At 33.7% G+C, this 61,584-nt stretch overlaps 6 protein-coding genes across 11 annotated transcripts in view; 3 read left to right on the top strand and 3 right to left on the bottom strand.

Moving 5' to 3' along the window:
- Positions 1 to 2,760: 2,760 nt before the first annotated feature.
- LOC125858764 (uncharacterized) lies at positions 2,761 to 3,207 on the top strand. The gene has a single exon (XM_049538571.1). The coding sequence runs from the start codon at positions 2,761 to 2,763 to the stop codon at positions 3,205 to 3,207; it is 447 nt and encodes a 148-aa protein (XP_049394528.1).
- A 12,369-nt stretch (positions 3,208 to 15,576) lies between these two features.
- On the bottom strand, positions 15,577 to 15,912 carry LOC125858763 (uncharacterized). Its single transcript, XM_049538570.1, has one exon. The coding sequence runs from the start codon at positions 15,910 to 15,912 to the stop codon at positions 15,577 to 15,579; it is 336 nt and encodes a 111-aa protein (XP_049394527.1).
- Positions 15,913 to 25,415: 9,503 nt separating this feature from the next.
- LOC125861010 (zinc finger CCCH domain-containing protein 48) lies at positions 25,416 to 33,118 on the bottom strand. Its single transcript, XM_049541096.1, has 9 exons — positions 32,306 to 33,118; positions 32,040 to 32,135; positions 31,369 to 31,458; positions 31,090 to 31,191; positions 30,823 to 30,966; positions 30,546 to 30,665; positions 30,402 to 30,461; positions 26,067 to 26,164; positions 25,416 to 25,968 (listed from the first exon to the last, which is right to left on the bottom strand). Exons 1-9 carry the CDS (start codon positions 32,747 to 32,749, stop codon positions 25,827 to 25,829), a joined length of 1,296 nt encoding a protein of 431 aa, XP_049397053.1. The 5' UTR covers positions 32,750 to 33,118; the 3' UTR covers positions 25,416 to 25,826.
- Positions 33,119 to 43,759: 10,641 nt separating this feature from the next.
- On the top strand, positions 43,760 to 47,684 carry LOC125861009 (calcium-dependent protein kinase 26). 3 transcript variants are annotated; one of them, XM_049541092.1, is made up of 5 exons: positions 43,760 to 43,917; positions 44,451 to 45,355; positions 45,447 to 45,743; positions 46,669 to 47,058; positions 47,176 to 47,684. In XM_049541092.1, exons 2-5 carry the CDS (start codon positions 44,767 to 44,769, stop codon positions 47,433 to 47,435), a joined length of 1,536 nt encoding a protein of 511 aa, XP_049397049.1. In that variant the 5' UTR covers positions 43,760 to 43,917; positions 44,451 to 44,766; the 3' UTR covers positions 47,436 to 47,684. The 3 variants fall into 3 exon arrangements, with proteins under 3 accessions (XP_049397049.1, XP_049397052.1, XP_049397050.1); XM_049541095.1 differs by having other exon boundaries at positions 43,793 to 43,917; positions 44,659 to 45,355; XM_049541093.1 differs by lacking the exon at positions 43,760 to 43,917 and adding an exon at positions 43,953 to 44,038.
- Positions 47,685 to 51,547: 3,863 nt separating this feature from the next.
- LOC125861022 (uncharacterized) lies at positions 51,548 to 52,611 on the top strand. Its single transcript, XM_049541108.1, has 2 exons — positions 51,548 to 52,044; positions 52,153 to 52,611. Exons 1-2 carry the CDS (start codon positions 51,586 to 51,588, stop codon positions 52,423 to 52,425), a joined length of 732 nt encoding a protein of 243 aa, XP_049397065.1. The 5' UTR covers positions 51,548 to 51,585; the 3' UTR covers positions 52,426 to 52,611.
- Positions 52,517 to 61,584, bottom strand: part of LOC125861004 (ABC transporter B family member 28) — a 28,405-nt gene continuing 19,337 nt past the window's right edge. For all 4 annotated transcript variants that reach the window (XM_049541085.1, XM_049541084.1, XM_049541087.1 and 1 more), the window contains 2 exons: positions 52,947 to 53,184; positions 52,517 to 52,798 (listed from right to left, as the gene is read on the bottom strand). In XM_049541085.1, coding sequence (XP_049397042.1) covers positions 52,948 to 53,184 — 237 coding nt within the window. In that variant the 3' untranslated portion in view covers positions 52,517 to 52,798; position 52,947. The remainder of the gene's footprint in view (positions 52,799 to 52,946; positions 53,185 to 61,584) is intronic.

Genomic DNA, 61,584 nt, shown 5'->3' with positions numbered 1-61,584 from the left:
CATTTGTGATATAAAGTCAACACCATCTCGTGGTGGGAAAAAATGTTTCATAAATTTTATTGACAATTGTACTAGATATTGTTATGTTTATTCGTTGAATGGTAAGGATAAAGCAATAGAAACATATAGGCAATACAAAACTGAAGTTGAAAATCAGCTAGATAAAAAGATTGTCATGATTAGAAGTGGTAGGTGTGGAGAATATGAATCTTCTTTTGCAGAAATATATTTCAAAAATGGAATCATCCATCAAATTACTGCACATTCTCACCTCAATCTAATGAAATTGTTGATAGGGAAAAAAATCGAACTTTGAAGGGAATGTTAAATATCCTATTTATAAGTACAGGTTTACTACAAAATTTGTAGGGGTGCTATCATTATAGCAAAAGAGAACAACAAAAAGTTTGTATGTTCGGAAAGAGAGAAACAAAAAGTTTTGTTTGTTAGTAAAGGGAGTAACAAATAAAAATAAAAATAAAACTTTTGTTTGTTAAGAAAGGGAGCAACAGAAAGTTGTGTTTGTTCAAGCTTTGTTGTATCCTGATAGAGAATTGTTTGTCGTCCCTTAAAGCTTATACAAGCAATAACTCTTGAAAGATAGTGATCAAATAATTTTCAATACAGTTTATTTCATATGAGAAACGAAAATGAGGGAACTATTTCCAAACGGGTCAAAATAGGACCTAAGACTTTGGATTGTATGTTTATTGGATATGCTACAAATATTAAAGCATGTCGATTTATGGTTCATAAGTTTGAACCGTCGGATAGTCAAGTGAAAGGTCTAAACGACCTTGGAAAGAACCACATGAGAATGTACTTAATAAAGAGATTCAGAGGCGTAGTAAATGTCAATGGACAAATTACTTCTTTCGGGTTTGATTTTGTAACATTTCTTATTGAAAATGAGTCCATATAGTCGAAGAAGATAGGTCTTATGTGGACTCATCCTATTTGGAAAGAGGTTGTCAATAGTAGGATAGATTCAATCTTGAGCAACCACAATTAGGGGTTGGTGATCTTTCTCCAAGAAATAAACCTTTTGGTTTGATATACTGTGAGTTTACGGTATTTTTAATACATTTCACTTAAGATTTGTGTGTGTCTAGGGCCTTTTTGTATTAGTTTTTATGTGTTTTTGTTGTATTTTTGCAGGAAATATATTTGGACGCAGAAATAAAGAGACAGTTGAAAGATGTGCAGAAAAGGGCATCTACGGAGGTGATCTACGGACCGTAGGTCCATTGACGCTCCGTAGATGGTTATCGTACATCAGCAGGCAAGGCATGGAAGGCAAAGCAGAGAAATCTTACCAAGTGTGGAACCACGGTATTGATCTACGAACCGTACTGTTGATCCGTAGAATGATACTGCGAGAGTTCCAGTACCTGATTTTTGAAGATTCTAAGTGTGGAGTCACGGAGAGGGATCGACGGACCGTAGATCTATCTACGGTGCGTACTGGTGGTCCGTCATTTGCTTCAGAGAAGTTGAGTTTTGTGGCATTACCTAGAGAGTCTATGAGTAGCTCTTGGGACAGATTCACTGCATTTGTAAGAAGTGTTTCGAATCACCGTATTGATGATGAGTCGCTGAAGGAATATTTCTAACGAGGTCATGATGACAACAATAAAGCAGTACTTGATACTATTGCTAGAGGTTCATATGGGTAGTGCACATACGCACAGATTGCAGAAAAATGGAAAAGATCTCTCACAACAATAAAGCATGGAGCACTAGGAGGTCGGATACCGGGGGAAACACATTTGTCATTCATGCTACAAACAACCAGTCTGCGGATGAGATTCGTGAGGAGATGGCTCAGATGAGGATCGAGTTGGGGTTGGTATTGAAGCATGTGAGCGGAGGTGCGGAAAAGGTAAATGTTGTGAACTACTTGACTAGAACTTCACCACCAGTTGAGGAGTATTATTTTAAAGAGGATGCTTATGCGGTGAATGAGCAGACGGGGGGTTTCCGACCAAATGCCCAAGGTTCGAACATCAATAATTGGCGCCAGGGTCAAGGAAACCAAGGTCGGAACTATGGCAATTACAACCGCGAGGGTCAATATGTCCGGGACAGAAACTACAATCGCGACAATAATTACAACAGGAACAACTATGGCAATAAAAATGATCGAGCTAGACCTTATGTTCCTCCTCAAAATCGGGATTCTGCTCATAGGGAAGCTCGAGGTAATATGTCACGTATTGAGGATATGATGCAGAAAATGATGAGGAGGTTTGACGCGACTGATGAGAATGTGAAGCAGATGTGAAATGAGTTGTCTGAAATTGGCTAGAAATTTGATGCCCATGCAGTGTCAATAAAGCATCTAGAGCAGCAGATGACTCAGTTATCTACTACAGTGAACCCACATCAACCTAGGACTCTTCCTAGCAACACCATCCAGAATCCAAAGAATGATGATCATTGTATGGCAGTTTCTACTCGAAGGGGTAAGCAAATCATTGATCCATATATGTAGTATGTGGTGGCTGTTGAGATTAGAAAAGAAGATGATGTGGTAGAGATTAGAGAAGAGTCTGAGAATGCGACAGAGAAAAAGCAGAGATATCTCAGAAAGTGGTCCCCATACCTAGACCTCCACAACCTTTTCCACAGAGGTTAGTGAAAAAGACTGAAGCTGGAAAATATCGTAGGTTTATTACTATGTTAAAGCAGCTTTCCATCAACGTTCCGTTGATAGAAGCTTTAGAGCAAATGCATGGGTATGCGAAGTTTATGAAAGATATGGTAACAAAGAAAGGGTCTGTGAGTTTTGAAGATGATGAGAGGTTGCAGCATTGTAGTGCCATTTCTACGAGGTCACTGGTACAAAAGAAAGAGGATCATGGAGCTTTCACTATTCCATGCACCATCGATAAGATTCACTTTGCAAAAGCTTTGTTTGACTTGAGTGCCAGCATTAACTTGATGCCATTGTCGATTTATAAGAAGTTGGGGTTAGGAGCTCCAAAACCAATTGTGATGCTTTTACTTATGGCTGATAGAACTGTGGAAAAGCCCATTGGAATGCTTCAACATGTCCTTGTGAAAGTGGGGCCATTCATTTTTTCGACAGACTTTGTTATACTTGATTACGAGGTTGACTTTGAGGTCCCCATCATCTTAAGGAGAATGTTCCTTGCTACTGGGCGTGCCTTAGTCGAAATGGAGAGAGGGCAGATGAAATTCTGACTAAATAAAAAGGAGGTGACCTTTAACGTCTGTAATTCTATGAAGCAGACAAGTGATCTTAAATCCGTATCGATGGTGAGTCACACTTTCGGAAGAGGTATTGAAGTGTTTAGTAAGGAGAAGTTAGGTGTAGCCTTGTACACGGAGAAAAAGCACCATGCTCAAAAGACCAAAAAGCACAAACTAGCTCCTGGTGATCTGGTGTTGTTGTATAAAGCAAGGTTGTGTTATTTTCCGGGCATATCTAAGTCCCAGTGGACTGGACCATTCAGAGTGACCCAAGTGTCCCCACATGGAGTGGTTGAGCTCGAGAAAAAGAATGGGACAAGGTTCAAAGCCGACCAATGGAGGATAAAAAGCTACATGGGAAATACTGAGAGTGTAAATGCAGTGATAGAGGCATGGCATCTTGATGAAGTCTGAGTAATCAAGGGGACTGCATTGTGTCGCTACGTTAAATCAAGCGTTGTTTGGGAGGCAACCCAAGATGTACAATCTAGCCAACTATAGGTTTTGTTTTGCGTCTAGTAGTTTCTTTGGTTAATTACGTCTTTGTACTCAATTAGATAAGTGTTTTAATTTCTTAATTAGTGTTGGCTAGATATAGCATAGGGTCCGTGTCTAAAAAGTGTCCAGAAAATGTAAAAAGAATGGCCTAATGGTTGCTACATATGCAGGTGCGCAAGGCAAAATCTGCAGAAAATAGTCTGGTGTAGAGGTCTACGGACCCCATCGACGGTCCGTAGTCCATTCTACGAACCGTAAATGGCGTCTGTAGATCCCAGCTAAGTGTCTGAAATTTTACAAAGTGTGACGGTGATCTACGATCCCCATCTACTGAGCGTAGATCGACCTACGAACCGTAAGTGTGGTCTCGTAGGTCCAACCCTAGTTAAACCGGACCCACCCGCTTGTTGATGGCTCTGCGCTAAGCGCCACAGGTTTGCTTCACCCTAATGATAGTTCTGCGCTAAGCGCCACAGGTTTCTTCACCCTAATCCATTAATATTTACTGTTTTTTGTGTGCATTAGGGACAATTGCACCTATTTTTGTTTGGGATGGGGTAAATGGATTGTGAGTGATAGGGTGAAGTTTGAGTAACCCAACTCATAATCCTCTCTTGGGATTTTCTTGCCTGTGTTCTTTTTCCCCTAGAGACTGCTTAATTTCTGTTGAACCGACATGTGTTAGGATTTTATGTGTAGAAGCATGAGAACGAATGAAGCATGATGGCAAAAGCTTATTGAAAAAATGATACCCGTCCAAAAAATTTGTGATATGTGCCAAAACTTGTAGTCTTGAATGTGTTGGCTCTGAGTATGACATGATAATGAATCAACTTGATGGCATGACTTAAGCTAAAACTTGAACTGGGTAATCTGATAATCTGATAATGAAACTATGTGCCAAGGGTGTGTGAGAATAGTTGATTGTTCAAACGGTTTTTGTGCCAATCTAGAACTTGTCAGGTTAGTCCTGCTAAGACAATCTAATCTAGAGGCTAGGAAGTGATCATAGGCCCTTGTTCTGATAAGTCCATAAATTGCCTAAAAGAAGAATCCAACCAAATGAACTAAATGCTCCCTTTGATCCAAATATTTTGAGCCTAAATTAGACTATTTCTTTCTAAACCCCTAACTCACCTTCCCATAATCTACTATGTTGGCCTCGGTCCCTCCTTGGACATGTGCACCTCGACTTAGGCCAAAAGCCTAAGTTGAGGGTGGCTAAAGTAAAAAGTAACTTCAATCTTGGCCCTGATCTGACATCGGGTATTGTGCACCTCAACCAATGGAAAATCCATAAGTTGAGGGTGGCTATGAAAGAGAAAACTGAAAGAAAAATGGGTATGAAAAGAGTTTGATGTTGAAATAGAGAAAAAGGAAAAAGAGGAAAGGATATGACTTGTTGAAAGTTAAAAAAATTGCAAGAAAAAGATGAAAGTGAAAAATAAAGAGCTATAAAGTCTAAAGTCACATCCATGAGTGAAGAAAATCAAGGGAAAGAAGGTAAAACTGTAGGATGTCAAAAAAAAAGAGGTAGAAAGCCTAATGTAATGTCAATGAGGGCAGAAAGTCACTAAAGAGTACCCAAATGTACAACACCTAACCCTGAGCCTATGTTACAAGCCAAGAAAGTTCTATAGTGATCCTAGAACCTAATTTGGAGAGTTTAAGCAGTGAAAATAAGGGCAAGCCTATGGTATTGAGCACTAACTGTACTTGAAGTTACTTATGAGTGTGAGTGTTGAATGAATCCTTGTACTAAAAATCAAATTCATTGTGTGAAAAAGGGATTTCGTTTGAAGTAAGGGCACTAGTTACATTGTCGGAAAGTTGGTACCTTGGTGATAGTGAAACAGCGTATGTTGTGTGTTGGTTGGTCGATCTTTGTCATATTTTGATCCGCATGAATTAGCTTGTCGAGTCTAAGAGAACAGATTTTGCCCAAAAAGAGAGTTGGGATAGAGAGTCATGTGATTGTTTGTGCTTAAATTACTTGCTACTATACAAGTGTCGTTTAGAGTCTTAATGCGTCACTTTAGGACAAACAACGAATTTAAGTTGAGGGTGTTGATATACCGTAAGTTTACGATATTTTTAATACATTTCACTTAAGAGTTGTGTGTATCTAGGGCCTTTTTGTATTAATTTTTATGTGTTTTTATTGTGTTTTTGCAGGAAATATGTTTGGACGCATAAATAAAGAGACAGCTGAAAGATGTGCAGAAAAGGGCATCTACGGAGGTGATCTACGAACCGTAGGTCCATTGACGCTCTGTAGATGGTGATCGTAGATCAGCAGGCAAGGCATGGAAGGCAAATCAGGGAAATCTGACCAAGTGTGGAACCACGGTGGCTATTGACGATCCGTAAATTAATCTACGAACCGTACTGCTGATCTGTAGAATGATACTGTGAGGGTTCCAGTACCTTATTTTTGAAGATTCTAAGTGTGAAGCCACGGAGAGGGATCGACGGACCGTAGTTCGATCTACGGTGCGTACTGATGGGTTCAAAGTGGATCTAAAAAAGGAAAAGAAAGCTGATGAAACTATTGGAAAATACAAAGCAAGACTTGTTGTCATAGGCTTTAGACAATAAGAAAGCATTGTTTGACACATAATAGCCACTAACTAGGATTACACCAATTCAGATGTTAATTGTGCTAGTTGCGGTATATGGCCTTCAAATTCGTCAAAATGGATATGAAACATTTTTTTTAAAATGGAGAATTGGAGGAAGAAATTTACATAGAACAACCCGACGGTTTTGTGGTTCCTGGTAAAGAAAAGAAAGTCTGTAAGTTAAGACACTTGTGGACTAAAAACAAGCGCTCAAATAATGACATGAGAAGTTTGACCAACCTATGTTGGCAAATGAATTCAACATTAATGAATGTGATAAATGTTTTTACATTAAAGACACTCCAAATCACAAGGTCATTATTTGTTTTTATGTTGATGACATGTTGATCATCAAAAGAGACATTTCTAACATAAATGCTACTAAGCATATGCTAGAAAGTAACTTCGATATGAAAGACATTGAAGTTACTGATGTGATTGAAAAGTACTTGACAAGTTCAAGTATTTCGATTTCAATATTGTCAAGACTCCAATAAATGTGAGCTTTGTACTTCAAAAGATGAAGGCACACGTGACTCATAATTGGATTATGCTAGAGTATTGAGAAATATGATATATATTATGAAGTGTACGCGATTAGATATAGCATGCGCTATTAGTAAACTGAGTCGATTCACAAGTAATCTCAATCAAACTCATTGGATGACTGCAATGAAAAAAGTTTTGGAGTATTTAAAACATACTTAAAAATTATTGTTTTGCATTATAATTAATATTCAATAGTGTTGGAAGAATATAGTGATGCAAATTGAATCATCATGTCAAATGAAGTAAAATCCATGAGTGGATATGTATTTACTCTTGGTGGAGGAGCAGTCTCTTGGAAATCTTCCAAACAGAAATGTATCGCTCGCTCTACTATGAAATTTGAGTTTATCACTCTAGATAAGGCCGGTGAAGAAGTTGAATGACTCCAAAATTTCTTGAAAGATTTTTGGCTCAAACCTTTTAGCTCCAGTATGCATACAATGTGAGAGTTAAATTTTCAATAGGTATGGCATGGAGCATGATGTATAACGAAAAGTCTCGTCATATATGACGTAGACATAATATCATTAGAGAACTACTCTCTAGTGGAATTATCATAATTGACTATGTAAAGTCAAAGGATAATGTGATAGATCCACCTATAAAAGGCCTAACTAGAGAAGAAGTTAATAGATTATCCAATGGAATGAGACTATGGCCAAGGACAAGTCATTGTGGCGGTAACTCTACCTAGAAGACTGGAGATCCCAAGATCTAGGTTCAAGGAGATCAAACAAAGTCATTGATGACGGTTCAACATTGTCAAAATATTTTTTTTTATGGTCCATTCTCATGATAAGACAATGTTCAGTAACAAGGATAAAGGCATTAGGACTTTTTAATGGTTTCTAAGTTTGATACAAGGTATATCAAATGGTGTATCTACGAGATAACACATTTAGAAATCACTTATGTAAGTGTGAAGTGTAAGCCGCTTCAAGGAGAATCCGGTAAGACCAGTTCTCTATGCACTTATAAACCAAAATGTGTTCACGGCTGAAACGTACAAAATAATGAGAACCAAAAACAGTTCAAGGGTTGATTGTGTGACTTAGGTTGTCTAGGTATACACCAAAGCTCGACGGTTTAAAGATATCAAATCTACCGATTGACCAAGTATATCCGATATATGTTCACTAAGGAAAGTTCAAAGGAAAACCCACTTATCCTGATGCAATCAATCCTTACTTACGAATCACACAGTTTTTCATGCATATGTTTTAACAATAGTCATTCCCTATTCATGTAAGGGATTGTTGGGTTTTAAAGGTGTGAACATGAAATGAAGGGTTGTGACTCTCCTGAAGGGTCGTGACTATGCCAAAGGGTTATGACATTTATGAAAGGTTGTGTCCTTTCTAAAGGGTTGTGACCGTTTGAAGGTTGTGCCTTTTCCAAAGTGTTGTGACATTTCTGAAAGATTGTTTTCTTTCCTAAGAGTCGTGACATTTACCCTTTGTTGGCTATAAATAGAGAGGATTTCTCTCATTAATTTTTCTGCATCGAATTCTTCCCTTCTCTTGCATACATTTCTTACAAAATAAAATCGATTGATCGTGTCTGTATGTGTGATTCATTGTTGTCATTTTGAGTTCGTTGAAATTATTGAAGTTTGAGGTACCGCTACTTCTTTAATGGTTAATCAATTTTATCTTGGGAGGAATTAATCTGCAACCTCGAGTACTTGTGGGGATTAAATTTCTTAAGGACACACAGTGGAATCTGTGGACTTGGATTTGTATTTTTCTTTTCATCTTTTATTATTTCTGGTTTGCTAATCTAAATACAGGAGATAACAATTTTTTCATTTCACCTACAAATTCATGGAGAAGGCAACTGGGGAATCTGATGAACATATTTTTTTAAGTATCTTTCACCCAATGGAATTGTAAAGGGATAAGAAAGTTACTCCCATTTTCTATAGCATAAAAATCACAGGATATGCTGATGCTCCAATGGTTTATTCTGTGTCTTAAATTGAGAAGGAGTGCTCTATAAAAGCGTGGAAGCGCTCTTTTGTGATGAATCAGAAGCAGAAAATATGAGAAAGACGAGTTATTATAAGTGAAACAGTGATAGGGCTACTCTCTATTGGCATGCAGTTTATCACACATTTCAGCTGACACGCCAAAGGAGAGCTGCCCTATTACTGTCTCTGCTTAATCTTAAACGAACAACTTTGTTAATAGTTGATTTTATAGATTCTCGAACACCCACACTTGGATCTCAAACGTCTACACTCTACTTTTGTTTTAATTTCTACAACATATAAGAAGGGGCGGAGTCAGCATACTGTCAGGCGTTAGGGGTTCAATTAGTTCGTGTGTTTACTTCTTCAGATTTTGAACCTCCTTATTAAAAAATTTAGCTCCGCCATTGCGTATAAGAGTAGGAGAGAATTCACTACCAATGGCAGTTTTAAGGTATTTTTGTACTTGGCAATTATAATATACTTAAACATCTACATTGATTTTAATTTCGCTTTTACTTTTACGGCAAGAATTGATGCAGACATTTTAGCATCATGAGGTCAGGACATGTAATTTATTCAGAATTAGCAACTTTTGTTGAATTTCAGTAATTGATAATACGATTCAACACTCAAAAATAAACTCACAGTTGAATCAATATAACCTCAAATCATGATTTTAAAGTTATATTTTGTTATCATAATTTGATGTTTATACTTCGCTAATTAGTTGAGCAGTATGTTTTTGAGCTCGAATTCAAAGTTGAAAACAGACTTGAGGGAGTTGGGTGAAGAATTTGAAATTCATTATTGTTGGACCTTGAAGAAACAGATCATATGTTACATGTATATCATATGTATACATTTTAAATATAATCTACCCATGTCACGTGCATCAGTTATATACATGATATACTTATAATTAATTTTCTTTAATAATTATGTTTGCATATTCATTTGATTAGGCTCACTGTAATTTTTCAGGAAGAAAAGAAGATGCAATTACCTACTTTTTTTTAAATATCTTTTGACGGACAATTACGTACAAATTCTATTTTATGCTATTTCAAATGAGTCTTTGTGCATGTTTTCGTTGAAAACCGGCACAAGTAATCCTCTCCTGCGTACTAGATCGAGGATATTCACAAAAACTATTTTTGCTATAATTTTTTGGGAAAATTTCATAAATAGGTAAAATGTGAAATATAATAGCCTCCTTAGCTAGAGTTTGTCTATTTATGTAGGGTAGTTATAGTTTAATGGCTAAACTAATTCGCGTTTGTATGATTCAAATTTTTTTAATTGATTATACAAATTAGGGAAAAGGGTCTGATATACCCCTCAACTTTGTCATTTAAAGTTGATATGTCCCTCATTATAAACTGGCTCATATATATACCCCTATTGTTATACAAATGGCTCACATATATACCATTTTCCTCTAACGAAAGTGAAAAAAATATTTTGATTTAATTTTTTTATTATGTTTTAAAAAAAAATCCATATGGGGGGTATATTTGATCCTCCACATGCATATTATTTTGATTTATTACCAAAAAAAAAAAGGAAAATGATCCCTTAATTTATGGTTATTATATCTAATTAGAATTCCTTGCCTAATATGACTTCTTCTTTTTTTGACGGAAAAAACACGACCCGCTGTATATAACAATTGTAAATGTATATAATTGAATCGAATTGTAAGAAAAAAAATTGTAGTTGAAGTATATCTATTTGTATAAACAATATGATATATAGCAGTTTCTATATGTTTGTGAATAAATTTATAATAAGTTTTTGTATAAATTGAGTTGTATAAATCAAACAAGTTGTTATGTATATTGTATTGTAGTTAAAGTATATAAAGCATACTTGTATGTGTCTTAAAATTATGAAATATGTACAAATAAAGCATATTTTAAATCAAAGAAATATACATATAAAATATCTAATATATTTAGTTGTATAATTATACAATATTGGACTAGTGTAATTATAATTTTCAAAATTTGAATTTTTAAAATTGGCTGAATGAAATTTTCAAAATTTTAATTTTAATTTGATTAAGTTATTTAATTAGGAGAAGTGAGAGATTTTAGGAGATAGATTAGTGGGTGTGGTAAGAAAGACTGAGAGAGTGTTTTGATTTGTATAAAAGATGAAAGACAAACTTACATGTTTTGACACAAATGGGACCCATTAACTACTATATGTTAGCTTAAATATGTAATTTTCCCTAAATTTTATATATTTCATGATTAAAGATATAAATTCTTAGCTATAACCTGAAAATACTGATAGTATATACTTAGCCTCAACACATATTTACGATGTTTTTAATTTGTAACGGAATACAAGTACAATTGTCACCAGATTAAGCTTAATTTATAACGGAATACAAGTACAATTGTCACCAAATTAAGCTATAAAAATAGCAAACAAAATTTGAATTTGTGACAAATAATCTTTTTTTTCTTTATTACGATGCAATATCTTGTGGCTACTAAATTTCAACACTGATGGGCGATTAACATCATTACTCAACACCCAAAGATAATCTTACCTATAAAAGTATATGTAATTAATCATGACCACATAATGTGCCATTCATATGACATATGATTTTCTTCCTTTTAAAAAATGCTAACTACAATTATTTATGGAGGGAGTCTAATCAGAATACCTTCATGAATTTCATATTCGAATAGCACCAAATCTTTCTGGTGGTCCTTAAGCACTGCCTAAATTTTGGCTATACATAGTGGATGGATTAGACTGAATATGAGTGGAATGGATTAGACTGAATATTAGTGGATTAAAATAAATTTAGTTAATAATAAACATGTTATTACTTGAGTTAAAATTAATCGAATCAAAATCAGATAAATAATGGGTCAAAGCTCAAAACTCAATTCATTCAACTCTTTCCATGATTAAGTTCTTTGTTATTTTTTATAATTTATTTAATTACCTAATCAAACTTCTTTTTTTTTAATTGAAATTTTCAGGCCTTTTATTGATGAGAAGGAAGAGAACAGACAGAGGGGGAAAGCTAGTGGGAGAGTCCACGACCAACCAAACTATATTGTTGTTGAACGGTACATAATTATGGATTCAAAAGAATATTTTCGTCTGAAAAATTATTACTATGCAAATAACGTTAATTATATGTATAAGTTGTCGAATTTTTTTTAACCCCTACTCCAAGAGCTCTCACTTTTATTCTTTTGGTGACTCGAATTCACAACCTTAACATTGGTAATTTATTTCTGTATTTCTTCTTTCGAGACTCTCTTGTTAAGGGGGAGTTAACATCTATTTGATTTACTGGATTTGTAATTTATTAGTTGTACACTTTTAATAAATTTATATGTAAATACCTAATTTGAGTTAAAACTGTTGAATTGAGATGAAATTGTATTTTATATATCGCATCAGTCAACTCCTAAATAAGATACAAACTACAGAAACGTATTTGCACACTTATCTTAAAAAATAGAAGCACATCACACCATCATCATATTTTACGTACTGAATGGCTCTGTTTTTTTTTCTTTTTTTAAGAATATCTCTTAGCCTCTCACCGTTAGAAATTAGAATAGAAAAAAAAATGACATTTAGCTTTTATGTATAAATAAATAAATAAATAAATATATATATATATATATATATATATAAACTGGTAGAAAATTATTTCTCCGAATTTAATCATTTAGGGTGTTTAGTATGAAGGAGAATATTTTATTCTTAAATGTTTTCTTGTTTTTCCATATTTGATCGTATAAAAAAATTGAAAACTATTTTCTTCCAAAAAATAAATTTCTTAAAATAAGAAAATTGATTTTTTTAATATGAATTCTATCAGTGAAATTCTATTTTATTGTATCATCCTACCCACCATCCAATGCTCCAAACTCCGAATTCGTTAACCATCCATCTGCACTACCATCGAGCCCCCCCCCCCCCCCCCCCCCCCCCCCCCCCCCCCCCCCCCCCCCCCCNTCCCCCTCTACCTTTATAGTTTTTGTTAGATTACGTATAAAGTTTTTGATTTGCTAGATTATTGATCAAATATTAAACATTAAGTAAATTAGAAAATATTTATTTTTCAAAAAAATAAATTCTAGAAAAATATTGTCCCGTTTGTACCCCTAATATCATTAGCTTTAAGTTGCCTAATCATGGGTGAACCAGCTACAATAGAATAGGACAAGGATAACATTAATTAAATTAATACAGCATGAGTTTTAAATAAACCCGTCTTTGTTTTTTAAAGTAGATTAAATACACAACACATATTTTGGGCCAACATCATATCCAAGAGTGTCAAAATTTAAATGTATGCAATTCATATAAAATAAGAACTTTTTTAACTTCATCATATGATGAGTCTACATTCAAGGAATCTTTATTTCAAGCATTATATCAAATGTATCTGTCTTAATTCTATCATGGGACTATATAACGATAAACGTAACCAAATGAATTTTAGGTCGAATTCAATTTTAGGAGGATTGTCGAAATATATATACGAAGATAAAAAAAATTCCATCTAACATAACATTTTTCAATAATATCTTCAGATTTCACCTCACGTCCAGAATTGAACATCTGATGCATGTATAATAGATAATTTAATATGGTGGGGGTCCTAACATTGATACATAATAATTGAGATGAATCTTTCTCTAATACTTGTAAATACATGAATTTTCGATCTAATTTAATCCTAAAAATTAACTTACGAGAAAAATAAATTTATTCAAATTCATATAAGATATTTATTTATTTATTTGGATGTAGAACTTTTCAACAATGTAGAGAGAACAAAGTGACATATGGCCTCTCGGGAAAACATATAAGCATGTGGTTATGGATTGATTTGTTATTGTACATTTCTATTGTTTTAATTTGTTTGTTTAGTTTAATTTGACAAGAAATTTAAGTAAGTAGAAAAAAAAAATTATTTTAAATTAAAGATATTTAAAACTTAATTTTGTGATTTTTATAAATATATCATATGAAAAGTTAAAACTAAAAATTTACCAAAAAAACATATTTTGGCTTATATAAGTTAGGAATTCTAATTTATGACTTTTTATTTATAGCGTGTTTAGTCAAGCTTATTTTTTTCAAAAGTGAGCATTTGACCAAGTTTTTGGAAGAAAATAAATATTTTTAAAGTGTAGAGAAATTGTTTTAGAAGCTAAAAAAATAGTTTTTCCGTAAAAGCCTTTTTTGAGAAAAATATACTTAAAAGGATTTTTAAAAGCTTAATCCAACACTAATTATTGTTCAGAAGTGTTATTAAATTTATTGGTCAAACACGAACTGTTTTCGCCAAAAGTACTTTTTTGAAAACATTTTTTAAAATAAGCTGATTTTAGAAGTTTGTCCACAAAAGCTATTATTTTTGGCTTTTTAATTTTATAATAAGTGTGTAAAAGTACTTCTTTTAATTTTATTTAAATAGTACTACAAAAATGTTTAAAAGTTATTTTTATTTGAAAAAAAAAAACTTAAAATAAGTCAACTCAAACATGCTTTAAAAAGATAAATAAGATAAGCAAATTAAAATCAAATAAATATTAACTTAACCTTATTATAAAAATCCATAAATTTTAATTAAATTATGAATCCACCACTACAGTCAAATCAAATTTCTTTTTAAATTTTAATCCAAAATCTATCTTCTTTAAGCTGTGCTTTCAATGATCTTTCTCATTAATTAGCTTTTATATTATACTTGCTGACAACAGATTATCTGTTTTTCCTATTTTTTCCATACAATTAAGTACACGTAGGAAGAGAAGAACATATGCTCAACTGCATGCACAATATTAATATTAAATGGGAATAAAATAGTGATCTGACCAAGAAAATAAACAAAATTAAAATGAGTACAAAATAGTGGATAATATGATCATGAATTCGACCTTTCTAGGTGATTTTTCTCTTTAATTTTTTCCCAAATCAATTGATAAACCACCTTAATTTTAAAATTAGTAGTTCCTTGACCTTTATTATGAGTTTCTTTGCTACTCCTACGAAATTATCCAAAAATTCCGTTACACGCACTAAAAGCTTCTTTTTCTTTTTTTTGTGTGTTAATGACAGAATAATAATCAAAATAAACAGAATCAAAAAAAGAAACCATTATGAAAATGAATTAGATAGTTTTACTTACTTTTCTTGTTTTTCCACATCTTTCATGTCGTATCGTAGTTTTACATTATTTTTTTAAAGTAATCTAGCGAATTAGATTTTTAAAAAGTAGTATCATAAGAACGCTTAAGCTTATCAGCAGAGACCGTTTCTCTCAAATGGATTCTACGCCGCATGAATTCAAATTAGTCAGATTTCTACGTAGATATCATATTCGAATGAAAAATCAAAGCAAAATTCATCATGTGTTTTGTGATTTGAGTGAACCAGAAGTGAAACAAATATAAAAACAGAGAGAAAGAGCAAAAGATATACTAGTAATATATACTTATCTAATGAAATTACAAGATCTTTTTAACCTCTATAGCTCAAATCTCAACTCCACCATCTATAAATCTTTATTCTTATCATTCATTTACAGAACCCCAAAAGGAAAAAAAAAACAGTTTAATTCCCATGAGAAAAATCTAATCTCCGCGAGCAAAACAGAGTAGTCTCTGCTCTGCTCGCAGGATTTAGGGAAAACAAAAACCTCATTAAATTACAGAAACAGTATATCTACGATCTGTTCCTAGGAGTGATTTTGATTACAAGACCAGGAAAAACATCATCAGGATCATGAATATGTGGATTCTCCTCAACAATAAAAGGATCACCACACTTATCACTAATCGTATGTAACGTTTCTCCTTCTCCGACCACATAAATTTCATCACAAGGCCGGCTCAGGAAGTGGTTTCCTTTCATGACGCCTCCATCAGTTGAATAATTCTCTTTCACTGAGCTAATTAAAAGCAAACCCATTATGAAAATAGCACAGTACAACGAAGCTGCATCTGCTATCGCTACTAATTGTGCTTTGGTGGATTTTCCTGATACTAAAACGAACGCCATAATTAATTAATTCGTGAGTTGAGTGTTCTTGAAAACAGAGCAAAATTTTGAAAAACAGAGGAAGAACAATGAGTTTTTTTTTTTTTAATGAAGTTTGAGAAGGGATTTAATTATATATATAGTAGAAAATTGAATTTGGGTTGGGGAAGTGGGAGTTGGTGTTATTTTTAGTCGTGTTTGATGGTTAATGGTTTAGGCAGTTGAAATTCAAAGTCATCTCAACTATATATTTCATCTCTATTTGGTCTACTTATGAAAATTTTGACTAATTAAATGCGCCATCTTCTTAAGGGATTTATTTTGATCGGAGAAAAATTATAGCGATGTAATTATGTTAATTTCTCACATATAGTCATTTCTCTTAATGACTTCTTTTTTTCTATTGAAGTCATTAAAGTAATTGCTCCAAATTTAAAATATATAAAAAAAATATTAAATTATTAGTAATTATTATAACTTATAGTATATTTTTAAACCTAGTTTTTAAATATATAAATTTTATTTTTAAAAAGTTGAAAACTTCATGTCAAAATACATAATTATATTTAATTTGTTTGACTCACAAAATTCAAATTATGCTACGTAAGTTGAAATAGAGAATATATTGGCTTCCCATAAAAGAAATTATAGTATGTATATATGTCAAATAAATCCACCTTTAGGATTTCAAATTATGTCTTCCCTTTATACATGGTAGATTATTCCTTATTAATCATATGATAGCTAGTAAAAATGCGAAAAAAGACATATTCCAAATTCCATGCATGAAAATAATAGGAATTGATATTAAATGATTTTGTTTACTAATCTAGAAAAAGAAAAAAAAAACAATTTAATATCAATATAAATACAAGTGGTGTTTTCTTTTTAAGTGGTTGACCAAATATTTTTTTAGGGAAGGTGGCTATTAATTAGGTGTCCAAACCATTTGTTTGGTGAGATAAAATAATTTAGTGCGGGGAGTACTAAGATTTGTTCCTGTAGTATTTGAGAATGGATAGGACACGTGGCACATATATGAGGTTTTTGGTAATTTTGCGTCAAGTTATAGAAAGGTCACGCAAAGCAGATGAGTCATATGTTGTCCTAACCGCCATGCCATGTCATGTTTGAGTTTGGTTTCTACACGTCTTAACTTTATATCCAATATAAAGAAACTGCCACTTCTTTTTGTATCTAAAGGAGTCTGTTCAGATCATCGAGAAGAGTTTTGTCCAAGTTCAGATCGATTCTTTAAGTAAGAGGGACGATTTAGACAAATATAATCTTTTATAGATTGATAACATAATTAGGTGGTAGATATATGTTTTTGTATGTGATGTCTTATATGATTATTTGTGTTTTTCATGATATTTTGTGTGTTATTGATAACGAAGGATTTATGTGTTTACTTGTTTAGTTTTATACAAGTTTAATTTATTTGTGCACACCAAAAATGTCAGTTGAAATCAAGTTAAATGACACATAAATCACATTTATGTATTATGCCAATTTTTCTTTTTCTTTTTTTGTCATTGTTTAGATTTTGACCTCATTAAAATTTGTCCTTTAAATATATCCTCCCAGCCAAATTTACTTTATACCTTTTTAGATGATATACATTGATTATACAAGATCATAAACATGTTATATCTCTTATTTAATGAAAGAGTCCATCGCTTGCTTTAGTAATCTCAAATAAGGCATGCAGGTTAATAGGTGATTCACTGTTGAAGCGAAGAAAATGTTGGATCAATCAAAGGAAATATTTTTGTTGGTTATATTAAATCTAAATTATTAATTAGGTGGATGACTATTTATAAAAAAAAATCTTAAAAAATTAAGCAGATAATAATCATTTCACACAAAATCAAAAGCGAAATCATAGAGAGTCCGTAAGAGATAGCCTTAATAGCAAATAATGGTGATCGTGGATTTTTTTAGCTAATTCCTGATAATCACCATAACATGTTATGTGCATACAAATTGACCAATCCAACATGTTATGGCCATTTGGGACTTGCCAATTTGGCAATTTCAATTGACCATATATAATGGATTGCCAAATTTTTTTTTTATTTTTGGCAGAGATTTTATTGATTGGTCACGATCATCATATAATTTGTTGTATAGAAATTTGAGCTTCATACACTTTCTTTAAAATTGATACAAATTGTTCAAATCAACTTCAAACTTGACATGATTCAACCTTTTAATACCAAATTCAATCATTTTCAACTGTCAGATTCAACTCAAATCTTCAAAAATTAATGATCTCACTATATCTTCTCCCAAAAAAAATAAAAAAAATCAACAATAGTAGTGTTGTCTTTCAACCAAAAATTATCAAAAGAAATAATGAGTGTTGGATTTATATTTTTACTGCCAAGAAGATGTGGACTAGCAGAAGAAACACGATCGGTGAAGTTTTTTTTTTAGTTAATGTTCTCAATTTATACTCATCAGGCAATTCTACAATAACAAAAAAATGTAAGGACATATATATCACCTGAGACATCTCATGTTACTATATTCAGTCCATGATAAATAAAGGAGGAGTCTGAAGCCTAAAGGGCAAAAACAATTGACAAAAATTTTAAAAGGGCACATTAAATTTTTTTCTAATCAAAAGGGTAAAATCGCTACTAAATTTGTTTTGACGCCATTAACAGTTCAAAATCTCTGCCCTATCAGCGATTTTGTCCAACTTTTTCTTTTTTTTTCAGAAAATCGCTGCCCATGCAGCGTTTTTGCGATTTTTGTTTTTAAAAAAAAAATTGCTGCTATGGCAGCGTTTAATTTTATTTTTTTTTAAAATCGCGTTAATGTTTGTTTTTAAAAATCGCTGCTGTTACAGCGTTATTATAAATTTTGTGAAAAAAAAAATCGCTGCCAGCATCATTATTTCTGCATGCAGATGTCAACAGCGATTTAAAAAATAAAATAAAATAATTTACAATTATATGTTGACTAATTGACAGAAATTTCAAAAATAAAAAAAATTCCACTAAAATCGCTGCCAAGGCAGGATTTCTAAAAAAAAATAAAAAAATCCACAAAAATTATAATAACGCTACAACAGCAGCGATTTAAAAAAACACATTAATGAAAATTGCTGCCAAGGCAGCGATTTCCCAAAAAAAAAATCGTTTTTATAAAAACGCTGCCGTAGCAGCGATTTTAATTTTATTTTTTAAAAGAAAATCGCAAAAATGCTGCACGGGCAGCGATTTTCTGGAAAAAAAAAATGGACAAAATCGCTGATAGGGCAGCGATTTTGATCTGTTAACGGCGTCAAAACAAAATCGCTACGTCAGTAGCGATTTTGCCCTTTTGGTTAGAAAAAATTTGATGTGCCCTTTTGGAATTTTTGTCAAATTTTTTTTTGCTCTTTAGGCTCTGGACTCATAAATAAAGGCCTAATAGATAAATATGTCTTTTAATTTGGCCATATTTCATATTAATTAATGTTCTTCAATATTTGGTGCGCACAAGTAGACACTTAAACTTGTATAAAGTTGAACAAGTAGACACACGAGTCCTATGTGACATAATACACGTAGGATATCATGTCGGACTCAAATTGTCATGTAGGGTGTCACGTAAAAATGTGTGTGTCTATTTGTTCAACTTTATACAAATTTAAGTGTCTACTTATGCACACTAAAAATTGAAGAACATAAATATAAAATGAGATCAAATTAAAAGACATATTAGTGTGTTATGCCTTAAATAAAATACAAAAGATATTGATGTTGGATCAACTTTTGTCTTGTGACAAGAATTGTGTGAGGAAATTTTTCTTTTTTCCATGAGTGTTATTAGGTTAAACTATCTTCTTAACATTGTATTACATGTTTAAATCAAACTAGCACAATTTTCTTCAAAAAGTTGTGCACCCAACAAATGCTTATTATGGATCCCAACAGGTACCGGCAAATGTTGCCAAATTAAATGAGTAACCTAATTTATCAAACTTTAACCAACCTTTAATTGGAAAAAAATTCCAACTAACCGTAGCTGACCCAGTCATCATTCAAGTCTTTTCAACAATTTTGGGCAAATGTAATTTACTTCATTTCAGACAACATACATAAGCATCAGTTTCAACAGAAATTGTCAAAATTCCTAACACTAAAGGCACGCCAAAAAAGTGTTGCCCATATTTTATGGTTAAGACCATGACTTTTTCATTAAAATTGCCCATAAAATATAAAACTAAACCAACAAAATTTGAACAAAACCCTAAGGAAATGACTTCAGGAGTTAAAACTTCACTTTGGTCCTCTATTCTTTGGTAAATTGTCAAAAAATTAAATACTATATATTACTAATAAATTTATATAAAAAGGAAAGATGACTTTGTCAAAAAGTTTTAAAGTAAGAGTAAAAGTCAACTCTTAACTACAATCGACCCACTAAAAACTTGTGGCTTTAATTATTACCATAGGTAAAAACTTACTTATTTGTTTAAGTCAAGTCGAACTCAACTCCCCTCCGATATGGATAACCTCGTGTTTTCATACCTTTAAGCAAGTAACATCTGTCCACTTAATTATTCGATCAATGGTCTAAAATTAATATCCTCAACTAACTGTCTAACTATGCTTGAGAACCAATAACTCAAGCAAATAGTTAAGAGGGATAAGTACTTTAGATCATTGATTTTGTAAATGGCAAGGTGTTGCTCGTTTAAGGGTGCATTGAGGCAAATTTAGGGGGTCCATACGGGAGGAGTGTCAGTCCCTTCGGATCAATACATACATGTCATATATTTGAATATGATATATAGTCATAATTAATTATCTGCTACATACATATTTAATAATAATAATTGTATTAATTTGACATAAACAGTACAGGTTGAGCTGCAGTACTCATCAATCATCCAACAAAGGAAGGAAACTGAGTTTTTTTTTTATGTGAATTGTGGTATAGGGAAAGCCTCTTTATGTAGTCGTTGTCTTAACGGGCATTAAAAGTGAAGATTCTTTATGTTGTCACTGCTTTTAGCGCCCAACAACTTTGTGCAATCACAATCTCAAATCTGGTTCAACTGTGTTTGGCACGGAAAAAAATATTTTCAAAATTTTCTCCGTTTGAAATATTTTCTTTAGGAAAAAAATTCTTAAAAATAAAGAAAGTAACTTTCTGAAACGGGGAAATCAAGTTTCACAAATAACATTTCATATCAATTGTCTCCCCCCCTATCCTTCAAATCCCTAGAGCACCCCATTGTTACCACAAATAAGTTTCATAAGTGTTTACCTAGATTATATAAAATATTCTTGAGACAATATTTCTCTCCAAAATACTTTTCAAGAATTATACATCATAAAAATAGTAAGTAAAAAAAAAAAAAAAGATTAAGTTTTTAATTTAAAAAAAAAAAAACTGAAATCACAAATTTGAAATTGAAATTCTACCTATATGAAGATTCAAATTTAAAATTAAAGTTTTATTTATAAACAAACACAAATTTATCAAAACTTCAAATTTGAAGTCCAAATTGCATGATCAAATGGTCCTTAAAATAAAGAAGAAAGAAGGAAACGAGTTCAAAGCAAAAAGTGTATATATATATATATATATATAAGTATGTAAGTCTTCAATTTCTGTAATAATTTATGCTCCCCACATGACTTTATTTCTATACATATACAGAGCAATTATTCAACATACATTTGTTGAGGCTAAAAAAGTAAAATGTTCCACCAAATTAAGTACTATCTCAATGACTTGTTATTATTGAAAGGAACAATCTTGATGACAAGTCCAGGAAAAACATCATCAGGATCATGAATATGTGGATTCCTTTCAACAATATAAGGATCACCACACTTATCACTAATCGTATGTAACGTTTCTCCTTCTCCAACTACATATATTTCATCACACGGTCGATGAGACATCGATAGTTGATTTCCTCTTACTACATGAGAATCCCAATTCCTAAGGTTATTTTCCCTAACAGAACTCATTAATACAAGTGCCATGAGGCTAATTGCACATATCCATGAAGCTACATCGGCTATGAGTATTGAAGTTTTTATTTTGGATTTGTATTTATTGGATAGAGAAGACATTTTATTTTTATGAGGAGATAGAGAAGAAAGATGATTTGATGATATTGTGTATAAAGATGGTGATATTTATATGGATAATATTGGTGATGAGAGTTTTTGTGTGGGCTTTTTAGGTTGATGATGACTTTTGGAATATTGGTTTTGAATTAGGCAAGTTGAGTTGATTGAACTACAATTTGGCGTGTACTTATTATATGTTCACCAAATTATAATAGACCGTTATGATTTATAAAAGGTTGATTAGGTAACTCAAATATCTTTTGTGAGATAGACAGTGACGAGTTAGGATTTTCATTAAGAGGGTTCAAAATTTGAAGAAGTAAATATATGAACTAGTCAAAAGGGTTTTGACATCTATTTTTTTTTATATACATATATAATAGTATAATTTATGAACCCCTGACCCAAAGCTAGCTCCGCTTCTAAAGATGGATCTTGCGTTTCACTCACCCCCAAAGCTAGAGGAGACTATCCATCGAAAAAATAAGAATTGGGATGGGTTCGAGTCAAGCTTTTGATACCATGTAAAGAGTGAAGTTTGGGTCTAATTCAACTCTAAAAGCTAGCTCATGAGGAAAAGATTGTCCAAATCATATTAAAGAGACCACCATCCTTTAAACGACCAACGTGGAACTCTTCATAGTTTGACATATGAAAATGCTTTATTATATATAACTAGCTAGTACAATTTTAATATAATGTTCCTCCTTGGATGGAATGGTACCTTAAAATAAGTTTATAAGTTATATATGAGTAATATATTTGGTTGCTATAACTCGTAAACTATGATGACATTTCAATTAATAAAGATAGAAATGACAAGTTTACGTTATTATAATTTTAAAGATATCATTATTCTAGTTAATTGATCCCTTTCAGATAACTATTGACTAACTACAGAAAGGAATTTAAATAATTGATATTGATACTTTAACAAATTTCACTAGTATTTTTCTAGCAACTAACCTGCCTTCAGCAGCATGGACAGGTTCTATTAACACCAAATACATAACTATAATAATATAGTAATATACCACTAAAACCTCACGTTTAATAAACAATTACAAAGAGAAAATACCAAATAATAACAAAAGCACTTCCGGAATAGAATTAGGAGGAAAACATTAAAAAATTCCAAATGTCAACGAGGAGTACGTACTAAAAAGGTGATTAAGGCTGGGCCTAGTGGTAAATAAAGTAGGAGGAAAATTACAGTCTCAAATTTTAGTTTTGAAGACAAAAAATATTAGGTGATTTCTTTTGTCTGAATTTCGATGATCGGTATTTGTATTGGTCAAAAGTAGCGAGTATCTGGTAAAATAATGAAATACGCAAAAATCGACTCCGAACACCAACGTCGACATTAATAAAGACGAGGAGTGTTTTCTTGTTTTTCGAGGGTTTAGGTTTGTTGGTGTTTGTCGTTGTACCAACTGTATTATTGTAGTTTTTGCTTTGATATCTATCATATTTGTTGTTTATTGTATTTCGATTGTTACATTATTTTATTGTTCTTGTTTTTTTTCTTAGCTTGTAGTCTTTGCACTACTTCCCTTGTTAGTTTCTATGTTTTCTACACCGTTTTCTTCTTCTTTATACTTGAATTTGTTGCACTTAAATCAGGTCTTTCAGAAAGAGCATCTCTACCTCCACGAGGTTGTGATAATGTTTATGTACATTCTACCCTATTCAAATTTGATTTGTAGAATTTCAGTGAGTGTGTTGTTATTGTTAAAGGGGATGAGTGATAAAATGTTGTATACTTGAGCAAGTGGGGAAGATGAATGACGTGAAGGAAACGTTACCTCCCCCATTAATTAGACCAATTGTTCAAAGCTTTAGCCATCATAATCAATAACAAACCGAACCCTAACCTAAGTTCCTAAAGTCAATAAAGAGTAATGATTGTAATAGGATTGTGAATATTCATCGACGGGACCAAATGCTCTCTTTAATTTAATTTCTTCTACAAAGTGAATTTTGGCGGATTGCACTTGGCGTGCTAAATAAGTTTGGCTTCTTGACCTTGTCAATCCCTTGTATGTGCGCTCTTTTTTGACTTGATAACAATGATTGCAACCATTTGATGCAAATATTCCCCTTTATATTTCATTCAATAATTCTATAACAACATATTTATTATTGCTACTCAACAATCAAACATGTGGAATTATATATTGGGAAAATTACGCGTATAAGCAAACATATACTAATTACTTAGTTAACGTAGCTATAATTTTTCATAATTATAATTCGCAACTTACTTTTAGCTATAATGACGCGGCTCACCTTTTTAGTTTTGTATAATTTGCACGTTTGTATAATTCGGAATTTGTATAATATAATTTGTATAACTTTTGTATAATTCGGAATTTGTATAATTGTTTACACTTCTGATGTTTGTAATTGTATAAATTCGTTATTTCAAATTTATACAAAAATAACTGAATTATACAAATGTACCCGCGAATTATACAAACGAGGCAGCTTAAACTATAGCTACAACCCGTAAATATGCAAACTATAGCTATGAAGCATAATAATGGCTATTTGCGGTCTCCTTTTTGCTTTACTTGGGCCGAGCCGGTCTGGTCTATTTGTTGAACCTTTTTTTCTCATTAAAATAAGGAACCCTTTTATAAAATCGGTCCGATGGCTAGAAAACATAGTTATGTGACCATTTGTACAATTTACGCCTATATGCATGTATTAAAGTCAATAAAATATTGATTATGCGGCGTTGATAAGTCAATTAATTTTAGCAAGAGTTGGTTGGATTGGGCCACGACCCATTGTTTTGTCCAATAAAGATGATAAAAGAAACTGATACCATCATAGAACAGACGTAGCAAGACTTGAAATTTGAATCATCTGTAAACACAGCAAAGTTTCAAGGTTCTAGACCTGAAGACGTAACAGCAATAGTAGGAACAGAACTGCACAACTCTAGATTCCTAGCTTTCTCTATTCATCCAGAGGAAAGTGAAAAACATAAGATGACATGAGAATCCACAGAGACATGCACTTATGTTCCATATATTACCATGTCCCACCAAGGAACACATCATTGCCAACAACAAGAGCATACACATGTCCAACCGGACCATCAAGACAGATGTCAGTACCTGTTTGTGCCATTTAACTGACATTTATGTCCAATTTTGAATGTGTACAACTAGGCACACGCATAGACACACATCTTACTATGGCAAATCATGTGAGACACGTTTGACATGCACCTAACCAACTCTTAATCTTTACAAACTTTTAACCTGCCAAAACAATACAAATAGACTTAATCATTATCTTGCTGCTGCCGTTGAATGGTTTTTTGTTGCACGAATATAGGTTTCACTGTGAACTTGGACCACATTACGGTAGTGAACTCGAAGAAAAATTGCAAAGTAGGCAAGTGAAATTGAACATTTGCACAACAGATCTGTTCCAGTACTACTGATGTAATTGAAACATTTTTCAATGTGCAACAGTAGAGCATACATTAGCAAACTTATTCAAGGAACACAAGAATTTTGAGCTACATCCATAACTCGTGAAAAACAATACAGGACGGGCAGATCAGAAATGTCCTCCAGAGATTTACACGAATATCATGATTTTGAGTACAAACCAGACTAGGAAAAAATATGCCTGGAACCCATCAAGAGCTCAATAGTTAAAAGCAACTAAACGGCAAGGCCCTAAGCTAACTACCTCTGAAAATCAAAACTGGTACTTCTTTATCTTATTATATGTTCCTTGCTTGGTACATTTTCTCACTGGGAGAAGAAAAATAAGATAATTGCTGGCCAGCAACAAAGAAATGTTATCGCTGTAAATGCATTAATCCTCTCAAGATGTACTGCTGGATTCAGTTGACCACTTCCACACTCTAACTTGACCTGATTCATCACCAGTAAAAAATAAACCAGCAGGACCAATCTCGATTCGACGGACACTCTCCTTAGAGAATATCTTCCCCCTCTCAGAAAAGCTAACCAGAAGAAGTAATGGTGTTAAAGATCAGTCAATAATAAGAACAAAATATGAGTTCCAACAACATAAGAGAGAGAGAGAGAGAGACAAACTTACGATGGCAAATCATAGACACGGATGGTGTTGTCATTGCGAGAGCAGAGCAATACAGGCTTTGCTTCTGAATCATGCATGCCACAGAGAGCAAGCACACCCTGAAGATAAGATAACATCGTTAAATGACAGAGCAAACGTCTCCAAAAAATAGATTATGAACCTAACTACAAATCATTGGAAGTTTGGCAGGCAAAGCAACCCAGCCTCAATTTCTGCTCTATATGCAATCTACTCAAATCACCAAAGTAATAGAGAAAATTTGAGTATAATAGTTAGAGTTCCACAACAATCATTTTCTCCCAGAAATGTACAACAAGATGTTAGAATATGGGATCAAACTCAAAAAAGTGTAAATTGTTGGCTGATATTGGGCACCAACTTGCATAACTAATGCAGTGTTTGGTTTGTGGTATTAAATAATACCTACACTATTAACCGTGGTGCACTTGCGGGAAACTCCTTGCCGAGGGCCTGTGCACCCCCGGGATTAGTCGGGGCTCAAAGAGACTCGGACACCCGGTGCAAATCAAAAAAAAATAATAATAATACCTACACTAGGTAATACGGGAATCTACGTGTTTTAATTTTATGCAGGATGAAATGTGAGAATATGGGTATTGGCAATGTAGGATTAAATTATTGAAAGACCCAAATGCCCTTTCAAAATAAGCAACTCATGTGTAACAGTCTTTCTTTATTAATCACCAGCATAATGAATATCGGCATAACTAGTAAATGAACCAAACAACCCTCTGAGTCCCTTAAAACATTCATGTTACAACAGTTTCACATTTTATCAACATCTAAACTTTAAGAATGATGCTACTCAAACATCTATGATTTTCTTTCATGACAAACCATCCAAAATATTCCAAAATGAATTCAAATTCTTCTCAGTCTCTTCCATCTGGATAGCGCAAGTTCCAAATTTAATGAATGTCATCCATTAAATTTGAGGAACATACACCAGCTTCTCCACATACTTTTACAGTGCAGAAAATTGAACTGTTTCTGTAGACTACTCATAAAAATATGTTCCACTCATCAACAAAAAAGATAAAGAGCACAAGTACCAAAACAAGTCATTGTTATTGGTGCATTGATTTTCTTATCTTCCTCTATGGTGGACATTGGATGGAGGAAAGGGGACTGAGATGATTTGGGCATGTGAAGCGGAAATGTGTGAATGCCCCAATGAGGAGGTGTGAGAGGTTAGACATAGTCAAGGAAAGGCAGAGGTAGACCGAAGAAGTATTGGGGAAGATGATTAGACAAGATATGGAGCATCTTCCGCTTACGATGACATAACCTTAGATAGGAGGGTATGACGATCGAGGATAAGGCTAGAAGGTTAGTCGGTAGTTGAGAGTTGAGAGTTGAGAGTTGAGAGTTGTCTTATTACTAACCTATTCATGTAATTGATTTGGTGGTAATATAGAGCATCGTGTCGGTCGTAGTATTAGCCTATGCATGTATTCTTTAGCTTTTGGTATCTAATATCTTAGTGGTTTGCTGCGTTTAGGTGATCACACCTTGATGTTTTAGCTATGGTTCCTTACATGTATACTCCCACTGCTTTGTATTAGTTGTCATATTTCTCAACGCTCCCATTTTTATTTAAATTACTACTTTGATTTGCTTGAGCCGAGGGTCTATCGGAAAATATCTCGGTCTATCATAAACAATCTCTCAACCTCGAAGAGACAGTGGCCTCTCACAACCCCACTTTATGAGATTTTACCGGGTATGTTGTTGTTGTATCTATAATAAACAAAGAACTACACCAAAGATGTACTTCGGTAATAATTACAATAGTAGTCAAAAGAGCAAAACCTACCACCTAAATCCCTCATAAACCGTCCAAAACATGATTTTTTGAATTTGCCAAATCCAATCCCCTTACTGAGATAATCTACAAGATGCACGTCTGGATAACCATCTTCCACATAATCAAGCACACCTCCTTTAATGTTCCAAAAGAAAATTAATTCTATCTATCTCCCAATCATTCAAGTTTCTACTAAATTAGAGACTCCGGTTGCTCCCCCACTAAGACATCCTGGTAGAGAGCTTTCTTCATTAACTAAAATCATGTATAAATCTGGAAACCTGTCTTTCAAAGTGGTATTGTCTATCCATTTGATTGACAACAAATTTATCCATCTTCCTATCAGATCGTACCCTATCTAGGAGCTCTTCCTGGAGACTCCTAAAGCACTTCCAAATTACAACTTTGTGGGACAAGGTACCAGGTCTAGCAGACCAGTCTTTTCAATTAGTTGATCTTGAAATATGTTTCTCTTTTGTCTCATTCCAGTAAAATAGGACATAGATAATGATCAGACGAAATTTTAGGCTCACTCTTCTGTTTAGAAATTTAAAAGTGTCATCGTGTACATTTGATAGCAAAATATATTAATTCTAGATGCAAAGGCATAGATACACTATTACTTCTAAGTGATGCATATTTTCCTCCATGAAGAGGAGGATCAATTAGAGAAACTTCTGAAAAATCTAATTTGGCTATATAATTCTGAGAGCACCTGTCCACAATAATACTAGTCTTTGCTGGTATTGAAATTACCCCCAATGACTCATGATCAGCTCCATCACCCTTTCAGTGTGTGACTTCTAACAAAAGGTCATGCCTTTTTTTCTTGAACAGGGCCTTATATTCCAGGAAATAGCTTAAGTCTAATGTTTGTCGACGAAATCAAACAGCAAGCAAGCAATTTTTCTTAACACTCCTAGATTCTCCTGTTCAACATCCCTACAAACTTGATCACTATCACTTCCATTTCCCACTGAATCTACTCAATTGTTTGGCTAATCTCCTATTCCTGAGGCGTATTTCCTTTTCAATAACTTTATCCAAAGAAAAAACTGTTGATTCATAGACTACTATCTTATTTCTTTTTTGTAGATAATATCCTTGTATCTTTTCTTATTAGAGCTGAATAATAAATTTACTTCAGGATTCTATCTATTTTTCAAAAATCCAAATGATTCAATTTTTTGTAGAATTTAATTAATATTTCGCTTTTATAGTTTCTAAAGTATATACTGTCTTTATTTAGCAACTTTAACATTACCATCATACAACAAAGAAGCAAAACACAAGAGTTTTCAGAATTCAACTCACAATAAAATAATTTCACTCATAGGTTTTGCTTCGCCAAAAGGCCCTGCAGAAGGATTTTAATACGGTACTCCCTTATGAACCATTTTACATGATCATACTAATATTTGGATATTCACATAACATATATTTTTTGCTACAGTTTTCTCAAAAAAAAAAATCAAATATCTCAATTTTTAAGGAGTGCTTTATGCAGTTCCAAATATACCTTTGTATTTTAGACAAAGTAGAGCCAATCATCAATCCGAGACCAAATTAAAAGTTAAAAAGTTCTACTTTCATGTTTTAAATACCATTATGGAGCATGTTTTTTTGTCTCTCTTGCATCGATTGGACCACACCCCTCACAGTTAAGGATGCATATGAGAGTTGGAGCCTATGGAAAGTTGACAAAGCCATCAAGAAGATCTGGATTATGATACCCGCTTGTATTTTTTGGTGTATTTGGTTAGAGAGGAACAAGAGATGTTTTGATGGAGAGGCAACTGCTTTAGGCATTTTGAAGACTAGGTGCATTGCAAATTTGTTTAGTTGGTCCAACTTGTATCCTACTGTTAATGCAGAACAACTTCAGGCTTTTACTAACTCATTAGTTCTGGCTTAGATAGTTTGTATTGTTAGCCAGAGATTTTTGGTAAGCTCAAATGCCATATCTTGTAGATCTTGCATCTTCTTGATGTTGTTATTAATACCACTTATCTTATAAAAAAAAACACCATTATTTGGGACAAGATACCATTTTTCTTTATAGTTTGTACCATGAATATATTACTCTTTTAGTAATTAACTCAAGAATTTTCAATAACATCAATGTAGTATGACTTCTGTTCTAGAGAGTATATTGAACCACAAGTATAACTTTATTTACTAAATACAGTTATTAAAGAATATTTCATCAAAAGTAAACACAAACCATTTTATGAATCTCTTCCCTATCAAACAAATTGATAATTCTAAGCTTCCATCAATTATTCTTGTGGGATTACACTGGGTATGTTGTTGAAAGCTTCCGTCAATTTTTCTTTTCTATTTTCTCTAACATATCACTTCCAGAAGGAAAATTTTAAAACTTGGTCTTCACCAAATGAGTTTGTTTTAGTTTTGACTTAATTAATACTCCGAGCCATTTATCTAGATGATATGTGAGACCAAAGAATCATAAAGTAAATGTGGACAGACAAAGCAGTCTCACTTACACAATCCTCTTGATGAGTATATGTAACCTCCAAGTTCCCACTATCATTAGCAGCCCAAACCTATAAAAACAAGCACAATCATCAACACATGATTGGATAAGATTAAGAGAGCTAAATTTTTCAAGAAAAAGAACAAACATAAACCTTTATCGTTTTGTCCAGTGAACATGATAAAAGAAACTGATCCCAGCACAGAACAGACATAACAACACTTGTATGATCTGTCAAGATCTGTAAGCACTCTAAAGTTTCAAGGTTCCACACCTGAAGACACAATAGCAGCAGTAAGAACAAAACAATAACAACTGCAAAGTCTAGGTTAAAATGCAGAACTCTAGATCCCTAGCTTTCTCTACACATCAAGAGGAAATAGAGAAACAAAAAATGACAAGAGAATCCACATCGCTTCTGACCAACTTACTCTTATTGAATTGTCCATGGAACCAGAATATAATCTATTAGCTCCAACGACCAGTGATACCACATGATGGGTGTGTCCTGTCAATGCTTTGATTGGATCAAAATTGTTGGTGCTCCCATTATATTTCCATGCCAATATCCCATCCTGCAGTACTTTCCAGTTAATTTACAGACTGAAAGACCAGGTTGATAGGCATGCACTTATGTTCCATACCATCTTCTTCTTTTCCTTTATTTAGTAAACATATAACTAACCATACACACTTACCTCCGTACCAGCAAGGAGCATATCATTGCCAACAACAAGAGCATAGACTTGTCCAACTGGCCCATTAAGACTGAGGTCAGTTCCTGTTTGAGTATTCCATGCCTGCAAAGTTATCAGACACATCCGTGAAGAAAGAATGGAATTCACTATATTAAGAGTGTTGAACGTATTTGTAAATAGATATGCATGTCTATGTATGGGATGCCCAAAGTGTGGAGAGAGAGAGAGATGAACTGCAAGCAAAGAAAGATAATAAAATAATTCTGTTTGACAATTCACCTTGACAAGATTAGTTAAACCCACAAAAATCCATGGTCCTTCACTCAGCATAGAACCTACTTCACCATCAAAATTGACAACCCCTGCACACTACAACAGGAGGAAACCACAGCATAAGAATCCATTCATGATCCTCCAAAGCTACAAACTACAGTCTCACAAATCATCATATCCAGTGGAATATTTTGGCAAGAGACTACTTGATTATACTTCAGATGGAAATCTGGAAGAATGTTTATCACATAGACAAGCTATCTGTCCTTCAGATTCAACTTCAAAATTACTTTTTTCTCTTTCTGGGTAGCTTAGAGTTTCAGAACTTGGTTTTGTTACAACTGGTCAAAAACTGAATCAATTTATTCTTTTGGTTTTACTTTCAGTACGGCAGAAGCCTCATATTTTATAATCTTAACAGGCTAACTGGAAAAAAAATTCTCCTTATTCTTGGGATGCTGTTAAAATCTGATGCAACAAAAAAAAGATAGCATTACTATTCTGGAGAAAAGTGATCAGTTCACATAGTAGGGGAAGAAGTAGAGCCGAGGAATTGACATTGTTTCTTAGATTTTCCCAGCTAATTTTTATACAATATGGGGATTTCAAGCAAAGAAGACAAAATTTTCCTATTCCAATTTTCATGTAAATATGAAAGGAAAAAGTATGAGGAGAACCTGCCCAGACTGGCAATCCCACACTCGTACTGACTTGTCCGTACTGCCTGAATAAAGCTTATCCGAGCCTGATGGCAAAGCAATCCCTGTAACAACCTGTTTCAATACCCATTTAATTAACAATAACAGAATTCCAACCCAATACTGAAGAGCAAAGGAAACTGTCCTGCCCCTTCAATGAACAGCAGAATCAAAATTTCAGATATAAAAACAGAACAGGATTTCACATAATGGGTCTTCACATTCTTGATAGACATAATAATCACCTTTTGGTGCCCTTCAAGTGTTGTCAACAATGTGAAGCAGTCCCCAGTAGTCCATGAATGCAAATACCTACAGGTGTTTCCATATGTACAATTCCCTTTAACCCAATAATTACAAACTTTTTCTGTCTTCCTCACAACTGCACCTCCGCCAGCAGCAGTTCTCCCCCATGTATTGTTAAAATTTGGATTTCTCCGCATTCCCGCACCTCGATTATCATCAGAAAACCCATGAGGCCGCTTCGACGACGACATTCCATTCCCTGCCGCATGTTGCTGCTGCTGTGGCGGTCCCGGTAATTCTCTATGTAAGAACGGACATGGAAATCTGTTACATCTTCCAGCCCTCCAATGAAAACAAACTTTTTGCTGTTTATTATTACTGTTGTCCCCTTGTGAAGAAGGACCCAACCGCTGGAACACACGCTTGCTTCCATCCATTTCCATTACCTTCTGTAATCTTGAATGTTCGACCCTACTCTCTCTTTGAATTTGCGAGTTTCTCGAGCTTCTGATGTGATCTTTGGGAGACAAACCCAGTGAAATTTGAAATTTCGAGCTTCTGATGTGATCAGTGGATATAAACCCAGTGACTTAGAGCGAGCGAATAGGGTTTGATCATGACAAAGGGGGATTGAGAAGCTCAATGAACTGATGATTGGATACCGTAAAGGGGAATTTCGAATCGATTATTAGGGTTTTGATGAATTGGAAACCCTAATTTTGGAGTTGCAGAAAATTAATTTGGAGGAGAAGATCCCCAATTTGTATACTACTTCGACAGCGTAAACTTTACGACCAGGTAAGTAACGGGGTTATTTCTTCCTCGTAAAAATAAAATTATTAAGAAACTAAGCGCCTTTAAATGATTTGAAGTTTATAATTCTCATTTAGAGTTGTAATATGCGTTTTTTTAAATTTGAATTTTTTTCATAAATATAAAAATTCAATAATTTGTGAAAATTATTAAACTTCTCAAATGCTTAGGGTTGTTTGGTACAAATATTAGTAATGCAGAGTTTATTTTTATCAAGTTTTTGGTTCATTGTTTTTCACTAACTTGTGTTAGAGCTAAAACTTTACAAAAAGCTTCTTTTCAATTATACCCTTAAATTATTATGAATTTTTTTATTTTATGTAATTGGGTTAATGTAGATAATTGTCGGGCAATATTATTTTTTGGTGGCCTTCTAACTAGATAGGAGAAAAACAAAATTAGCATGTTTGTTATTTTCTCACTTGAATTATTTAAGGGTAAATAATTTCATCTTAATAAATTGATCATGCACAAAACATCAGTTTTCTATTTAAAAAAGATATATCATATACTTTTAAAATCGAAAAGACGGTAAATGAGAGTAAAATCGAATAAATCATCTACATCTACACATAAAAATGACAAGTTGTAATTTTAATATGTATGCAATTTTATAAATTGCTCAAAATACAAACAATTAGAAAAACACAAATATATCAACAAATAATACATTCAATTAAGATCGCAAACGTCATGTGGTGATATATTTGTCTTTTGAATTAGTAAATGTTAAACAACTCACATTTTAAATATTAATTGATTTGTATTAAATTTATTTATCAACAAACAACTCTCTTTGAATAATAATTTTTTTTTTTGTCTTTACATAGATATTCTCATGGTTAAATCATATGTATTACTAATACCACCAAATGGAGGTATTAGTACATCCTATAATACCATGTAGGGTGTATAAATAATCAATGGATTAGTTATACATATGCCCAAAATTCCTACCAAACATAGTACTAAATAATACCATACATAATACATAAAAAAAAATTTCCTAATACTCCTTACCAAACGTCCCCTTATACAATTTTACAACATAAACACATCATAGTTCATACTTCATTCATAAGGTATCAGAATATCCTAAGACGCCGAATTAATAAATCTCACATCTCCATGTTGTTTTTAAAAATATATATATTTATAATTATATGTTATTATAAACTTTAAAATACACATAACATTATAAATATTTATTATCATGTAAATTAATAATAGTAGTAACTAATTGGTCTTTGATAAATCGAATATAATTCATGTTTTGCAATTTTTAAAATTCCTATATGATTTTTTTTTGTAATATATAAATTTATGGGTCGATTTTTTTTAAAAAAAATCAATTATAATTTGAAATTTCAAAACCTACTTTTTGAAGATATTTGAATCTGAAATCATGATTTGAAATTAAAATTTTGTGCTAGTTTTACAAACAAACACTTGATCTAAAATTAAAGCTTAAAATGAAGCTCTCAAATATTATGGTCAAACGCCTACTAAGCTAAAAGCGAAACAATATTTATTTAAAAATAAAGGGACAAAATCAATTTGTCCTAAGTAATGTGAAATGAAACAAATTTGTCATTTATTAATAGTTGTGGTAAAATATGCTCTCATCGTTACTAGTTTCATTTCAATGAAATGGAGACCCTGAAACAGAAGCATGAAAATCATCAATATATTCAAGAGGAGCAATGATGTTTGTCCTTCAACTATGCAAAAAAAGAACAAATTTGTCCTTATTTTAAAATAAAGGATAAATTGAACATTTCGCATAGTTTAAGAGAAAATTCATACGAAATGAATACATATTTACTTTTTGCTCTCTTATATGAATAATCATAATTTTTTTTATAATTATGCAGAATGTCCGGCCATAAATTTATTTACCACATATTCAGCGCATGTTATACATATTAGGAAAAATGATCATTTGACCATATTATATATCGAAAAAATAGTCAGACGCAACTTTTCTTCTCTCTTCTTCTTCTTAAAATTTGGTGTACAACGAATGTGAATCGGTTAAGACGCATTATATATCAAAAGATTCTAAAAATCGAACGGATTTTATATCTAAAATATGGATTTGTTGAGGAGATTTTGAGTTGGTCGTGATTGAATAGTTAGTGTATACTTCATGTATATTTAAGCTATATTCAACTTTTTGAATGAAACATAATATTCACTCAGTGTATAACTCATGTATATGTAAGCTATATTCAGTTTTTTTTAGTATATCATAATGTATAGTCGGTATATACTTTCTACCATCTTTGTGTACTTTCAACTTTTTGAGTGTATCACATGGTTATATTTGGTGTAAGTTATTTACTTTATTGTATATAGAGAAAATACATAAAATCCCCCCTGAATTTGGCATCAAAACTTACTTTAGCACTTTAACTTTACATATAATTGTTTACCACCCTAATTTCATTTCAAGTGAATTTAAATTCGTCCTAAATTTATAAGACCAGTCTCACAATGGCAAGTGTATTCCACACGCGCCATGTCATCGACACGTCAGTGCCATGTCACTGCCACATCAGTGCCACATTGATAATTATTTATATTTTGAGTTTTTAATTCCTTTTTTTTTGTTTTCTTAATTCACAATTTTAGAAAGGAAAAAAGAAAAAGAAAATTAATCCAAGATTATAAAAAAGAAATATAAAAAGTAAAATATTCTCAAAAAAGATCAAACTCCATAGATCCAAAATTCTCAAGACCATTTTCACTAAAAACATTCAATCTTTAAGGAACATTATCAAAGTAAATACCTAGTTATAACTAAAAATTTATTTTGAGATGAAAAAATTAAAAAAAATTCACTAAAAAGAGCTTTAACTTCATCAAATCAATAAACACCTTCATAAGTAGTGATCTTGAAGCAATAATAAGTTGTTGATTTTTTTTTATTTTTTTCGTTGTTTATCACATCTAAGAATAAGTGAGAATAAATGGGATATGAATATTCCGAAGAAGGAGAAAGAAGGGGGAGAAAGAAGTCATCGAAGAAGGAGAAAGAAGGGGAAGAAAGAAGTTCATCGAAGAAGGAGAAAGAAGGGGGAGAAAGAAGTTCATCGAAGAAGGAAGGAGAAAGAAGGGGGAGAAAGAAGAAGAAGAAGAAGGGGATGATGCAGGTGGTGGCTGAGACAGTGAAGTTTGAAAAAAGAAGAAATAGGGGTGCAGATTAAGGGTTCGAAGAAGGAGAAATAGGGTGAAGGTGAAGGATTTCGAAGAAAGAAAAAGAGAGTGGGGAGCTCGAAAAAGAAAATGAGGAGAAGAAGAAGGGGATGATGCAGGTGGTGGCTGAGACAGTGGAGTTCGAAAAAAGAAGAAATAGGGGTGCAGATTGAGGGTTCGAAGAAGGAGAAATAGGGTGAAGGTGAAGGATTTCGAAGAAAGAAAAAGAAAGTGGGGAGCTCGAAAAAGAAAATGAGGAGAAGAAGAAGAAGAAAAAATAGAAGAAGGGGATGATGCAGGTGGTGGCTGAGACAGTGGAGTTCGAAAAAAGAAGAAATAGGGGTGTAGATTGAGGGTTCGAAGAAGGAGAAATAGGGTGAAGGTGAAGGATTTGGAAGAAAGAAAAAGAAAGTGGGGAGCTCGAAAAAGAAAATGAGGAGGTGGTGCAGGTGGTGGTTGAGGGTGGCAAGGGGTGGTGGGGTGTGAGGAAGAAAAAGGGCTAGGGTTGTTGGTGGATAGGGGTGGTGGGGTGTGAGGAAGATGAAGATAAAAATTCTTATTGGCTGAAAAGAAAATAAAAATAGCCAAAAAAAAATTTCTCTTTAATTTTTAGCTTTTTACGTGTTTTTTTATTTTATTTGTCACATCAGCCATTAAGGGGGTATTTAATTCACTTGAAAGTTGTTTAGGGGGATATTTGAACACCCGTGTAGTTAAAGTATCAAAGTAAATTTTGCAACCAAGTTCAAAGGGTATTTGATGTATTTCCTCTTGTATATATTTGAAACTATCCCAAAAAAAGTCAATTGAATTGATTGCAAGGATAGCAATTACACCACACTTTTTAGGGGTCATTTGATTGATATGCTAAGCAAACATAGATACTTTTGTGATAAAAATTTCATACAACATTATCCAAAATTTGATTATTAATCTTGTGAGAAGTTATGCAACGATTAATAATTAATATCGAGGTAAGTTATTCCTATTAGATAGTGAAATAATAATATCGAATTAGTTATCTTAAGATAAAATAATGAAAATGACAAAAATCCTCTCAGGTCCCTCAACCTCTTTTTCTATTGGATAATAAGGTGGGGGTATTCAAACAACTTTGTCTTAATTAGAAGGGAAAATGCATAAGTACCCCCCCGGCCTATGCCCGAAATCCCAGAGACACACCTAACCTTTACTAAGGTCCTATTACCCCCTTGAACTTATTTTATATGTAATATTCTACCCCTTTTTGGCCTACGTGGCACTATCTTGTGGGCCCAGCGCATGTTGACCAATTTTTCAAGGATAGTGCCACGTAGGCTGAAAAGGGGTAGAATATTATAGATAAATTAAGTTCGNGGGGGGGGGGGGGTAATAGGACCTTAGTAAAGGTTAAGTGTGTCTCTGGGATTTCGGGTATAGGCTGGGGGGGTACTTATGCATTTTCCCTAATTAGAAATTTTGAAATGCATGTTGTTTTTAATATAACAAATCAAACGACTGAACTAATACTAGAATAACTAATTTGAATATAACTAATCTCAATATAACTAATTTTAACATAACTAATCTCAACATAATTTGTCTCCAAACCAAACGACTCATTGTTAAATTGATCTTGATAGTTTGAATACAAGAAGCATCTTAGTTAGTGTTTGAACTTAAATTTTTTTAAAAAAAATAAAAAACACATAAAGTTGGATTTAGGTGAAGTTTTGAATTTGAAAATATGTTTGGACTTCGACATAATTTTTCAATATATATATATAAAACATGACTTGTATACATAAATTTTAAAAAAATACTCAACTGTATCAAGGTCAAAACATTAGCTGCAACTAAATGATATACAAAAAAAAAAGGGAAAATGCATAAGTACCCCCTCTGCCTATGCTCAAAATCCCTGAGACACACCTAACCTTTACTAAGGTCCTATTACCCCCCGAACTTATTTTATATATAGTTTTCTACCCCTTTTCGACCTACGTGGCACTATTTTGTGGGCCCAACGCGTGTTGACAATTTTTTCAAGGATAGTGCCACGTAGGCTGAAAAGGGATAAAAAATCAATTAAAAAATACATTCAGGGGGGTAATAGGACCTTAGTAAAGGTTAGGTGTGTCTCAGGGATTTTGGGTATAGGCTGGAGGGGTACTTATGCATTTTCCCAAATAAAAAAGGGAAAATGCATAAGTACCCCCTCAGCCTATGCCCCAAATCCCAAAGACACACCTAACCTTTACTAAGGTCCTATTACCCCCCGAACTTATTTTATATGTAATATTCTACCCCTTTTTGACCTACGTGACACTATCTTGTGGGCCCAGCGCATGTTGACAATTTTTTCAAGGATAGTGCCACGTAGGCCGAAAAGGGGTAGAATATTATAGATAAATTAAGTTTAGGGGGGTAATAGAACCTTAGTAAAGGTTAGGTGTGTCTCTGGGATTTAAGGCATAGGCTGGGGGGGGGGGGGTACTTATGCATTTTCCCAATAAAAAACATAGAAGACTAATCTGAACAATGAAGGTTTTTTAGGGATATAGCATAAGTACCCCCCTAGACTATGACCGAAATCCCAGAGACACACCTTAACTAAACTAAGGTCCTATNNNNCCCCCCCCCCCCCCCGAACTCATTTTTTATATAATTTTGTACATCTTTTGGCTTATGTGGCACATTCCGTGACTCCACGTAGTTCAAGCGCGTGGGAGATATTTGGATGTCACGTAAGTCGAAAAGGTGTACCAAATTACAAAAAAAATGGGTCAAGGGGGTAATAGGACCTTAGTTTAGTTAAGGTGTGTCTCTGGGATTTCGATAACGGTCTAGGGGGTACTTGTACATTTTCCCGGTTTTTTATAAATATAAAAGTTTGGAGTAGGGTTTGAAATTTAAACTAGTCGAATAAATATATTCATTTGTAAAAGATAGGGAAACTTCCAATCAAATATAAAAGTTCGGGACAAATTTTAAATAATTCAATGGCCGTTTCTAAGCCGAAAAGAGATTTGAAGCTATTTATGAGATTTGAATATTTAATTTCAAAAACTAAATAAATTCTATGGTCAAGCTAAGTAGATATTCAAACTTTTTAATTTTTGATTTTTTTTCTTTTTAAAATCTATGATTAAACGAGAGCTTAATCTAGCTACAATATTTATTATTCAAAGAGGTACCCTTCATATAAAAGATTAATCATTGACCCACTTTCTTTTAAATTTGGAAAAAGGATCTGATAAACCCTTCAACTTTGTCATTAGGACTGATATACCTCGTTCTGAAAGTGACTCATATATACCCCTATTATTACACAAACGACTCACATATACCCTTTTTCTCTAACGGGAATGAAAAAAATAATTTTAAATTAATTTTTATTAAAAAAAAAATCCATGTAGGGATATATTTTATCTTTCTCACACATTTTTTTTTTACTTTTTTTAATTCAACGGCAAATTTAAATTTATTATTTTGATGGTCAAATTTATTCTTTTCACTTATTTTCTTATAATCTTTACTATAAATATCCTAAAAAACTTTACAGATATAAATACTAAATTAATTACAATAGCAAAAAAAGTTGTTTTATTTTTTTAAATCTTTTTTTCCATTCGCACCTTTTTTCTTTTTATTTATCTTATTTTACACTAAAGAATGAAAAAAAAATTGAAATAAGAATAAGAAACTCAAATAATAATAACTCAAATAATAATAAGAAGTCAAAAAATAATTTATGTGTGAAAAAGATCAAATACATAATTTTTTAAATATGAAGAATCAAAAAAATTAATTCAAAATTAATTTTATCACTTTCATAACGGTAGGGGTATATGTGAACCATTTTTGTAACATTGAGGGATATATGTCTATCAATTTTATAATAATAGGGACATATATGAGTCACTTTAATAATGAAGGACATATTAGTTCTAAATAACAAAATTGAGAGATATATTATGATTTTTTCCCTTTATATTTTATCATATAGTCATATCAGAGAGATAAACCATCACGAATAATTAAATTATGAAATCCTCATCAGGCGCTTTATTTCTTACTCATAGATTTGTTGAAGTAGTTCAATAGTTGTTGTACATTGAATGAACTGTGTCACTATGACATTATTTGGAATATTTATGTGAGCACTCAAATTTTATTAAAGAGGAACCTCATATAAATATTATATAACAAAATTTTAATCCTAATCATGAATATATAATAGCTATCTAAAAAAATGAAAAATTTGACACAAATGAATTTTTTTAAAATAATAATAATACTTGGAAGCATTTATTTATGATCTGGTCCATCCAAATAAAGAAACATCTTCTATCCCCTATTTCAATAAATCATTTGTTTTCTTTCAGCGAAATGATTGTAAAGTGTGAATTATCGATAAACTTATATTTAAATTCAAATTCATGGATGTGTTGATCAAGCGAAATTATTGATTAAGAATGTTGAATTAATATTGGCTTAAATAAATTATTGATTAATAATGTTGAATTAAAATTACATGACTTAAATAAAGTCCAAATTATATTAGGCTCAGATTGTTAAGTTGTTAAGACGAGCCCAACTCATATTCTTCAAATTCAAAGTCCTTTAAAATTACTAGGAGACAAAAATACCTCCAAGATCCTATCTCATGCCTATATAAAGGAATCTTCATAAGATAAGAAAAAAGAGAAGAGAAATGCATAGAGAAACTCTATTCTTGAGTAGTGAACTGTATGTCTTTCTAATACAAAAAAGTCATTATCTCCAAGTTGAAGTTGTGATCCACAAATTCTCATATCTCCACAATTGTGATCAAAGTTTGGCCCTGCATTCGCGGTGAGATTCCAATAAATAATCCATTGATTCAAGAATGAAGCAACACTTTGAGTTGATGATCGCGGGGAGAAGAATTAGGGGATTATATCTTTTTATAATATTTTATAAAGATTGTAACCTATGCATAAATTATTGAAATCAAATTTATTACTTATCTCTATCTTTCTTGTCTTGATTATTATTATTTTCCAAAAACAAAATTTAATCGTTTACAATGATTATTACACCCAGGATATGTCACATACTTTCATTTTTAATGTATTTAAAAAGAAAAATACACTTCTAAATTTATAAAAAACAATTAATTCATGCCTTTTATTTTACTTTTGGTTTAAAAAAGGAAAATCTCCAATCACATGAATATTACGCCACATTTAAAATGATAAATTTCAAAAAATTATAATCATATAAAAAGGCATAGATTTCCTTCTGAACTTGTCCCGAAAAATCAGTTACACGCTTAAACTATTATGATTTATGATAACCTATTACACACTTTTACTAGTTAAAAGTGAATTTATTTCCCCCCTAAAACTGACGTGACAAGATAATTAAAAAAAAAAAATCATGCGCGCCAGATAATTATTAAAGTAAAAATAAAATTAAAAAATTCTCCTTCTATTCCCACCCACCCCCAACATCTCTTCTTCTTCATACCTTAGCCTCCACATCTTCTTCACTCTCCATTAAGCTTAAATTGTCCACAAAAAGCAACCCAAAAACAAGTTGCTTAAAAAACATAACCCTTTTACCCGTAAATCTCCCAATAAAAATAATCAAACAGTACCGGATATAATACTTGACCTAAGATTTGTTGGTTGTTATTTGTGTTTTTTAACAAGAAGTTTCTTCACATCATCGATGTGATAAAATGTTGGGGGTTTCTTAGCTGTTGGAGCTACGGTAGGCTTTTTGAATGAATATGATGATTAATTGACTGAAAAGGGGAAGAAAATTATTTTCTATTATCCCTATCTTTTAAGAAACCTCTATGAAGAACATAGAAAAGAAAAAAAAATATGTTCGACTCTGAAAAATATTTGCAACGGGCAAGTCACAACAAATTGTACTTCACAGTGAAGTGATACAGTGAAAGCTCGATTTTCATGGTCAATCAATGGAAGAAACTAAAGCAGCTTCCTTGTGGTTCATTTTTAAACGACAGAATTCTTCCACTCCACAAATAAGCTTCGAATTTCGGACAGTTTTCTTGACTGCCATTACTGGAAGTTTCTTCTTTATAATTTTGCTATGAAGAAGATATAACTATTAGATAATTTTAATAATCAAAGGGGTCGTTTGGTTGGGAACTAGTTATCCCAGGATTAACTATCATGTGGTTAGTTATCCTGGAATGTCTTATCACACCATGTATATGAGATAATTTATCCGATCACTGTGCTATAAATGGTGGGATAAGTTATCCCAAACATGTCAACCAAACAAGACATCTAAATTTTATCCCAGGACTATTTATGCTTATCTCTCACACCAAACGAGGTAAAATATAGTTAACAAAAGAAAAGTTAATTATAAACAAAACAAAACAAAAAGGATATAAAAAATTATAATTTTTGACAGAGTACTGACGTATCGCTGATATGACTACAAGTGTAATACACCACATACTGTGAGAGCGACATTACATGTTTAGGGTGATATTGAATTCGCTTTAAATAGTAAATATATGTAATAAATCGTCATGATAATTTAAATATGAAACTGACTTTTTAAGATATATTCAAAGAAAAATTTATGCCTTCTCCCTATAAATCTAAAAAAATTCCTTTCTTTCCTAAATTCTTATCCATTCAAATAAAATGTACTCACATAAAAGTGTATTTTTTTTAGGTCTACATAAAAACTAAGATTCTCAGAGATGACGGATGATGTCACGTTCAAAGGGTATCTGCATTATTTATGTACGTACATACACAACTCAGAAAGGTAGGGCAAATGGGTATAAAAAATAATGATAATTAAATTCAAATATTTAAAATTCAAAAGCAATGGAACCTAACCAAACAACAAAGCACCAAAGGAAATTCGTTCGTAGTGCATCAGATGAAATTGCTTCTTTTTTTTTTAATTAAATATTTCGATTTTGAGTTTTTGATATAAAAAATTTCTAGTAATAAGTAATTTTTCATAGTGAACCCTGCAATAACGCTAATTCAAATTAATCGAGTTTCAACACGTATATTAGACATATACCAATGCAATTGTTTTTTAAAATCAAAAATCTTGATTTTGAGTCTTTTGAAATGAAAACAATTCTTGGTAATAAGTGTTTTTTCAAAATGATTCCTACATCACGCAAATTCAAATGAATTTTTCCATAATGAACCCTGTAACAACGTAGAGTTTCAACACGTATATCAGACGTAAAGTTTCAACACATATATTAGATATGGACCAATGAAACTACTTTTTTTAATCAAAGACCTTGATTTCATGAAAAGATTCATGATAATACATGATTTTTTCAAAATAAATTTAACACCATATAAATTTAAATTAATGAAATTTCAATAGAATATCAGAGACCCCTAAAAGGGAAAAGCAAGAAAGAAAATAATAATACAGCACAACGCAAAAGACTCCGTCGTATAGAAATCAAATTAATATTGTGTGTAGGGGTTGGGTTTAAGCTTAAGAACTTTGAAGGCGACCAGACAGCCCCACTCCACAGGTGGTCTCTTTCTCTCCCTGTGGGTTGTGGGCAAAGAAATTGATAGCAACTCCGACCCAATTCCCTTCTCTGGTTCGTGATTTTGTCTTGCCCCTTCTTTGTATTTGTATCTTTTACCTTTGATTTGAAAAAAAGTTCGTCTTTTTATGCGTTTCTTGAAAAAAATGGATCTGGGTCTTTTTGTGTTTTCGAGGTTCTCGTCAGTTTGAATATGTTTCTTGGAGCCATCTTTCTTTATGTGTGTTTTCTGCTTCTGGGTGTTTGCTAGTTTGTGTTTTGGGAGTTGATCAGGGTGTTAAATTGTTTTTCTTGGTGACGTATGTTGTTGATTTTATTGGCTAGTTGGGTTTAGTTGTGAAAATGTGTAGAGTACAGTATCTTTTTTTTTTTTGAAATATTAAATCTTTTTTCTTTATGTTTGTTGTTTGTTGTTTTCGTTTTATTAACAGACTGATAGTTGTAGGATCTGTCCAAAGATAGGCTTAGCTGAATTTTGTTTTTGTACTGTGGTTTTTCTGAAAGTTATTATCTTGTAAATTGTAAGAACTTCAATTTGCAGTATGTGAACTTGAAATTGAGTTTGTGCACGTTTTTTGACTTGTCAGATCCAGCTGGTTTTCACGTTTGCAGCTTAGAGTATGATCTTGTGATGTGACGAGTTTATTATTATTGGGCATAATGACCAGATTAGTTGAACGGCTAATGTAGACACAGACTTCACCATCTGGTTATTGGAAGCTTCTTTTTAGTATGTTGACCAAATTTGTATGGTTCAAAATCAATTATTTTGACTTGAAAAATTTGTTTTCCTAGTTGTTGGAGAGGATAACTTCGACAAGGTAGTCAGTGTTTTCGAGATTGGAGAAACGGAAGTTGAGATCTTCATTGGTATCCTTTGGTTATATTGGGTTCAATTCTCGTATGGCTGTTGCCAAGAGCAACAGCAACACTGAATCATCATTTTATACATCATGTTGCTATAAAGTTGCAAACTTGAGTGGGACCATTTTGGATGCAAGTCATACTGCCAATCTGCATGATCGTTACATTCTCGGAGAACAGCTGGGCTGGGGGCAGTTTGGGATAATCAGGACGTGCTCTGACAAGTTCACCGGAGAGGTGTTGGCCTGCAAATCAATTGCAAAAAATAGATTGGTGACTCAGGAGGATGTGCGAAGTGTCAAGCTTGAAATTGAAATAATGACCAGGCTTTCTGGCCACCCAAATGTTGTAGATCTCAAGGCGGTTTATGAGGAAGAAGATTGTGTACATCTAGTAATGGAGCTTTGTGCTGGGGGAGAACTTTTCCACCAGCTGGAGAGGCATGGTAGATTTTCCGAGGCTGAGGCCAGGGTTCTCTTCCATGACCTAATGGCAGTGGTGATGTACTGTCATCATAAAGGCATTGTTCACAGAGATCTTAAGCCAGAGAACATTCTCTTGGCTACAAAGGGTTCTTCTTCTCCGATAAAATTAGCTGATTTTGGTCTCGCAACTTACATCAAGCCAGGTATAATTTCTCCTTTCCTTTGAAAAACTTATATGCAACATTGTTATACCTATTCTGATAATTTTATGCATCATCAACTTTCTCGTTCCAGGTCAAAGTTTGCATGGTACTGTTGGCAGCCCATTTTATATAGCTCCCGAGGTCCTGGCAGGAGGTTATAATGAAGCAGCTGATATCTGGAGCACTGGTGTTATTCTTTACATTCTTCTTAGTGGAATACCACCATTTTGGGGGAAGACAAAGTCAAAGATCTTTGATGCTGTCAGGGCAGCTGATTTGCGGTTTCCTTCTGATCGCTGGGATACAATATCATCTTCAGCAAAAGAGTTGATTAAAGGAATGCTATGTACGGATCCTTCCCAGAGGCTTACACCTCAGCAAATTCTAGGTATAATATGCATGATATTTATCAAATTCATTATACTTGTTACCTAAATAGAACTGACGAATAATCTTGACAAAGAAAATAGAACTGATGAATGACGTTTGATGCATCAAAAATGTATATTTATTTGTGTTTGACATCAGTAATTGATTTGAAAAGATAGATAGATCAAGCACATAAGCTTGTGAATATAGAATGAACCTACTAAGGGTAGAAGTGGATAGTAAACTGTGAAAACCAGAATATCTAGAATTTCATTAGATATGTAACTACATCAGATCCGTAAATTTCTGAAGGACTTACTATCTTCTGTTCTTCTAAAAAATTATTCTTATTCCTGTGGATATGAAATTGTTGGAGTGCAGCTGTACCATGTTTTTGACCTCTACAACATGATATATCATATTTGCTGCCACATTTTCTTTGTGCTCTCAGCCGGCTTCTCAAGATGATGAATCTTCAAAATTCCTCAGTCAATGGATTGAATTTTTCTTACCTAAGCTGGAATCTAATTTCGGAAGATCCAATTCATAAAATCCTTCAGGGTGACCCAGTAGTTTGAGTTTGGGACTTCCATGTTGGAGGTCTCAAATTCGAAACCCCTTGCCAGCGAAAGCAAGGGGTTGTCTTCTGGGTCAAGCTTGTCGCACCGGGCTTGCCTAGTGCGGATTATCTTTCCTGTGTGGTTTGCGAGCTATTGCATAGGAGTGACGGTTTTACCCTGTGCGCACCCAAAGGGTAGTGGCTGCGGTTTTCCTTGTCATAAAAAAAAAGATCCAATTCATAAATTGATTTTCTCTGATTGAGATAGATTTTTCAGTTCTTAAAGGTTTTTTCTTTTATCTAAGTAGTGAAGCAGTTGAGGATGCATCAGTTGGGAAGCTTACTTCTTGTGTTACCTCAAACTTATGATTTTGACACTTAACAGATCATGCTTGGGTACGGGATATCTCACCGCATTTCAATGAGCCATGCCTAAAAGTGCATTCAGATGAAGCCTCCTGCTGCTCTTCTCTTATGACTCGGAATCAGGATATCAGTTTTGGCACAGGTTCTGCCGTTTTAATTGATGCCCAATCGCCAAAATTCACGTGCAAGTCATCATTTTCTACTTTACTAACCGAACAATCAACAACTTCCTATGGATCCGCTGTATTCTCTTTCAGTAGTACTAATGGATCAAATGGCCATGACTTTGCTTCTCCTGTTCTAACACTGCCTAGTTTTACATTCTTCGGTTCAAGTTTAGTTGTTGATCAAGGGAGTTATGAAGTTGATTTATCTGTTAGGGCATCTGATGTGGATTTACTTCATAAAGGTAATTTCACAGTTTTTTTTTTTAAAATTTCATCTTAAACTGTAAATTGCTATATCCAAAGTTGTTATATGTCCGTCTGGAGTCCTAGGATTTAAACCTATTAGACTCATGTCACAGATGCCAGTGTGGGAAAGGTGTTTATGTTGTCAGAGTCTCCTGTAAGCTTTGAGCAAGTGGTAAGAGATAAGACAGCAGAAGTTAGAAAGAGTGGATCAAATGGATCTAGAACTCTAGGCATCCAGAGCAGGAGGAACCATACAATTGGTCTTGGTGAATTTGAGCAGATTGATATTGTGGTGACCGAAACAGTTATCCGATGGGCGTCGTGCACATGTCTTCCTACTGCCACATCACTCAGGTCGTCTCTTGTCTGCTGAAAGTGTAGATGACTTTATGGCTTAACTTGTCAGTAGCTTGTGCTGAGAAAAAGAGTTGTTAACCTTGATGTTCGCTTAATGAGGTCACGTAACATGTTAGATTCATGAGCTTCTGGACTAAACTGTCAAAGCTTTTTTGCAACTCTCAAGTTTGATTTTTGGTAAAATGTCGTACCATAAAATGATGTTTTCTTGAGTTACAAAGCTTTTGTCTATCGTTAATGTGAAGGGGAGTGAGTCAATTGCTTATGAGGCTTTTCCACATGTATAATGTTTCTGTCCTGATATTCAATGAGTTTGCATGGCCATCCGGTATCTGTGTAGCATTTCATTTGCCTTGGTCCGAATATGGGTGTTCGACGTACATTTTCACTAGATACATGAGCTTGTTTTAATGCAGAAACTTATATAAACAACAATAGCCTGATATTACTGCAAGGTCTTTAATCAGAGTTTGAGCTTCAAAAATGGCTGCACAAGATGAATGCAATTATCTTTGCATGGTCGTTAGGTAGGATGTATTAGATTCTATATAAGACATGACATTATTTAATTCGTTGTTTGGCAGGATTTTTAGCTTATGTATATAACTAAAAGTATCATACTTAGGAAATCATGGTATTAGACTTTTAGTAATACAATGGTTATTAATACATGGCACGAGTAAAGACATAACTGCTGTTAATACATCAAATCAAACAATGTATAAACATAATCCCAACATTACTAAATACACCCTATTCAACACTATTCTTATGCACTATCAAACGATCCCTAAAGTTTCAACTTATATAACTGATTAGACAAAAATGACACTGTTAGTGCAATGTAATCGGTTGTGCAGGTTATTACTCTGTTTTCTAGGTTATTACTATCATTCTTGATACGGAGAGCTAACTTAAACAAATTGTGTGGGAGCTTTTTTACATAGTCAGTGCATATAATATAAACTCTATTTTTAAAGTTTTGATGTGGCTTGTTTTGTACTCTCATTTACTTAAAGAATACAATTAATCCTTTCTTGTGATTGCCAAAGAGCTGACTTTAGAGTTGTTTATGGTGTGATCTTTTTACTTTTCAAGTAATATAGTTGTATAAGTTATCCCATTGTGCAACCATGTGAGGAGATGGTAGACAAAATGATGGGTTTTTTCTCTTTTTTCCGCGTTGACATGTCCCAAACTATTAATTAAAATTTAAAACTATAGCTTATATGGGGTTTCTCTTTTTAGAATTGGTACTTTGGGTGGAGTGGTCTTGTTCCCACCTCCACATGGCCATGGAGAATAAAATGTTGGTGCAAATACAATTAGACATTGACTATAATAATAATGGGAAATGAGGATATGAATGGTGGAGGGACCATCCAACTAAGGATTTTTTTATTTTGCTTTCATAATCGACAAGATTCACTATTATAATTTGTCTTGTGTATGCTTTCCACGACTCTCATCCTTTTTTGCTCTGTCCTTGTAGGTACTCTTTCCTTTATTAAAGTTTTGTTTCAAAGTAAAAATCATACCAGTTGCCGCTTTTAGGGCTACTAATTTGAATGTGTATCCAAAAGTCTTACGTATTGTGTCACAATCACCTCATATTGATATAAACAAGAAGGAATTCCTGATAAAAAAGACATGAAGGCATGGAAATTATGAAAGCTAGTTGCTAAGGAAAAAAACGCAGAACGATATCGATAAATACTATTAGAAATAGTGAAGGTTCCTTGATCTAGTAGTCATAACTTAAAAGTGCTCCAGAGATCTGTTAGTTGAAAATTAACCAGAGTTGAAGTTCAAAATTGTACAACTGAAATTTGTCGACGTTCTAAGACTAAATCTTTAGGGCAGTGTCAATTTAACTTTTAAAGAATGAGGAGACTAGTTTCATAATGTATTGTATTGTATCATACTGTATTGTTTTAATGAATATGTTTGGATAGATTGTATGTTCTCCGTCGTTACATAGTGTCACACATTCATAATTTGAATGATAAACCTATAAGAAATTGTACCATATGAGGTAGAGCTACTATGAAAAGATAGGGTAAATCATAAATGATAAAATAGAATTATTAAATAATAAATAAAGACAAAATGAGAAGAAAATATTAAGGTAACGATACGATCACACCAAATCGATAGTTAAATTAGGGACAGGCACACATGAAAATTCATTAAAATTGGACAAGGCGACAAGAATTCTCAATGAACTTTCACATCATTGTAGATTCAGGATGGTCCAATAGGATATGTCAAACATTTGATCAATAAGCTTTCAATTTACTATATAGGACGTGCTACAACCACGATTATTTTTTGTATGTAGTACAATGCAGACGACAAAGAATGGGAAAATTTAAAAATAGCCATTTCCAATAGTCCAGATTTGGAAGTCATTGAAAAATTAGTTTATTTTTGGCATTCAAACTTAGAAAAGTGTAACTCTATCACAGTATTCTGGACAAAAGATGTTTCATCATTTAAATTTGAAATTCGTGACATTGGCATGGTTTTCACATCAAAAGTTGTTTCTTTTAAATGGATTTTCAAACACTAATTATTTTCTAAAACCCGGGCCCCTATAATTTTTACAATTTGAAGGAGATGATAAAAATCCAACTTTAAATAAAATATTTGAACCATAAACAGCTAATATAATGTTCTTTGAAAAGTTTTTTTAAGATGTTAATCTCTCCATCCATCTTTACTTGTCCATTATACTAAAAATAGTTGTCAAACAATACTTGTCCAATTTATTAATGGGAAAAAACAATTCCCTTATGTATTTTATGGATAATATGTTGGAAATAAACCGGATTTGCTTGAAAGAATATTACAAGATGCATCCTGGATAAAGATAAAATGTCTCTTGGAATTTATTTATTTATTAATTAATATTATTTGTGTGTAAAAGGAATGTTATGAAAGATTTGGAACATTAACACTTGGATTTCCTAGAGGAGATAGGTCATATGTAGTTTGTTTTGCTTTCTATTGTTGTTGTTGTAAATTGTAATTGTACTTTCTTGGTAACTTTAATGCTAAAATTTTACCTTACATGTTAAATTTTGAAGTTCTATTGTCATTATACAGTATTCTCTGCTTTAAAAGTTTTGTAGTTACGAGTAAGTCAACAATTATGAGTAGCAAAAATCTTATAAGCAATTTGTTTAAGGAATAATCATGACTTTCTATTAATATGAAAATGTTAACTACTCCGCCTGAATCTAATCAGATACATTTTTTAAGGACTTAATAGGTTTAATTAATCATAGTTTCACAGAAGAACTTTATAAGTTCCCAAAACTATCCGATTTTCTAAATTATACGTGGACCACCTTTTCGGTATATTGACATCACAAACTAAATATAACTAACAACAATATACATAGTGAAATTTTACCAGTGGGGTTTGAGGAGGCTAGAGTATATGCTGCAGATCTTATCATTACTTGATAGAATGGTTGTTTCCGAAAGACCCCTGACTCAACTACAACAAATCTAAGTACAAGGAAGAAGAAAATAGTGGAATAAACATAACAACTACAAGAATAGACCAAAAACAATAAAATACTACTTCCTCTGTACTGTCTCAATTTATGTGGCACTTTTCGTTTTTCGAGAGTCAAAACAATTTAAGTTTGACTGGAAATTTGCGTATGGAATCTTTAATTTTTTTGAAATGAAATTCATATATTTGTAAACTACATAAAAAGTACTATAAATCACAATAATTGATAATTCAAAATGCTTAAAAAATTTATGAAAAACTTACGGTAAAAAATAGACTTATTTTAATCTCGATATCCGAAAAGTGCCACATAAAATGGAACGAAGGGAAGTATGATAATCAAGACACAATAAATAACCGACGATGATGGATATCTCAGATATCATCACAAACTGAATAAGAAACAAATATCCGATTTTTAATATTAATATCCCTAAAATGCATGGTTGCAATTATGCACAAGGACCCGACCACTTTGTCCACCTTGTGATGATAAGGTCCCTAACTCGTGGACACTAATTGGCCTTGTCGTCTCCAACTTGAGGTTCACATAAAAGGCAAAATATCTTCAAACTTCTAAACTTTCTGACTTAAGTAAAATTATCTCTCCATTTTCTCTTCAAAGCATAACATTAGCAAAATGGGGTCTCAAATTTACTCATCAACTCCTCAATTCTCCTACCAATTTCCCAAAATCAAACCAAGACAAGTATCTTCATATTCCTCACTTCATTTAAAATCAAGAATCAGCACCATAAGTTGTCAGCAACAGCCACAGTCTACTGGTGTTGTTACTGAAACACCAATTCCAAGAACTGCTACATACAATGTGGACTTCAAGACTTATGAAGATTGCAAACTTGGTATATCCAGATACCCAGATTTTGTGTATAATGCACAAGGGGGTACAGGTACTGGAACTGGAAAAAGAATTGAGTCGAGCGATGAAATTTCAATTGATTTCGACTTGGAAAAGTTGTACATTCCTCCATTAACATCTGCAACTGCTAAGTTCTTGGGATTGCCATTGCCCCCTTTTCTGAAAATTGACGTTGAACCTGAGCTCCTTAGGGGATATGTCAACCAAGAAACTGGCAAGGTACATTCCTTACCCCTTATATTATTGTCCTTAACAGAAACATATAATGAATTCATCAAGAAGATGAGAAAAAAGAGAGATTAAATTTAAAGCTTATACCTTTTACAGGTTAATCTGGAGTTCAAGGCCAAGTTCTGGTTTTCAGTTGGAACCATCTACAGAGCGCCACCACTGCTTGTGGATACGTTATTAACATCAGACGAATCAAAGGGAAAAATTAGAGGAGGAAGAGGGGAGAGGCTAAATGAAGGAGGAGGATGCAGACTTATTGGGGTGGCAACAGTTGAACCTATTGACGACTTGTTTATGAATACATTCCTTAGCCTTCCAACAGAATGTCTTGCAAAGATGAATGCTACAATCTCATTTTCCAGTACCTAGAGACTTTGCCAAGCAATAGTTATGTGAGATCACATTGTATAGCTCTCAAACATTGACATAAAAAGGAAGGCCAATAAATTGCATAGTTGATGTTAAAGAACATTCAATAATGGATTTTGTAATACAGAAAGTGTAGAATTCATGGGAACCTGGACGTGAATGTCCATTGATACAAGATTTACAATATACTGCAATTGTACCAATTTTTACATCAGCTGTTTGTAGTATGTAAACTTTGTATACTTTGCTGTGTTCCAAAAGAAAAAGGGAGGACTTGTCCCTCTGTTTTACTTCCTGCTATGTCCATCCATCCATCCACAAGACTTTCAACACTCGAACCGTAATAATTGCTCCTTCAGTGCACAGTATCATGCTGCATCAAGGAAATAAGGGTCAGAACATTCACGCGTAGTTGAACACAGTTAACCATTAAAGCAAGAAAACAAACTTAAATTACCATAACTCAAACATGTTTTGCCTCTGAAATTGGTCTGATTAACTAGCAAAGCAAAGTGCTATACATTATTCAAATGCGAGCCTCTGAGTATCAACCAGAGAAGCATATTGACCCTTCCTTTCCAACAACTCTAAGTGTGTTCCCAACTCCGCAATCTTCCCATCAGAACACAAAGCAATTTGATCTGCACTCTGAACTGTGCTCAATCTGTGAGCAATAACCAAAGTTGTTCGTCCCTTCATCAGATGGTCCAGGGCTTCTTGAACTAGACGCTCACTTATAGTGTCTAAAGCACTAGTGGCCTGCAGAAAATACAGAAAGCAAGGCCATATTCATCAAATATATTTAGTATTACAATTAAAGGTGGATCCAGAAGTTGAGCTTTATGCATTCGAGTTCGGAATTTTACCACAACCCATTTGATCTATTGAGTTCAATTTCTTTTGAGGGGTAGGAGGTGGGGGGAATAATTGTGAAATACTACCATAACAAGCAACAACATTACACTGAAAGAGTACCTAGAATTCATATCCACTTTCCAGGAAGGGTAAAATATGATTAAGTGCTCCAACAAAACCAGAAAACTAAGTACATAATCTTTGGATAAAAAGTCTACATCTATGAGCCTTTCTAGATCCCTGTAAGAAGTCTATCCTTTCAATGACTTCTGTCTTTATCTGTGATACTACAAAACTGGTATTTACATTTTCAACTCTAAATAACTTCCACTTCCTTGCTCGTCAATGTGGTATATCATAGCACCCCACACTGCTGCCATCACTTCCTTATTAAACTGTATCCATCTTTTCTTTTTGATCCATTCCGGGCATAGTTGTGTTAGCCTCTATATGTTTTAATGATGACAAACTAATCCCATAAACCTACTATGCAGGAGGAAGAAAAAAGAACCAAGAAAGATTGTAACTCAACAATGCAAGGAAAGAGAAGCAGTCATGGAAGGTTGACAATCAAGGAAGATTTCCACTCAACTACACAAGGAAAGAGAAGCAATCAAGGAAGATTGTTACTTGGCACAACACAAGGAAAGAAGACCCATGAAGATCAAGGCAGATCCCAGAACAGAGGAAGAATAATGCTCAATGTGGTACTTGGCTGAACAAGGAAAGAAAATCAACACATACGGACATATCCTAACATCAGCTACCTCCACTCTTTCGAATTTAGGTGTTTCGTATACAATAACGGCAAGAATAATCTGGGAAAATTTGATCCTCGTAGTGATGAAGTTATTTTTCTAGGATACTCTCCCTCCAGTAGATCTTTCAGAGTTTTCAATAAAAGGACTCTCTGTGTTGAAGAATCTGTACATGTTGTATTTGATGATTCTAACCTTAGCGTTCAGAATTCAAGAAATGAATGTGCTGATGCAGAACATGTTGTTGAAAAATCCTCTGAAGAAACAAAGCAATAGCCCGATCCAAAAAAGCGACTATCTGAGACGAAAAGTCAACTGATCCATCTGAACCGCCTAAACACTCAATCTCACGAAAGTGGAAGCATATGCAAGCTATCCAAATGACCTCATTCTTGGAACCCAAATGCAAATATGAAAACTAGAGCTTCCATGAAAAAACAAGCATCCACGGCACTCATACACAACTGGAACCAAAACAAATTGATTAAGCACAAGATGATGAGTTCTGGATGAAGGCGATGCAGGAAGAACCCGATTAATTCGAAAGAAATCAGGTATGGACATTAATGAAACGACCAAAAGTCTCTGTGATAGGAACCAAATGGGTCTTCCGAAACAAGCCAGATGAGGAGGCAAAGTCATTAGAAACAAAGCAAGGTTAGTCGCTCAAGGTTACTCACAACAAGAAGGTATTGATTAGGAAAGGATGTAAAAGTGTTGTGTCAAATGGACTTGTAAAGGAAGAAGTCTTTGTTGCAACCTCCTGGCTTTGAAAGTTTCTCTTGTCCAGATTACATTTTCAAATTAACTAGAGCCATCTATGGTCTCAAACAAACCCCTAAGGCTTGGTATGAGAGATTAAGCACCTTTTACTTGAAAATAATTTCCAACGAGGCAAAATCGATGCGACTCTTTTCATACAAAAATCAGAATCTAGCATCCTTCCTGTTTAAATTTATGTCGATGACATTATTTTTGGAAGTTTTAACGCCAGTCTCTGTGAGAATTTTGCCAGCCTCCTGAAAGGAGAATTCGAGATAAGTTTTATGGGAGAACTTACTTTCTTCTTGGGACTACAAATCAAACAGTCGACAAAGGTTACTTTCATTAGTCTAACCAAATACACAAAGGAGCTAATCGAAAAATTCGGGACGAGAAAAGGTAAAGCTTTTGGGACTCCTATGAACCCCTCAACTTGCCTCAAAGAAGATTCGCCAGGTAAAAATGTCAATGAGAAAACATATCAAGGAATGATTGAATCACTACAATATTTGACTGCCAACCGACCAAACATCATGTTTAGTGTCTGCAAATGTGCTAAATTTGAATCAACTCCAAAAGAATCTCATCTCACTGCAGTAAAGAGAATCATTCGATATCTCATTGGGACCCAAGATTACGGATTATGATGTCCTCACTCAACAAATTTTGATTTAATTGGATATTCAAGTGCTTATTTTGCAGGTGATAAAAAATGATAGTAAAAACACAAGTGGCACCTGTCAAAATTCTGGGCGAAGCTCTAATCTCTGGCATAGCAAAAAACAAACTTCAGTGGCTCTATCACCCACTGAATTAGAGTACTTGTAGGGAGGTGTGATACTCGATTGTTATGGATCATGCATCAATTACATGACTACAAATTATCTTATGAATTGGTACCTATTTTATGTGGTAATACTAGTGCTATTAATCTTTCCAAATATATTGTGCATCATTCTAGAGCAAAGCATATAGATATTAAGCAACATTTTATTAGAGATCATGTTGAAAATGAAAATTTCGAGTTAGAATTTATTGATTCTGAAAATCAATTGGCTGACATTTTCGGAAAACCTCTTTTGGAAGATCGATTTTGTTTTATCCGTGAATGTCTTTTTAAAATCATAATTCTCTCCGCTCTCTTTAATGCTTAAAGTTACTGCATTTAAAACCATATTTTGCAAAAAGATTTTTACCATCATTACTTGATTTCTTTTATTCCCTTTCCTTTTCCCCATACTCTATTCCTTTACCAAAGCGCCACTTCCGCTCACATCTTTCACATCTTAAACCCTCCATCTCCCTCCACTCTCTCTTTTCATACTTCCTCCTCTCATTAAATTTCTCCACAATTCACTCTTCCTCTCTAAGAAAAAGATCTTCCATGGCTTCCTCCACCAGATGTTCAAGTAAACGACTCCATAACCTCTCTGAAGCCGAATTCACGTCTCCTGTTTCAGACTCCTCCAATTCTGAATCCAAAACCCTTCCTTCCAAACCCTCTCCTAAAAAGAAATATGCTCCTTCAAAAGACAAAGGTAAGTCTAACAAAAAGTTACGGCGGGGAGAAGCCAATGATTTCACTGCGGCAGACATGCGTCTTTTCTGGAGTGCAAAACAGAAAGACAAGTTCTTGGCCTTCAACAATCGCCCAATCGTCACCGGAAGGGTGATAAATTTGGAACAATTGGAGGATTCTCATTGCGCAGTAAGTGCTTATTTCAAAGCCCAGAACTTATCTCTCTTCTTTCAGCGTTGTGGTTTAGTAGTTTATGAGGAACCTGTTCGTATGTTTTATGCAAACCTTAGGGTTTCTAAGGACAGTGGGGAACTAGAAACCCTCGTCTTGGGAAAACGAATTATTCTGAATGATTCTCTGTTCGAAAAAGTCTTTAAAACCAAGTTCTCTGGTGACATTCCTTTCATGACTGGGTGTTGGCTTGATGACTTTGAAGTAACTCTAGATGAAGCCAAAATCTTTGTGACTGAATCTGAGTCAGACCTATCTGATTTTGGTCCTTCCACCATCTATTTTGAGAATCATATCTTGGCTCACATTATAGCAACTACTCTGCTCCCCAGGAACGGATCCCTGAGCAATATCACCGACAGGGATGTTTTTGTTCTTTACTGCCTACTGAAGAAGTACAAGATAAACTGGGGTGAATGGTTTCGGACCTATATGATTGAAAGTGCCGCTGAATCTGATACTCATGCAATTCTCCCCTATGGATTGATCATCTCCCGCATTCTTATTGGCTTGTATATTGATCTCTTTTACTACAAGCCTCTTGAAGTCTCTGTAACCTATGACATCCGGACTTTTGCTAGCATGGGATACATTTTGACTGATGGAAAATGGTCGAAGAAAGGCCCTGTCAAGATGAAGGTCAAACAACCTTGGGCCAGCAAGATTACTACAGACTCTGCCACAGATTTACTGAAAGAAGTGGCTGAGATTAATGGAATGCAGCACACGCAGGAGAAAATGGACAAGATCCTTCAGCTGCCAAAGGACACAGGTACTAATGTGGGAAAGCTACGGATTTCTATGGATAGCATTCATCAGCAGGAAGGGATTAAGACCAACAAACTGATCAGCCGAGTTGACTCCCTTAACCATGGAGCCAGCTCATCTCAGACTGAGCTTGCTGTGACCATTCAGACTTCATACTCCAACCTTTCCTGGAACGTTGAAAGATCCAATAGCTCCTTCGCTGGGAGGATTATCAACACCCTCAAGTACTTCTTTTCCAAGTGTTTTTGATCCACCCTTTTTTTGGTGTCCTCTCTGCAGACTATCAGTTCTTGCGAACATTTGTCCCTCTTAAAACAATTTGTTTTTGCTTTGTAACAGGGGATGTTTGATCCCCCTGCAACTATGTGCTCTGCATGCTACCCAACTATGTCTGCTTTTATGTTTAGTTGTTGTTCCTATCTCTGAACATATTGTTCTGTCTTTACTCTTTTATCTTTTTGATAATGTCAAAGGGGGAGAATGGAGCAAAAGAATTCTGAGTCAGCTAGTGAACCATGGCATACAGTAATGGGATAATATCCAATCAGGGAAGTTATCTGCCTCTTAACTCGTTTTTGTCATCATAAAAAAAAAGAGGGAGATTTTTTGCCTCTATATGTTATATAATGACGACAAACTAATCCCGTAAGCCTGTTGTAGAATAGGAATAGGTATATACCATCCTACTTAGAATAGAAATAGGAATAGGAATAAGAACAATATATAGTTTCCTACTTGGTAAAGGATTGTATTGTAGTGATTATAAATAGAGTCTCTGTGTAATAATGTAGATACACAATTCAATAATATTTTTTCCCAATATTTCTCACATGGTACTAGAGCCTCTATAATCTTGGCAGAGAATCAAAGAGCTTTTGCTACCCGCAGGCGGCTATTATATATCCATATATGCCGTCTATCTGGCCAACAATTATGTTAGCAAAAGTTGGGTCATCGTGTATCTTTCCGATTACTATTTTCTCATATCCACTTTGCATAGCACCGCGCATCTTTTCAGTGACTAATTTCTCATATCATATTTGTGTAGCACCGTGCTATCTTTTCGGTGACTACTTTCTCATATCCGATTTGTGAAGCACCATGCCATCTTTCCGGTGATTACTTTCTTATATACGATTGTTGTAGCACTCTTGCCGTCTTTCCGGTGATTACTTTTTCATATCCAGTTTTTGTAGCACCGTGTCATCTTTTACTATTTTCTTATTTGTGTAGGGTTGTAACATCATTCCGATCCTTGCCCATATAATTTCTCTTTTTCAATAGGGTCGTGTCGTCAATACAACCCTACCTATATAATTTCTGTTTTTCTGTAGGGTCATGCCACCCTACCCATATATTTCTTTTCAGTAGAGTTGTGCCATCATTCCAACCCTACCCATATATTTCTTTCTCAATAGAGTCGTGCCATCATTTCAGCCCTACCCATATAATTCTCTTTCTCAGTAGAGTCATGTCATCATTCCGACCCTACCTATATAATTTTATTTCTCAAATTGTGACCACTTTTAGCCATCAAATCTAATAATCCAAGGCATGAGCATGTTCTAAACAGTTTTACGGATACTTTCTTGTTTATGATCTACTCATCCCTTGATTTCGAGACGATTTATATGTTTTATATCAAATTTCGAGTACTTTTTGTTTCAAATTACTTTTTCAAAAAAAAAAGGAGGTATACTCAAATATTTGGGTGGGCTAGATTGCAATGATACTTTCTCTCCCACGGCTAATCAGTTGGACATTAAGAATGTTTTTATCCACGGTGATCTTGAGGAAGAAGTCTATATGGAGCAACCACTTGGTTTTGTTGCTCAGGGGAGTCTAGTAGCTTTGTATGTCGATTGTGTAAGTCACTCTATAGTCTGAACTCTAAACAATCTTCTTAAGCTATGCTTGGAAAGTTCAACATTGTATTTAAGGAATTTGTCACTTTGTGTTTTATCAACATTATGCATCAAATCCAATATTTCATGAGAAGACCAAACACATTGATATTGACTGAAATTATGCATCAAATCCAATATTTCATGAGAAGACTAAGCACATTGAGATTGACTGTCAATTTTGTGAAGTCGAGTGATCAACTTGTAGATATCTCACCAAGCCCCTCACCGGTCCTTGGATTAATTACATTTGTAACAAGCTAGGTACATATGACTTGTATGCACCAGCTTGAGAGGGAGTGTTAGAATAGGAATAGGTATACATAATCCTACTTAGAATAAAAATACGAATAAGAATAGTATACAGTTTCCTACTTGGTAAAGGATTGTGTCGTAGTGTCTATAAATAGTCTTTGTGTAATAATGTAGATNGACTGTCAATTTTGTGAAGTCGAGTGATCAACTTGCAGATATCTCACCAAGCCCCTCACCGGTCCTTGGATTAATTACATTTGTAACAAGCTAGGTACATATGACTTGTATGCACCAGTTTGAGAAGGAGTGTTAGAATAGGAATAGGTATACATAATCCTACTTAGAATAAATAGGAATAAGAATAGTATACAGTTTCCTACTTGGTAAAGGATTGTGTCGAGGTGTCTATAAATAGAGTCTTTGTGTAATAATGTAGATACACAATTCAATAATATTCTTTTCCAATATTTCTCACACCTACTATGTAGGAGGAAGAAAAAAGCAGCAGGAAAGATTGTTACTCAGCTATATAAGGAAAGAGAAGCAGTCACAGAAGGTTGACACTCAAGGAAAATTGTTACTTGGCACAGCACAAGGAAAGAAGACCCATGAAGATCAAGGCAGATCGAGAATAGAGAGAATAATTCCCGGTGTGGTACTCGGCTGAACAAGGAAAGGAAATCAATACATACAAATGTATCTGATACAGATGTATAATTTCAATCAAGGATTATGATCATATCCCTGGTTGAAGGAGAAACTTCCATTGGGTTATCCTTAAGAGTAAATCTTTACAAGTCAGCAATCTAAAATCAAATTAGGAAAATTTGATTTCAGCAATCATGCAGAATCAGTTCCGGCATCAATCAAGACAACGAGATTTTCTTCAACAATGGTCACAAGGCAGCACCTATAAAAGCAGATCAAGATCGAAGGAGCAAGTTTGCAACTTCCTTTGAACAAGAATCACTATTCATCCTTTTATCTTGCAGGAAACAATGTATTCATTAGAATTTACTAGTGAGCATTAAAAGAAAAAGAGAGATTAGTGTGAGTTATTCAAGTAGAGGCTGTAGCCCAGAAGAAATCTGGAACTGTTCAAATCAAGAGAAACCAACACGATCTGTACAATCAAGTTCATACAAAGCTCTAAAGGAAACCCTTGTAACCCAAGGGTTTTGGACTAGGCACCACATCGGTGATCCGAACCAATATAGAATCTCTTGTCTCCATTTACCTTTCAGTCATTTATGATTTTTTTTTAAAAAAAATTGGTAAGATTGTATTCTTTAGCATTAAGGGCATGTTGGCCACCACCAAAAAGCGTCAATTACAAACTTCCTAACAAATCTACAATCTGATCTGTATCTACTATACACAACTGTTTACACCAAAAAAGTAGAGATACTACACAATTCCATTTGACCTTGTGTATGGAATTGGATTTATTTTTGAAGCATCTACCATTCCTTTCCTTCCAAACTGACCATCATACATGATGGTATTAACTCCACCATCTCCTACTCTGCCTATTCAACTAACCTAAGGTAAGTCGACTCATCACTTTACNCCCCCCCCCCCCCCCGGCCTTGAGTTTCACAGCACCCCACATCTTCCAATACCAACTACAGTCCAATGGAGGACTATGTGTCCATATATCAGGTTGAGCCTTCACATAAAGAGTACATCCCATTTAATCCATAGCACATCCTTCTTTGAGGCCAATTGACACAATATTTGCACACAGAAGCCACATTCCAGCATTTAGTCATTTACTACTCAGATGTTGAACCCCCATATTTCTTTGGCACACAAATATTGTCCCATCCTACCAGTGCCACTTTCCTCTTTTCAGTTAAGCTGCCCCATAAATAATTTCTACATTTCTGATCCATTTCGTGGATTTTCTAATACATATACATGGTCAAGCTATTGGGTTCAAACGAATGCAGCTAATGCAGTAGGTCCACCCCTGATCACAATATCATCTAATACCTAGGAATTTGTCATTCAAACTTATACTGTTCTGCCTTGAGCTGGATGAGTGAAATTCTATGACGTAAATAATGACCATGGTCCTACTAGAGCAGATTGGGAAATATGATTT

The sequence above is a fragment of the Solanum stenotomum genome, chromosome 3 (assembly GCF_019186545.1).
Source record: "Solanum stenotomum isolate F172 chromosome 3, ASM1918654v1, whole genome shotgun sequence".
In the NCBI taxonomy this organism is placed as follows: Eukaryota; Viridiplantae; Streptophyta; class Magnoliopsida; order Solanales; family Solanaceae; genus Solanum; species Solanum stenotomum.
Note: the sequence above shows the minus strand (reverse complement) of the source record. Positions and strands in the feature narration are given on the sequence as shown.

Coding starts and splice junctions, on each gene's coding strand:
- LOC125858764 (XM_049538571.1), top strand. CDS start 2,761: ATGGTAACAAAGAAAGGGTCTGTGAGTTTTGAAGATGATGAGAGGTTG.
- LOC125858763 (XM_049538570.1), bottom strand. CDS start 15,912: ATGGCGTTCGTTTTAGTATCAGGAAAATCCACCAAAGCACAATTAGTA.
- LOC125861010 (XM_049541096.1), bottom strand. CDS start 32,749: ATGGAAATGGATGGAAGCAAGCGTGTGTTCCAGCGGTTGGGTCCTTCT. Junction 31,459..32,039: donor GGGATTGCCAGTCTGGGCAG/GTTCTCCTCATA, acceptor CTCCTGTTGTAG/TGTGCAGGGGTTGTCAATTT. Junction 25,969..26,066: donor CGTGTCTATGATTTGCCATC/GTAAGTTTGTCT, acceptor TCTTCTGGTTAG/CTTTTCTGAGAGGGGGAAGA.
- LOC125861009 (XM_049541092.1), top strand. CDS start 44,767: ATGGCTGTTGCCAAGAGCAACAGCAACACTGAATCATCATTTTATACA. Junction 45,744..46,668: donor TACACCTCAGCAAATTCTAG/GTATAATATGCA, acceptor GACACTTAACAG/ATCATGCTTGGGTACGGGAT. Junction 47,059..47,175: donor TGTGGATTTACTTCATAAAG/GTAATTTCACAG, acceptor CTCATGTCACAG/ATGCCAGTGTGGGAAAGGTG.
- LOC125861022 (XM_049541108.1), top strand. CDS start 51,586: ATGGGGTCTCAAATTTACTCATCAACTCCTCAATTCTCCTACCAATTT. Junction 52,045..52,152: donor TCAACCAAGAAACTGGCAAG/GTACATTCCTTA, acceptor TACCTTTTACAG/GTTAATCTGGAGTTCAAGGC.